The 70539-nt window shown below is 43.7% G+C and overlaps 8 protein-coding genes across 9 annotated transcripts in view; all 8 read right to left on the reverse strand.

The window, feature by feature from the left end:
- Positions 1-13908: 13908 nt before the first annotated feature.
- hoxa1a (homeobox A1a) lies at positions 13909-15281 on the reverse strand (the record flags this gene model as incomplete). Its single annotated transcript, XM_083981725.1, has 2 exons — positions 13909-14284; positions 14671-15281. 2 exons carry the CDS (start codon positions 15279-15281, stop codon positions 13909-13911), a joined length of 987 nt encoding a protein of 328 aa, XP_083837851.1.
- Positions 15282-18868: 3587 nt separating this feature from the next.
- On the reverse strand, positions 18869-20868 carry LOC310993154 (homeobox protein Hox-A2a; the record flags this gene model as incomplete). The annotated part of the gene is made up of 2 exons (XM_083981466.1): positions 18869-19867; positions 20505-20868. 2 exons carry the CDS (start codon positions 20866-20868, stop codon positions 19140-19142), a joined length of 1092 nt encoding a protein of 363 aa, XP_083837592.1. The 3' UTR covers positions 18869-19139.
- A 4223-nt stretch (positions 20869-25091) lies between these two features.
- On the reverse strand, positions 25092-43370 carry hoxa3a (homeobox A3a). Of its 2 annotated transcripts, none has more exons than XM_083982708.1 (4): positions 43356-43370; positions 33280-33340; positions 28903-29479; positions 25092-26178 (listed from the first exon to the last, which is right to left on the reverse strand). In XM_083982708.1, the coding sequence occupies exons 3-4, from the start codon at positions 29360-29362 to the stop codon at positions 25388-25390; spliced, it is 1251 nt and encodes a 416-aa protein (XP_083838834.1). In that variant the 5' UTR covers positions 29363-29479; positions 33280-33340; positions 43356-43370; the 3' UTR covers positions 25092-25387. The 2 variants fall into 2 exon arrangements, with proteins under 2 accessions (XP_083838834.1, XP_083838833.1); XM_083982707.1 differs by lacking the exon at positions 43356-43370 and adding an exon at positions 38014-38065.
- hoxa4a (homeobox A4a) lies at positions 39821-42577 on the reverse strand. The gene is made up of 2 exons (XM_083981937.1): positions 41494-42577; positions 39821-40960 (listed from the first exon to the last, which is right to left on the reverse strand). Exons 1-2 carry the CDS (start codon positions 41915-41917, stop codon positions 40620-40622), a joined length of 765 nt encoding a protein of 254 aa, XP_083838063.1. The 5' UTR covers positions 41918-42577; the 3' UTR covers positions 39821-40619.
- A 6751-nt stretch (positions 43371-50121) lies between the features above and the next one.
- hoxa5a (homeobox A5a) lies at positions 50122-52519 on the reverse strand. Its single transcript, XM_083982709.1, is given in 4 exon segments — positions 50122-51165; positions 51791-52068; positions 52070-52124; positions 52127-52519. Coding segments are annotated over 4 exon segments (843 nt in total). The 5' UTR covers positions 52386-52519; the 3' UTR covers positions 50122-50914.
- A 4381-nt stretch (positions 52520-56900) lies between these two features.
- Positions 56901-59546, reverse strand: LOC310994125 (homeobox protein Hox-A7-like). The gene is made up of 2 exons (XM_083982710.1): positions 58999-59546; positions 56901-58092 (listed from the first exon to the last, which is right to left on the reverse strand). The coding sequence occupies exons 1-2, from the start codon at positions 59363-59365 to the stop codon at positions 57785-57787; spliced, it is 675 nt and encodes a 224-aa protein (XP_083838836.1). The 5' UTR covers positions 59366-59546; the 3' UTR covers positions 56901-57784.
- A 2990-nt stretch (positions 59547-62536) lies between these two features.
- On the reverse strand, positions 62537-65033 carry hoxa9a (homeobox A9a). Its single transcript, XM_083981602.1, has 2 exons — positions 63978-65033; positions 62537-63575 (listed from the first exon to the last, which is right to left on the reverse strand). The coding sequence occupies exons 1-2, from the start codon at positions 64528-64530 to the stop codon at positions 63334-63336; spliced, it is 795 nt and encodes a 264-aa protein (XP_083837728.1). The 5' UTR covers positions 64531-65033; the 3' UTR covers positions 62537-63333.
- Positions 65034-68948: 3915 nt separating this feature from the next.
- LOC310993156 (homeobox protein Hox-A10-like) overlaps positions 68949-70539 on the reverse strand; it is a 5508-nt gene continuing 3917 nt past the window's right edge. Inside the window, exons 2-3 of the mRNA XM_083981468.1 lie at positions 70193-70539; positions 68949-69312 (exon numbers count right to left, since the gene is read on the reverse strand). The exon at positions 70193-70539 is cut by the window's right edge and continues 662 nt beyond it. Of these exons, the coding sequence (XP_083837594.1) occupies positions 69038-69312; positions 70193-70539 (622 nt within the window). The 3' untranslated portion in view covers positions 68949-69037. The remainder of the gene's footprint in view (positions 69313-70192) is intronic.

Consider the following 70539-nt stretch of genomic DNA (forward strand, 5'->3'; position numbering starts at 1 on the left):
TTCTCATAGGGAAATAGCTTTTCACTATTGCTTCTATCATAAAGTAAATTAACACAGTTACTGCGGGTAATATAATTTAATACAGCCTGATAATGTGCAACACATCTGTCTAGTGTTGTGCTGGTGCTATCGGTGAGAGGAAACTAACACTCAACAATGGATCAAAACTTGCCCTAGGAGTCTACGCTACACCCGTGAAGAACCACTTACCTTTTCCAGCTACCATCTTGCTAAATTTTCTGCAGGCTATCTTTCAGGTAGTTGTCTCTTCCTGGGCTTCCTGGGAGAATGTAGAATGCATGACAGTGTAGGAAGAATCAGGGCCGTTGCTAGGAATTCTGGGCCCCCTTAAAGAATACTAAAGTGGGCCCCTACCCCCTAACTTTTCCAGTTTTTTTTTTTCTTAGACTACGTATATTATCATTTTTTATCTAGCCTACTTTATTTTGATGCTAATGCAGCATGAGTATTAGTCAGGGTCTTATGCAGAATAAATCAGTCATACAAAGATTAGACTACTGGGGTTTTTTGTGGGCCCCACTGGGCGCTGGGGCCCAAGAATTATCATCACCTTTCTCCCCTATACAACGGCCCTGGGAAGAATTGAAGATAGTTTGAGTGTGAGAGAGCTGCAGCCTATTCCTTAGGCTAACCAGAGTAGGCCTTACAACTAACATCCAGCTACCAACGACAATGAGTGAAGAGAATAAAGTGTGTGACTCTTCGACATCCAGCTGCTACTGCACAGCAACAAAAGACGTAAGAACCTGTGCACCACAGGTTTGTGCACGCACACCAACCATCTATAGTTTTCCCAACAGGGGCTCGAAGTTCAGTGGCTAACTGCCACTCCACTATCTAATGCTGTCTGTTGGGATATTGCGCTGGCTGGCGTTAACTTCCTGTTGGGGGAGGTTAGGCGGGCAGGAGGGATATTGGCAGAACAACGTTAAGCTTTAGCATGCATGTCAGGGCCGGGGGACGCTCCCTGAGCCAAATGCCAGTCTATAGATCGCAGAGGGGACTAAAGATCACATCATCGTCCACCCGGACACGGGTGACACCAGACAGCGGACGTGGGACAGAGGGAGGACCGAATGATCCCTGCCAGGACAAGCCGTTATAGACAGCCGCTGTCATTACGGGGCAAACATGCACTGGTTGGAGTGCACAGGCTCACACACAAACACAGGGCAACACACACACACACACGTACACGGGCCGTGACGACGACGTTATAGACAAGCGCTGTCATTAGAAGAGTCTCTGTGGAGCTCAAATGATAACGAGCGAGGGGGAGGAAGAGGAGGGGGTGTTGACGAGGGTGACTGTCCAGCTGTCTGCAGGTGAGTATGTGGTGGTGGAGAGGTCAGCTTCCTTTAACACATGCGCACACACACGCCCGTGCACACACACACACACACACACATACACAGATTACTCCCCCACGTACAACAGACATGCATTTAAACCACATGTGTCTGTGTGTTTCTTCTTCCTCCCTGGCTGATGTTGGAAAACTACTTTGGATTTTTGGGAGTTTAGAATTTTAGACATTAGAAAATCTCAAATTTATCTCTTGCGTGTTCTCTCAAGCTTTGAAAATAGCCCAGGTTAGCTTGGGTTAGCCCATGTTGCTATCTAATGGACCAAGAAAAAATTTGATTGTATTGGATTCTTAATTAAAATAATAAGAAATGACAATGGTGCAAGAGACTGTCATATTTTGATCTTGCTGGTTATTACTGTCTTCAAAAAAAAACCTTGGACAGAAACACACAGTGTGATGACCACGGCCACTTTTTCCAGGTGAAAGTGGGTGTGGGTAAATCAACTTGTTTCCCTTTGATCCGTTTTGTTGCTCCTTGACACAGACGTTACCTTGGGCACAGGGTAAGAACTAGCCTCAGATCCAGTGCTGACAGTTCACGTTAGCTTCTTAGATGAGTGAGTGGCATCGGCACTTCGCGCAGGTGTTGTCTCTGTCATCAGACTGACACTGCTGTATACAGTGTATATCCTTATCTGACAGGAAGGCAAAATTATTTAACAGGACAGTATGAAAAAAGAAGAGAAAACATAAATGCAGACTTTGAAAGTGAAAAGCAAAAACTTGTCTCAGCCAGATCACCCCACAGAAGGTACAGACACAAAATAAAGTATTTGTAGAGCCAAACTAGATTCAAGGGCGCACTGTCAGGTAAGGATAAAGTGAATGTATGGGATGCTATTGCCAGTGAAATACCTGCAGTTAGTGTCTCTCCATCAAAGTGCTGTGCACTCATCACTGTCATGGCTACGCAACATAACATGTTCTCTGGTGTCGGTAATCAGGCAGCCGGAGGAGGAGGAGGAGGAGGAGGAGGAAGGAGAAGCGGAAAGGGACAATTTTCAGATGTGAGTCAAAGGTGAGTGTGAGAAATTATGAAAAGGTTGTTAACATCAGCTTCTTTGTTCATTTGGCTACCTTTTTATTGTTTTTGATTGACACTAAGTTTATTGCCAAACTAAACTTCATCTGTAGCTCTGTGTTTAGCAACAGCTCAACTCCCTTGTGCACTGACAAAACTAATGATTCAGAGAACAAAATATTGCAAATAAAAATACTGATCAAATATGAGACACACATTCACTAATCAGTCACACACTCCACTCACACATGGACTGCATGGGCTGAAGACACACAGCGGAAACTTGAAAACCGTAAGTAAACACAGGAACACCTCAGAAGAGACACAAGTCCTGCACAACAGAAGTTACAATATCACAGAAATGTCTTTTTAAAAATGAAAAAACCTCAGTTCTGCAAGACACTGACGTTGATTAACGATGTTGAGCTAATGATGTTTATTTTACTTTTAACATCCTGATTGCATGATTACAGTATTACTGGAATATTTTGCAACACATAGTTAGCCGTTTGCCAATATTTTTGCATGTTCATCAGTATTTGTGCAGTGTTTCTCTAGTTCTTTTTGCTGTTAAATGTGCTTGTTAATTTGCTCTTAATAATGTAGTTGTAGCTTTAATTCTCAATGCAACTTATGTGTTTTTAATGTGCTGAAGATGTCCACTAATGTTTTTTTTTCTGTTTGTTTGTGTGCACTGAGCCCTCTAAGGCTCTGTAATTGTAAGTATCCAGAGATTAAGGTTTGTCTAGACAAACAAAAACAAAGTTTTCAAATTGTGCACAAGGTGTTATTCTACAGTGACTGTCTGGTATATGGATTAATACTTAAGTCTGATCTGTTTTAGAGCATATTTTTCACCAAACAAGTTAAATAAAACAAGTTTCCTGATCATCTGATGTTTTAAGATGCTTTTGGAGAACAAGGCCATGATCACTGAAACTTCACAGTGACACTGAAAGAAAACAAAAACTAGGAAGTCTTCCACTTTCACATGGTTTACGTTGGGTAATGTTTTCTGATGGCTACTGCTGCTCTGTCAGCGTCTCAGCTCCAGCCGCGTGATAAGAGGCTTTTTATCTATCTATGTTTACACAGCCATAAACACACAGCATCTCACAGATTTAACTTGGAATCAATTTGTCTTGCTAAGCTCACTGTTACGAGCGTTGGAGATTCAAATCTAGACGGCTCTTTGCCTGAAGGGGACAGGCAGCCTATCAGTGCATAGTTTCACTCTGCCTCCCAGACTCCCACAGTGTGATGTGCTTCAGGGCGTGTACAAACGAGAGGCTTAGAGTTACACTAAGCCTTACATCTGTCACTGAAACATCTCTGTCATTCTTTACAATAACAAGCTGCTGTATTAGCACTGTCTGTTTTAACACTCACGCTGGCTTTACAGCTGTTCGTGTACTTTTTAGTGTCGCAAATGAATCGAAGCATTCAAGTGTAAATGAGACTTTGCTCCTGAGAGGGTTTGCTCAAAAGTGTTCATTTCATTTAGCACCATCAACATTAGTAAAACTAATTCAACGAGAAAAAATCTAGAAAAGTGCAACAACTGTGTTAAATCCAGCTGAAAATGATCTAAATTTCCTGATCTGTTCACCCAACTCACGCCGGCGGCCATCATTGAGGTTGAGCGCTCCATTTTGTATCAGTTAACACACAAATTGCTCGCTAATCCCTCCCAGCTTGTGTTTCAGTTGGTCTTCTGTCACAGCACACGTGAGCACCATTGCTCTTCTTTATGAGGAGGCCTGACAGGTGGCTCTCAGGTAAAATGGTGTCGGGTAAGCTCAAACATCCCGACAATCACTGCGTGTCGCCCGCGGCACAACCCGGCCCTTACACAACTCTGTGTGGACGTGGCCACGTTAAATCTAAGGTGCAGAAAACTTCCCCCGGCCTGGAGCTGTGGGTGTGTGTCAAAGTAGGAACTGTGGGTCTGTGTTTCTTTTTTTGTGATATGTTAGCAATTATCTCCTTGAGGCCATTTTAACACGTGCTACTTCACCTGTCTAGTTATTCATGAGACCAAAGGCTCAGTCAGGTCCTTGATATCAAAGGTTTGGCTCAGGCCCTTCTGGCTTATTGACAAGCGCTCAGGAAAGGCTGCTGGGTGTGTTGCTGGCTGTGCACTTCGGGGTCAGGGATTATGTTTTAGCTTTGTGTGTTAATCTTACATCTTTGGCTCCACAACAAAATTACAACAAGAACAGAGCAAAGTGCACGACTGTTTTTGTGATTAACTGTACACTGAAGAGAAACATGTATTAGCTACTGTCTGGCTGCCTTTTTCAAAATATTAGACACCGACAGGTAGATGTGCACTGACACAAACTATCTGGGTGGCTAGCATAGCATAGCATACGGTAGAGCAGTGTTTGGCAGCTCTCTTGATCAGATTACAGTTACTTATTTCAGTAATGCATACTTGCTTTGACAACTGCAGGGTGAACTCATTTGCTGTTTCACCAGAAGTGTGATGGGAGGTTGATGCATGTTTCCTGGGCGGCAACCGCCATTCCGACATCCCACCAGTCCGACATAGAGCTCTAATTGTCTAAATGGCAACACTTAGTCTAATTTTCTATCAAGCGTCCCATCATTCCGACCATTTTTACCTCCTATGGTCGGAATGACAGTATTTTTTTTTTTAAACATCCTGCCTTTCTGACAATTCCTTTAATAGTGTATTTTTTCCCAAAAAAGATTTTGCACTGGTTGGGCTTAGGCAATGAAAAAAGGAGTTGGTTAAGTTTAGTAAAAAGACCAGGTAGAGACTAGACAGGCAGACTAGTCCCCCCACAACAATGTGGATATTCCTCGATCAGCATGTCAAGCCAAGCCTATTTTCTAGGCCTTTTCTCGAAAATTGCATATCCATAATAAAATGAGTCTATATCTCTGCAACCACAAGGTCTATTTGAATACTTTTGGTGTCATAGTAAAGGGAGAAAAATGAGAGATTGCTGAGATGTGTAAATTTCAGTATATGTGTTCCTGGTGAAGAGTAAATGAAGATGGCACACAGAAAAAATTAAATAAAATTAATATTCGCCCCCCCAAAAATCATATTTTAGATGAGTGTCCTTCAGAATGATGCTACAAAAGCTCAAAACCTCTATCAAATGACTGTACAATATATGAACATTATCTCTGCAGTGGTTGATTCTGATAAAGTGAAGTAGTACAAAATTTTACTACAAAAGATTTTACTACAAAATATTCATGCGAACTTTCCAAAATGTCCATTTTTGGCACAGCTTGGAACCACCTGACACCATAAACCATTGTTTAATCTTTATTTTCACACAATTTGCATAAACTAACTGAAAAAGAATCAACCGGGACTTAATAACAACTACTTTCTAGGCCCTCTGTGTCCCTCTGCGTAAAGCTGCACTGACCTGCTGCAGTTGGGCCTGGCAATACTGTGGATTTACCCATAAAACAAACTTTTCACGGCAAAACAGCAAAGGTAAGAGGAAATTTACAACCATGTTTTGGCCAAGCAGTGTCTGTGTTTGCTCGGCTTTGCTCGTTGTTGGCTTCTCTGTCTGCCGTGCTTCTGTGTAGCCGCGGTGCCATGTATCGTTCCAATAGCCGCGGCTCTTTCATATGAGCGGTAGCTGATGTGTTTTGCATAATGTACAGTATACGAGCCAGAAATGTGGCGACTGGGTCCACACAGAGGTGCTTCATGAAGTTTGATGTTTAGTTGTTTATTTAGTGTTTGGGCTGTGTGGGTCATATAAACATGTTTTTTACACGTGGGCCAGCTTCTGCTGTTTAATTTGACATATAATATGACTATATTCTTTCAGAATTAGTGCAGTGGTGGCTCTGTGATTGTTCTGCATTGCTTCAAGTTCTCCAAATTGGGGACTTTGGGTAGGGAGTCACCTGTCGAGTAACGCACATTTCCTTATATTAAAGCCTTGTCGGAATGGTGGGACATTCACATGTCGGAGTGGTGGGATGTCGGAGTGGTGAGATGTTGGAATGACAGCATGTGACCCCATTTGGTTTCCTCCCATGTTAGCTTTGCAGTAAGTTGGCATAGCCTATTGTGTGGTAAGCACAGGACTACCCTGGACTGCTACATAGTCACTGACTAAGCTAATGATACCGTTTTATGTAAACAGCTGCTGCATAGGTTGTTTGCTTCTTAGCACTAAAGAGTTGTTTTTTATTTCTTCATGTTATACACAGAGGATGTGATATGAGGATATGTGGTTTTCAGAGACACTGAGGGAGGTGTGCTAAAGTAGCAACTAATCAATATGCTACTTTTTCAATGAAAACTTACAGCATTTTTCCAATAAGTTGCCCCAATGCTGTTGAAGAAAGGCCACAGAGTAGGTTATTACTGATGCTAGCCTACTATGTTTTGTTTTTTTTTAACAGATGTTTTTCATTATTTTGTCAATAGTGCAATATGTCTGAAATGAAATTAAAATGTTTTATCTGTGACATCTGCTCACCAAAATACTGACAAAAGCCAGAACCGTGTATTCACAGTTAATTGTGGAAAATATAAATGCATTGGTAGCATTCATTTTTAAATAATTCAATCTGATTTACTGTAAATAAAACTTTTTATTACAGTACAGAATAACCTTTGTGTTCAGTTGTGGAGATGGATGACACAGAAGTGATTTTAAAGGGTAATAAACTTTAATTTTATGAAAACGGTCTACTCAAAAACGTCCTGTCTATAACAAGCACTGAAGCAGTCACATAAAACACAGGTTAAATGTTAAAGAATTTCTCAATTTAGCTACTAAATTCATAAAGTTACAAGTATTTTGTTTCACAATTGTAATTTTTCTTACTCAAAAAAAATCCAGTTCATGATAATAATTGGAAAATGGCAGACCTTTACAGATTTGTCCAGCACAATCAAACATGTTGCACACTCGGTATCCGCAGTCCTACTCTGTCTGACCACTTTTTTTGAGCAAGGATGTTCCATGGTGGTTGTTCATGTGTGTGTGTGTGTGTGTGTGTGTGTGTGTGTGTGTGTGTGTGTGTGTGTGTGTGTGTGTGTGTGTGTGTGTGTGTGTGTGTGTGTGTGTGTATGTGTATGTGTGTGTGTATGTGTATGTGTGAAAGAGAGACAGAGAGAGAGAGGAGGAACAGCCTGTCTGTCAGGTGTTGGTACTCACATTAGTCACGTAAAAAACAAAGGATTCTGGGAAGCAACAATGGCGAACACAAAGAGCACCCAGACTCCACTCAGTGTCACCCGATCTCTTCAGTGTGTGTGTGTGTGTGTGTGTGTGTGTGTGTGTGTGTGTGTGTGTGTGTGTGTGTGTGTGTGTGTGTAGGGGTAGATAAGTGTGTATGTGTGTGTGTGTGGGGGGGGGACTTCTTTCTTTGGGGAGTAAGGGCGCCTCATTGGCTGCCATGCTGGGGTCAAGCAGAGGTCAGGACGTGTGTGATGGATGGACCTGTGTCTCTAGACCACGGCCCGTCTCCCAGTCCTCTCTCCTCCTCTGGGCCTCAGACCTGCTGAGGCGTCATGGCTGTGCTCTGCTCTTTTCACGTCTCTTTGTATATCGCTCCTTTTGGCCAAGTGGGACTGAGAGTTCAACAGAGTGAAAGGAGCTCAACGCAAACTGCAGACAACTCTGTGAGGTGAGTTCTGTTGTCGAGCAGCGCTGCAGTCAGTCGGCCTCTAACCCACCGCCTAATCCCTCTGCTTCTTCTTCGGTTAACTTTCACATGCCAGCTACACTGTCGTCTCTAACCAACCTCACAGACACACCTAGAAGCAGCGGGACAGACCGCCACACCGACCACATGATGTCATCTCTCCTCTCCTTCTCCTTCTCCTCTTCCTCCATCATACTGTCAATCCCTCCATCGGCGCCGTCCCTTTATCGGCACATGGAGATGCACATCTGTCGATGGAAGAATTCATTTTGGCTGCCAATCACAGCAGGGGAGTGGTCAATGAGTGCAGACAGGCCAATACCTCGACTACCCTGATGACTGACTTCTGTCTGTCTGCCTCTCTCTGTCGCTCTGGGCTTTTTCCGCAATTTTGTGGCTCATGTTTGTCTCGCTCTCTCGTTCTGGTTTTTGCTGTGTATGTAAAGGCAGAGCAGTGTAGCCGAACATAAACAAACCACAGCTAAGATTCATTTGCAGAGGCACAGTGTGATGTGTGCAGGTGTCACCGCAGACAGAGGCCCGGAGGACACACTGACTGTGTTTGTGTTCATATCTCTGCCCTTTTCATTTGCATAATGTCTGAGGACACCTAGGATTTCTCTATTACAATGGGGAAATGAGGCTCAACCGTAAAAGCTTTGGTCAATAAGGTCTGATGGCAATGCCAAATGGATATTTTACCATGGGTGGTGCAATGGCACGAGCCTCTCCGAACTTGCATCTCCCTCTACAAGCATTTTCCTGTGCGTTAAATCCCTCTGTTTTATTCATACTTGATAGTTCTGCTGGAACTTTATGATCCTATTGTGTATCTCTTGCACATACACACACACAGGCATCAGCCTCTGAGAGAAATGAGACAAGGAAATCAACAAGGTGAGACTTGAGGGGCAGAGACCTCGGTTTGACACTGCAGGGGTGACAGCTTTTCAAATGCATTTCCTCTCTGTTTCACTCGCTCTCTCTGGATGTTTTATCTGTCTTTGTGTGTGTGTGTGTGTGTGTGTGTGTGTGTGTGTGTGTGTGTGTGTGTGTGTGTGTGTGTGTGTGTGTGTGTGTGTGTTTGTGTGTGTGTGTGTGTGTGTGTGTGTGTGTGTGTGCGCGTGCGTGCGTGCGTGTGTGTAATGCATGCCTGTGCTCATCCCTGACCTAAATTTCCTCAAGCAACTATATATTGCATTTGTTTACTGGCAATGTTTCTACCAATCTCTCTCTATATATATATATAGTACGTATATAGTATGTATGTGTATGTGACAGTGTGTATGTGTGTGTGTTTCTGGGATATAAATACCTGCAGCCTTTCAGGTGGTGCATGGCCTGTGAGTCCTGCTGTCAACTCTGCTTCCTTTTCCTGTCTCTCAACCCGTCTCTCTGCGTCCACTGACACTGTTAGAGAGAATTAGTCACATTATGTCAAGCTATACGTATTCCTCACCTGCTTCTCTTCTCAACCTGGAGGAGCACGTGCATGATGTGACATCTTCATGAAAGATTAACCGTGCATTTGCAAAGTTATTTATCATTTAACCTCAGAGTGAAAACTTCAGCTTAATCCAGTGAAGCACTTTGTTTCCAACGGCCTCTGAGTGCAGGTATGGAGCAAACAGATTTTAGGAGATTAAATGTGATGCCCATCAAAATACAAAAGTCATGATTAAAATATTACTATTGAGATATAACTACTATTTAGTACACATAAAGGGCCCATTAAATATTATTGTTGAGCAAAGAAAAAAATGTACAAATAATAAATGTATTGAAAACAGATATAAATGTGAGGTTACATGCTGAAGATGAATATTGTCAATATGTTTTTGTTAGTGTAGTGCAAAATACAAAATCCACCATAAATATTTAAATTAGGTCGTATTTGTACGCAACTTTGGGGGGGAAAATAAATTAATAATAAAACCATGAATAATTAAACAATATATTTCTTGAAAATAAGTTGAGATTCAGAAAAATTTTGGTTTCTGTCTTTTCTTATATAAAAGTCTGTTTATTTTTTAGCTCAAATCTGGAAATGATTTAAATTTTATAACGAGCTAATTTATTTGATTTTGTATTAAGTAAACTACATTTAATTTGCGGATTTAAAAAAGTTGTTGAATATTTCCTTTGTTTTGTTTTTTTAAGATGGTTCAAATTACTTAGACATTTTCACTGTTCACCTTTGTGTCTGGAACAAAGTATAAAAACCTCTGTAACTATTTTACAAACTGAAGGAAAAGACCGGTCCATGTCACAAAGTCATGTTCTTCATCTGCAGCGTCCTGATCACCGTGTGGTTGGCACAAGGCGCGCGTCTCTTTTTTTAAGCCACATCAAGGACGCGCAGATGAATTCTTCATCTCGTCTCTGCTTCACCTTCCTGCTTTAAACGTCTGTCCTTCTTTTCACAAAGCCTTAATGGTTTGTGTCAAGCATCTGTCATCGTCCATGTGTTTATCTGAAGGCCTTAATGGGAACCAGCAGCCACGCAGGACCAGATTCTGGCGGCGAGACCAGCAGCAACGTCCTGATCTCACAGGACTGAGGTCATTTCAGTGTGTGTGAGTGTGTGTTTTGGGGCAGGACTGTGGCTGCCTTGTTGAGATACTTGTTTGCCCAGTGTGGTCTGTAAACTGTTGTTTAGGTTCGGGTGGTGCTGTGACAACAAACTCCAACTGTGACCGGGGTGTGACCCCGGCTTTCCTTTGAGGATCAGCTGCGTCTCTATTCCAGTCTGTGCGGCCTGAAGGAGAACTGTGGAGCTTCAACCTCCCAAAAAACACGGTGTGCGTGAAGGGTGCTTGGCATTCAAACGCGAATAATGCTTTTATATTTGCTAGCATTTATTTCATCCAACAATTAACACAAATGAACTAATATCTGATTACAGTGTGAAAGAGGAAGTCTCTATTACCGCTGTTCTGTCTAAATCTACATCGACTTAAGATCTTGGATCTTATGGTGTTTGGACACACGACAAAAAATTAATTTGGAATCTGCTGCCAAATTTCTTGTCGCTCTTTGTTGAGCAGAGGGGGAATTTATAATTACAATAAACAGAGGGACAGCTGTGGAAATATGATACAAGTTTGGCTGCTGATTCAAATTATTGTCAAGGGTCGTAAACAAAATCAAAATGACTTTAAAAAAAAGTATTATCAACATAATATTAAATATGCATATTAGACAGTGAAATAAATATTTCCAAAGTCACTGGCGTGTTTAAAAACTAATTTAAATTAATTTTAACGAATTTGTCCTCTAAAAAAGAGAGAGAAATGTTTTAATAAAATGAGTTTTCCTTGACTGTTAAACCAGGAAGTCTAAAATATTTATAATTCCTTTGTTCAAAAATAATGTTAATGAACAATTCTACATTATTTTTATGCAGTCTGACAATCTAAAGCACGAATTATTTCCACGACCTATTAATCTGTCAGCAGCAGCCAGGCAGAATAATCATTCAAATGTGTTATTTCATAAAAAAGCAGAGACAGTGAAACTGCTGCACTAACTCTTTTCGTTTTACCCTAAAATGTTCCAACAGGTTTTTACAATCACCTCTTAAAATAGTAAAAACTAAATGTATATTACAATAACATTAATCTTAACTATACCGACCTTTTGTTGAAAATTAAGATCATATATGTTTAGCCATTTATTTTCTAAAATATAATAATTCGTTTTCAAACAGATGGAGGATATAGAAATGTTTTTTCTTCTTTTTTTTCTTTCTGAAAAATAAGAGATAAGCGACTCTTTCACCTTTTAAAAATACAAACAGTCTCCTGAGCAACAACTCTAGCTATTTATCCCGAAACAACAGAATGAGGGTGTCTGCAGCTGCCCAGCTAACCTTGTCCCAGGCTTCTTACACCAACTTTGTCCTGAATGTAGAAAAAAACACCTGATACACATTAACATCACCGAAAACAACGTGACTACAGATGTGAGATCAATAAAAGACAGGTCGTCTACAGAACTTACTCTCCTGATCCCGTGAGTGAGGCAGAGCAGCCTGGCTGCAGCCTCAGGTCTCCACAGCTCCATTAGAGCCGCTCCTGCAGGTGGATCCGAGGTAAAGGTGAGCGCCGCTCATTAATCATGGCACTTTCGGTGTTTTTTTGCCCTTTTATGGAAGGATGGCCTCGCATCCTGCACACCAGGAATTAAAAACAGACACTGAATCAGGAAACAGCTTTTTCTCTAGTTGGAACAAGAGACGGGGGATATGTAGTGAGCTATGGTGAAACTGATAGATAAAACAAGAATCCCAGTTAAGAAACAATTGTATGATTTTACGCAGTGGTATCGACATTTGTTATCTTTACAAAAGGTGTAAATCTGCTTGACTTACTAGCCCCTGTTAAAGGGCTGGGCCTAGTTGTCTATGTGACATATACTGCTGCAACTTTTCACTGGTCATCTTGTCATCAGGTGGGCATGATGACATGTTCATGTAAGTTGGGGGGGGGGACTGAAGAGTTGACGCTGACAGGGCCAGTGGGGGCTCCATCCTCGTCGATAGCCTAACCTCCATGTTTCAATCGATACGTGTTTCTCTTTTTTGTCCCCTCAGTAAGCCCGGAGCTCGATGAGGTTGTCATCACAAGTGACGCGCTCTCATCTCCTCCGTGGACAAACATGCCTTTATTATGCCAATAACCCTGTACCCCAGGGACGGGAGCGCGCATGGCCGCATACATTGAGAGACTCTGCAGGAATGGACAGAGCTTCTCTCTCTCTCTCTCTCTCTCTCTCTCTCTCTCTCTCTCTCTCTCTCTCTCTCTCTCTCTCTCTCTCTGCTGGATGGATTGAAGTGGAAAAAATGTGTTAAAATAATCTGACAAGTCTCTGATTCTGCCTCTCCCAAGATTCCCCCTTCAGCAATGATACAGCAAAAGGTTTTTTAGAGGTAAACGCGCTTTAATACACATGATTGACCCGTAAACGTCTCTCTGGACAAAACATTTTGTATGTGCCCCACTGGATTAAATAGATAACAGATAAAAGCCTGGAACATACGTGGCCGTCAGTGACCGGTTCCCCAACTGATAAAACTCAGCGCCCTGCTAATAATACATGAAAGCATTACGCATCATGCAAATCTCACACAAAAGACATTCAGACACAGACTCGCAGGCCTGAAACACAGAGGTGACAGTGATTAAGTTACTATAACAACGCACTCTATAACGATTAATTAACGAGGTCATCTCGTTGATTGTGTGATGCCTAATTGACGACATCCAGTGCAATCAGCCACATGGCCGTGGCCGTGGCGCACAACTTTGGCACATTTGAGGTATTTTGTGTGTGTGTGTGTGTGTGTGTGTGTGTGTGTGTGTGTGTGTGTGTGTGTGTGTGTGTGTGTGTGTGTGTGTGTGTGTGTGTGTGTGTGTGTGTGTGTGTGTGTGTGTGTGTGTGTGTGTGTGTGTGTGTTACATTGGAACATTCAGCCACAGGTCAGGGGCAGGAATAAGGAAAGTATTGTTATCTTTTGCACCACCGTGGTCCAAGCGCAACGCTTATCTAACCTCAAATTACAAAGGAAAGTGGGCACACCATGACAAACCATGACCTATATTTGTTTGGACAGCAATTATCTTGTTCTTCCGGACACAATACACAATATAAAACAAATGTATAACCCAGAAATGGTCCATATTGTTGTCCCAGTTCCATATAGTGCAGTAACTCTTTCTAAATGTTCACATCAGTTATCCATCGACCAGATCTTTGGTTTTGATACACTGGGTATGAGCTTTGGTATACACAGGCCGCCTGTGGCCAGGAGAGGTAAAGAGGCAGTTGATTGTTAATTGGAAGAGTAGGGGTCAGCCCCCGTGGAAGACCCCGTGGAGGATGTGGGAGAAGGAGTGGAAGGGGCTGAGATTGACTTCTCAGATGTTGCATCGTCCATTTTCTCTTGAAGGCTCTCTCCCGGCTCGCAGGCTGGAGCTTTTGCCGGCAGCATCCCCTCCTTCTCCCGCTTCTTCTGCTTCATCCTCCGGTTCTGGAACCAGATTTTCACCTGAGTCTCGTTCAGCTGCAGCGCAGCGGCTATCTCCACGCGCCGCGCCCTGGTCAGATACTTGTTGAAGTGGAACTCTTTCTCCAGCTCGGTCAGCTGCTTGGTGGTGAAGTTGGTCCGGACCGTGTTCGGCTGACCCCCATAGCCGTACTCCCCCGACCTGCCTGCAGACAGAGAAACCAATCACTGTGAAGTCCCAGAAAGAAAAAAGAGAGAGACACACTGTGTCCTCTGGTCACAACAGTCTGTTAAACAACTTCAGGCCGGGAGCAACTTTTACGCAGATGTCAGTTAATAACCACACGTCTAAAATAATAATAATACCAGTTAGCTTGTCCAACATGGCATCTAATCCCTTTTCCTGGCACAGCGTATTATCAAGTTGGCAGACTCAATTAGGGAATGTCAAGTTTAAAGTGTCGAATCTGAGCTCAACACCTTGTCTTTGCCCGCACTCGTGCTCATCTGACATCAGTCAAAGAGTTTGGATCACTGCTGTTTACAGACATTAGACTTTGTGCCATTGCCACAGGCAACACTTGGCACCTACCTGTTTTGGGTGGATTCCTCTTGACTTTCATCCAGTCGAAGGTCTGCGCAGAGGACGCGCCCTCAGACAGAGGTGAGCAGCAAGCCTCCAGGTGAGCTGCGTGCAGAGGTGACAGCGGGTTGGAGCACCCGGGGAAAGGGGTCGCCTGCTCGTGCCCGCCGCCGTAGGCAGCGTGGGCATACTGCAGCTGGCCCAGGGGGGCGGCGTTGTAACCCTGGCGATGCTGAGGGACCATGGAGGAGGAAATGTTCCCCGAGTACATCAGTGGGCCGCACTGTGGGAATCCAGCTGTGGAGTCTACTTCCTGGTTGAGCGCGTAATGGTTATACGTAGCGCAGAAACTTTGGGGTCCATAGCTGGAGCTGCAGGCCGGATGGGCCCCATAGGGGAGACCCAGCGAGCTGGCAGTAGACTGGTATGACCCCGGCTGGTGGGGGATGCCGTCAGGGGAAGCCCTGCTCGCCATGAAGCGCTCATCCGAGCCGCAGTTGTTGACAGTCACCGCGCAGGACTGGAAGGTTGCTATCCCGTGGTCCGAGTGGAAAGCCCTGACAGAGCACGAGCCGCCGTCACCGCTCATCACCGAGTAGTCTAGGAAGCTGCTCATTGTAGCATCGCTTCTACCGGGACCGAGGGACCGTCCGCTCTACAGACACCCTCTGATCTCTCCCTCTCTCCCCTCTTACCCTGAGTGACCGTGCCAACCTTTACCTATACTCTGTCCTTATCAGGGGAGGGAGGGGGGCGCACGGGCCGATTATCAATGAACGGGTGCTGTGTCACGTGGGCCCGGGTCAGCCAGTGAGGCACTTGTCCTTATCCCCGTACAGCCGGTGACAGATTGGTGTTTGAGTGGCTATTTAAATTCCAGGCGCTCGTCGATCAAGGTGACGCGCGTCGCCACTAATGTATTGGCCGAGCAAACAATGAGCTGGGAGGCAGACGGCGGTGGACAGCTCCGGGGTCGCATGAAGAGCTGCATGGGGAACGGCAAACACGGTGTCTTCTAACCCCCCGCTGCGAGCTCTCCCGCCCGGGGAAAGATTAACGCTTCACCCTCTGCAACCTCTCCACGAGGACGACCTAGCACCCTGACCCCAGGTACGCTATTTTTGGAACAGAGAGGAGAATAGGTGTGCGTGTCTGTGTGTGTGTCTGTGTGAGTGAGTGTGTGTGTGTGTGTGTGTGTGTGCGCGCGCGTGTGTGTGGGCGGTCAAACCTGCCTGTGCCCTCCGTGCATGTCTGCACACTGCAGCCGTGCTGTCATATGTACAATAGTGTCATTCTCTGCTGGATGGATGGATGGCTCAGTGTGTGTGCGCGCCACTGCCACGGGCTATCTGCGGGCTATCAGTGTCCCATTCCAATGCGAAGTGTTTCACGCTTTAACACTGTGAGAGATTTGCTCAGCAAATATTGTCACAGTTTGACAGTGAGGGAGAGGCTGGGAAGGTTTCACTCCTGACATACAAAAACTCCTCCAGTTCAGAGCTCTTTCTCAAACTTTGTTCCCCCCATCAATGTCGCATTAGAGATGTTTGGCTGCTTCTCCAGGAGGTCACAGGTGATGTAACGACAAGACAACACATTAAACATCGAGATGATGTGGTATTAATTCTTCCTCTCCCGGGGTCATGGGGTCCGCTATCTACTCTGATTTCACTCCCACATGTATTCATTATGCATGTATGGTGATCAAATGATCTGATAATGCGAGGCCCGTCGTGGATCTAATGTGCCCATATATATATAGCCCGAGGTGCGAGTGTGGGCTGATTATCCTGTTAAGTTCATCAAATAAAGCTGTTGGAGAAATTAATGGCCACGCGAAGCAGCGTTGGGAAGCGAAGAGAGAGCGAGGGGTGGGGGGAGAGAGCGAGAAGGAGAAGGAGAGCGAGAGAGAGAGAGAGAGAGAGAGAGAGAGAGAGAGAGAGAGAGAGAGAGAGAGAGAGGAGGGAGGGAGGGAGGGGGTATATGCGTGGGAGACCTGCGGCAGGGCCAACCTCTCACTGAGGAAGGAAAAGAGAGAGCGGAGGAAGGGAGGGAGGATCGGATCGGAGGATGACATGGAGAGATGAGCGCCCCCACAGGCAGAAGGTGGTTAAACGCCAAGAGTGTGCAGTGTGTATATTGATTATTGAAGATAGATAGATAGATAGATAGATAGATAGATAGATAGATAGATAGATAGATAGATAGATAGATAGATAGATAGATAGATAGATAGATAGATAGATAGATGCTTTTAGGATTTTAAAGATAAAGAAAGTGAGGGGGTGGCGCAAAGTTCCCACCAGTGGAGAAAAGAAAAAAAGGCGCAGTGGGGTCAATACCACTCGCCCCCATCATCCCCCCTCCCCTCTCCTCCCCCGTCTTCCCAGCTGCCTCTGCAACAGTAGTGAGTGGGCGCAGTGGACCTGCCTCGCCTGTGGAAACTTGGCCAGGCCTTGAGATCCTCTCTCGGCTCTTTGTGTGAACACATGTGCGCAGAAAAGGCGCGATGTCTCGGAATGATTTGGTTATAGCCCACACTGGTCCTGCGGTTAGTCAGAGTGCAGGGGTGCAGGGACAACCCCTGCTTATTACCCCCGGTAAGACCCCCCACCCCACCCTCTCTCTCACACAAACTCACACTCTCCCACACACACTCTCTCCAGCTGCCCAGCACACCAGTTTGCAGCCAGTCGATGGGCCGCTTATTGCTTCCAGATTATTCGATAAACCGCTGAACACTCCAGTTTGTGAAATTCGCACGTGCAAGATGAGTTTTCTGGATCGATCGTGTGCGCGCGGGGCCGGGTGTCGGCAACCGGTGGTTTTCACTGTTCTCGCGCGCAAAGCTGTCAAAGTGGAATAACCTATTGAGTCAAGCTGTGCATGAGCTAATAGCTGATTCCCATAAGTCAACTCAAGTGCAATACAATAGAGCAGGCGCCTTCATAATCCCTATATTGAGCTGCAAGACTTGTGTATAGCAGTGCAACACTAGCTGCTGCTCCAGTAATGTTCTAACAAACACACCAAGTCTCTTGTTAAAGTCAGCCAAATGTTGCATAATGATCCTCTCTGTGCAGCATAGGCGAGCTATTCTTAGTAAATGTATGTCTGATAAATTAAATCTAGTCCACAAGATGTCTGTTCTGAGTTTGAGCTACTTTTACCACACAGGCAAAGAGTGTAGTCTCATAGCCTGAGCAGACTCCTGCTACTGCTGCTGCTGCTGCTGCTGCCGCTGTGGCCGAGCCAGAGCCAGAGCCGTGTTTAAACAAGCTATAAAAATGAATTATTACCAAACACATGCAGAGACTCAGCCCCTTTTTAGCTCAGGAATTGGGGAGTCCCATATGAAAATGTAAGTGGGGTTTTATTTGTGCACATTACGCCACAATTGGTCTCCTTAATGTCCGTCTCATTCATGCCACGGAGTGATTTATGAGCTCCTGAAGGCAAACATGGCTCGGGTATTTGCCTGCAACATGCACACAATGTTAAGAGCCCTGTCATGCTAAGATCCGTGCTGGCGTGTTTGCCTTTTCCCCCCCTCTCTCTCTCTAAGTCTGAAGGTGAACACAGAAATTATTTATATCCGTTTTGTGCAGGCTGCATTAAAAAAAAAAGTCTTAACACTTGTGTGCAAATGTAAATATTTGCCAGCCGTTTCTCTAAATTATTGGCATCAATCAGTTGTTCATGAAATGCTAATTCTAAAAATATTTTTGGGGTTATTTAATTACTAATAATAAGATTAATATTAAAAGTTGCAGGGCAAAGTTTGGCATGAGGAAAAGACTGGCTTTGTTTTCGTTTTTATAAAGATACTAATTATTTTATCTTTCCTTAAAACATTTGAAAGTAATTTGGATTATGTAGAAATTAATTAGCATAATAAATGTAAAATTCAGAGGTGTGTGTGCCTTCACAGCTCAGTGCGGTCTAAACGATTTATATTCATTGCCAACCTGTTGTTAAAATTTGCATACCGTCTCTATCTCCCTGCGCCCTACTTCTTTTTATTTTGCATATTTTCTGCATGAATAATTCAAACCATAACATTCAGAGTGTAAATAGAAGAAAAAGAAATGACTCAAAAACACCAAGGGAGGAAAAAGAGGTTGTAGCAAGTTAATTGTATTCTAACAAAAATATCCAAGACGTTGGAAGCTATACAAAAATAAAAATGACCAGGTTCCATAGGCCTAATATTGTATAATTATTCACATACACTCATAATTTCCATTCCAAGAGATCAATTTGTTATGGTTAAATTACAAGCCACGGTTGAGTAGAGCTACTTCAGTGATTTCATTTCATCCTTACCTTGATTTAATCGTCAAGTCAAATATCAACAGAATAAATGTGCCGAATATACAAATAACATCAGAGTTAATACCATGGTAGCCTGATATTTATTGTCCCAAGGAGAGAAAAAAAGGAAAAGGAAAAAAGTTATTGTGATTGATTCGAGTTAATAGTTCAGATGCTGCAGGTCGATTGTAGTCAAAGACTCCGAGAAAAAATAGAAACTGTCCGTAGAAATGTCCACGGGGCTGTCCAGAGACTCTGACAAGCTCGGCGAGGCCGCGTCGGAGAGCTGTAGGCAGGAATCCGAGGAGAAAGGCTGAAAGTCGTGTATACAAACATCCAGGGCCGGGGGACTGTCGCCATTGTCCGGGCCAGATGCCGAGCCGGGGCCCATTGTTGACATGCAGCCCGGAACAGTGGGTGACGGGTTGGGAAAATGTTTCAGATTTTTGTCATTGCTGTTCAGCGGCGCAGCAGCAAAGCCCATGGCCTCTCCATTGTGGAGCTGCTGCGAGGTGCTGAGAGTGTTGTTCTGAAAGGAGCAGGTATCTCTCTCCAGCAGGGCCCCGCTCCGCTCGTACAGGGGGGCCTCGTCCTCCTCCTCGTCGCTGTGGATGCCGTCCTCGGCTCCCGGCCCTTTCCCCTCCCCGTTGTGGTTCTCCTTGCTCTGGGTTTGCCGCTTGTGCTTCATGCGCCGGTTCTGGAACCAGACTTTGACCTGCCTCTCGGTCAGGTCCAGCAGAGCCGCTATCTCCACTCTCCTCGGTCGGCACAGATACTTGTTGAAGTGGAACTCTTTCTCCAGCTCCAGCAGCTGTGTGTTGGTGTACGCTGTCCTCAGCCGACGAGAGCCCCCTCCTCCCCCTCCGCTCTCCACAATCTCAGGCGAGCCTGGAAAACAAGCAGCAACGGTAGCGTGGGATTAAAAAACGCAGGACACAACAGTTACATAACCCCGCAGCCCCGTGAATCTAACATTGAAAGCTTTCAGAAAACCACCAGAGAGAGGCTCTCAACGCGCTGCAGCAAAATGGCCGCTGGAGCTACTGACCCGAGCTGAGCCTGTGCAGCCTCTATCTAGACTAAAAACCATTACTGTAGACAGATACACATCAGTTATGTTTTACGCCTAAAATACTGTTCGGCGTGAACGAGGAGCAAAACACGGTGCAAAATAAAAAGCAGTGAGGTCCAGGCTGGTGTGGGATACTAATGAATGCTCCAGCTGCCCTCCTCGGCAACGGCACTCCATCACTCTTCATTACTGTCACACATCAAAACTCTGCCCCGGCTACACGAATAAATCATCTTACATCACCAAACTTTACCCAAACTTTTTTTCTTCCTTTCTTGCTTCATAGACAATCAAAATAAAAGCAACTAGTATAAATGTGTCATAACAACAGCACTGGAGGATATTTGTGATTTTAAGGAAAGGCCTGTGTGCAGGAGGCTCGTATTTTAGCAACAGATAGTAAACACTTATTCTTTTTTTGTAATGCACCAAGTGCTGCAGAAATCAACCCACCTTTTGGAGAAAAACACACGGGTCCATTAGAAATGGTGGTAGCGGTGGAGGTCGGCAGGTGGTTCCTCTTGGAGGCTTTCTTCTCCCGCATCCAGGGGTACTCCGGGGGTAAAGAGGCGGTGGGCAGCTGGCTGCATCCGTCGGGGCTGTGTCTGGGCCGGCCGTGCCGCGGATGGCTGCCCGGGTTCAGGCTGGGAATGGTCTGCTCAAAGGGAGGAGGAATCAGTGTCGGGCGTGAAAGCGTCGAGCTCTTGATTGATGAACTTTGAAATGAATCAGCGACAGGGGGGAAAGATGTCAGGCACTCAGCAAGCGACGGCTGACTATTGATAAAACCGCTCTCTCGCTCGAATTCGTAATTCATCTCCGCTCCCTGAGAGCCGAGGAAAGTTTGCACGCGTATTTTTATAAATGTTGCGGCTCAGTGAGGACGAGGAAGAAAAAATCATTAAAAAAAAAAAACCTCGTGGTGGTGTTTTTTTCTATGTCACTGATTACGGCCGTATGGGGACCGAGCTACTATTAAACTATTGAATTCATGGAGACAAGGTTGAAATTGGACCGAATTGCCTGTCACATGATTACCTCTGCCCAATGACAATTTGGGGTTTAATCAAAAGAAGCCACTGTCTTCCTGATTGATCCAAAAACTCAGAAGAAGAACGCCTCGCTCAGCTGGGGGACGACTGTTTTTATTTACATCTTTGTCCGCTCAGTTTATCCTCCTCTCGCACTCTCCAGTCCAGTCCACTAAGCCACAAAATCTGTTTTTTAAGAATGGCTGACGCTCACTATTACAGGGAAGGAGCCCAGCCTAGGGTGCGCGCGGATTCGTGCACTCCTCTTTCTCGTATTGTTTGAAGATGTCAGTCGAGAACGCCCCCACCTCACACACACACAGACACACAGACCCACACATTTCACGCCAGTAGCTATTCATATAGGCAAGAGCCAGACTTCAGAGGTGAAACACACACACATACATACACACACACACACACACACACACACACCAAAAACTGATATTGAGACTTCTGGACAGAAACAAACCCCAACAATCCAGCCTGTTCAGTGTGTCTGCTGACTCCAGAGTGGATGTGTGTTCTTCTAAAAGTGCATAACAATGAAATATGCAGTGCATCCATTGACATGTGTTGCAATAAAAAGCCCATCCATTAGTTTAATACTGACGGATATGACACGTTCAGGCCATTTCATCCAGTAACTGCAGTTTAACATTTACAGCTGCAGCTACACTGCACAAACTTATAAACACACATATATAAGCACACAGTCACACGCACCCACTGCACACAAAGTTGTTGTTGATTTTTACGAATTAAGGCTATTTATGAGGGCTGCATGGATGTGATATTAAAACACACAGTGGATTTTCGTTTATTGCACAAAAGGTCGATTTCATAACGAGGTCATGCGCGCCCATGTGTGTGTGCACATGCACCCACAAACACTATGGCTGAACACAGAGGCACTCTTTGTTTTGTGATGACTGATATTCGGATTTTTCGATTTAACCCAAAGCTGCAATAACGATCATCTCCTTTTAAATATGGTTCAAACATTCACACTGATGGTGGAATTGGGAAATCCAGTGGCGAGAGCAGGGTTCGTTGAGAGGACAGTAGCTACAGTGGTGAAATGCTTCCTGCTGGATCACCTCTACCTGAAATTGCAATGAAGCAAACACCAACACGCTGCACGGATCGACCATTCACAACGAATCCATTTGCAGCGTTATTATGTAGATGGAAATGTTATTGAATGGCTCTTCCCCGCAGTGTTTGGTTTTAGACCTCTTCCAGAATAATCTGTAAAAGCCCCATTTGGGATGTTTTTCGTCAAGCAGTTTACATGTTGTAATTTCCATTCAAAAAAATGGCTTGGTGAGTAAGAGAGAGGAAGAAGAGAAGTGGTAGGCCTCTCTCAGTTTGTTGCTTATATTCCAAACAAAGAGTCTTGGAAGCCTGTGCGCGATCAATCTTACTCGCCAAAAGGTCTGACAGCTCGGTGCCCTCACAACACATTTAAGGTTTCTAACTCTCCCCCGGATCAAATGCAGCCAGGAAGCGTCGAGAAACACTGGCCACTCAGATTAGAACCAGTTTGTGCTCACAGTTGCGCCTGGGATGTCGCTGGAGGGATGTTTTAAAAGATAAATAAGATTCCAGCTGCCTAAGATGCGACCATTTCCTTTTCTACAGAGGAGAGAGTGTATAACGCGCCATTGGTGAGTATATGGCGAAGCAGCTTCTCCACCTGGCTTCTTTTACCTTTGAATTGTGAGTGCGATTTAAAACACACCGGCGTGTTATTTGTCAGTTTTTTTTGGTGGACATGTGAGGTTTGCGCGAGGGGCAGACTGTGTGGTGGAGGACAGAGTTGCTAGGGGGAGAGATGGATGGCTTTTTTGGAATTACGCACAGGCTTTGTGTGTAAGGAAAGGAGTGGGTGGCGGCATTTAGTGGACCCCAGCCTGTCCTACACACTTGTCTTTACAGCAGGATTGATTTAGGAGCACTTTCCCACGGATGGAAACGCAATGAAAGAAATACAAGTCTCCTTTTTCGGTTAAAACGTTATTTATGTGCTACCTGTGTACGGCGCATATGGGTCAAATCAGTGCCTTGCTGTGTATGCGTGTGCGTGCGCGCGTGTATTTCTCAGTGTGTGAGAGAGTGAGTATGTCTGTGTTGGATGCAGAAATGCTCAGTGCATCAGCTTTTTTTTTTTTTTTGCTTTGACACACCATGGTTCAATTGTTCTAGGTTCCCCTGCTAACCATATGTCAGGGCTGCTAATGTCCACGTCCTCTTATATCAATCAGATCGGGCTGAAAATGAATTCTTCATGCAAAATTCAGTGAGAACAAATAGTAGTGCAGTTGCACAAAGGCATAACAACAATCATAAAAACTGAACATGGCACAATTTTATCAATTGGAGAAGAAAGATGGAAAACTCCCAGAGCAGGCTCAGAACAACAACAAAAAAACTGCATTTTCTTTACAGGAAATTCTGTGTAAATTAGACAATAATATTTTAGCTCCATGTTTGATTCCTTTTTCAAAATTAATATCTATATTAATTGTAGATAGAAATGCATTTTAAAATGTATGGTAATTTGTAAGCAAGCTTCTGATTTCATCCAAAGCCACACATGGCCTGTTCTCCATCTTTCATCTGTTCATCTCTTTGCTGTAACCATCCTCATAACCGAGGTGCTGCCTGCTGTTGAACGCTGGCGTCTGCAAATCTGCAGAATAATGAGACAAATGAAAACCCCGTTATGACTCCAGTTCAGCCTGTATCCTCTCTGACCGCATTTGACTGACTGAACATATCAGGGAATTATTTTTCAAACGATTTCTCATTTAGCTTGTTTGTCTTTCCTGCAGAATCTCCAGAAGGGCCCGGGTGACATTTTTTATTATTATGGATGAGAGGAGAGGAGGAGGCCACCCGAGTTTTCCTCACATCGAGTCAAGAGGAGGGAGACAAAAATCAAGTAGCTTTTAGTCTGTGTTTGACTTCATCCGCCGCCATTTGCTTTTTTTTAAAAATGTTGTTGAATATTAATTCTGAGAAATGGTTCCTTATTATTTTGTATGTATAAAGCATGGACATTTATATTTACTATTTATCACCCATGGTGTTGGCTATTAGTATTTTATTATGTTTTTAAAATACTGCAAATTGTTGTTGTTTTGTGCTTTCATGTTATCAGCACCACATAATCACATTTATCACAATAATAAAATGTAATAATAGAAAAGCTAGAGGTATATTTTCATGTTTTACTTTAATTTAAGACGCTGCCTTGTATCTAATGTTGTGATCACGTGAAACTTCTCTGATGTGTCTAAATTAAAAGGATGATCTGCTACAATTATATTTCAATTCTTTTATTTATTTCTTCGAACTGGAGCAGCATGGAATGTATGACATCGAAAAAAAAATTGATGATGTCTGTTTCTTTTTTTTTTCTTCAATAAAGAAACTGCTAACGTGTGTCCTTCTTTCCACCCTTATTGCAATGACTGATTGACTTTACATTCGCTGAGAAAATAAAAAACACCTCCTCGAAGAAGAAGAAGAATTAGAAGAAAATGGGAAACATAGGCTATAATAGCAACATGGTGAGCTGCTGCTGCTGCTGCTGCTGCAGGGAGCTTGTGCGGAGTCGACTACATGTATGGGCTGGAAAAGGGCTGAGACGCTAATATGCACCAACCTTCTCCCCACACAATCGCAGGGGTGTCAAATAATACTAATGGACTCTTTTAACTTTACACCAAAAAAATAAAAATAAAAAATAAAAATAAATAACATCAGAAAGTCCAATAGAACAAAACACAAACAAGGGAGGTTGCGTCTAAGCTCATGACCCTTGCTTTTTGAAAATGTGTTTCCCTCATAATCCAAGCTCGTGGCTTCACAAGTGCAACAAAATGCAAAACACAATTCTTCAACTGCGGATAAATAAAAGACGGACAAATTCACATTAAAAATGAATAACATACGTTCATAATACCCTGTTTGAGTTTCAATTTTAAAACAAGATTTAAAAAAAAAAAAAAAAAAAAAAGATTAAATAGGCCTATGCATATACTGTGCCCCCCTCCCTCCCGCTCTACACGTCCTACAGCCCAGATAAAGGTCTTTGTGAGACAATGACACGAGCAAATAGAGAAAAATTCAAGCAAGTCGTGATTATTTATCCTACGCTACTTCACACATCAAACTATAGAAAACATAAACAAAGGCGGAGAGAAGGTGGAAGCCGTGAGGAGGCGCAGAAAGAAAGCAGTAATGTGTCTGGAGGTGGGTAAGACAATGGGCGGAGTGATCCGGGCAGCGCCACCGCTACAGATGCGTCAGTTTGGGCGCTTCCTGGATTCTTCCCTGAGAGTAGTGCGACGTTAGGTCTGTGTACGTCGGTGTCGGATCACACACTCCGTGATGCTGACTGTTGCCCATTGTGATTGCTCCATTGTAGTCCATGTTCGCGGATCCCGGGTGCGGGAGGTGGGTCAGACCGAAAACGGAGGCCCCAGAGTTGGGCATTGAGTCGATGTAACCTCCGCCGACATAAACGGGGCTGCCCTGCATGTGCGTGCCGTAGTTGCCATTGCCTTGGAGAGGATGCGCGTCATACTCGGGCGTGGCCGATTCGGTCCCGGGATACCTCTTCTGGGAGGGCGGGCAGTTGTTGAGGGAGCTGTTCAAAGGAGGGGGATATGACGTGGCCATACCGTATGCGTTTTGATGAGGTTTATTGTAAGACGTCGGTGACTGGGATTCATAAGGTACACTGTTTACAAGAGAATGCATAGAGTTGAGGTATCCTCCGCCTCCAGCGCCACCGGAGGCCGGACCCACGGGACTCCGCGGGGACTGTCCACCAGGGGAAGGCATCATCCCCACACCTTTCTGATCCTTCTTGTATTTCATCCTGCGGTTCTGGAACCAGATTTTGATCTGTCTCTCGGTGAGGTTGAGCAGGTTAGCCATCTCCACCCTCCGAGGTCTGCAGAGGTACCGGTTGAAGTGGAACTCCTTCTCCAGCTCCACGAGCTGGGCGCTGGTGTAAGCTGTCCGGGCCCTCTTCGATGCTGCTGACCCCGGAGGACTCTTGTCTCCGGGGCAACTCTCCACTGTCAGGGAGGAGGAGAGGAAGATGTCAATCAGTAATCCATTGCAGGCAGAGAGAGAGAGAGAGAGAGAGAGAGAGAGAGAGAGAGAGGTACAGAGGCAGAGACAGGAAAGTGAGAGTGAAAGCAAAACCTCGTGGCAACAAGCACACAGCTGATAACAGAACTCTCCACCATCAATAGGGGGTGGGGAACAGTTACTAGATAAATATGCCCTGCTCCACCACTTAAGGAGTTTTTTTTTTCATCCCCCCTCCCCTCCTCCCTGTTTTCAGTAACGTGTGCGCGCCTGTGCGTGTGCACGTACTGTATGTGTTACAAACATCTCAACGTTTTGATAAATCAGCTCCCTACTGCAAAGCACAGGGGTTATCACCAGGGCTCCATACGACAATTAACAATCAATGTATGGACACTGCGCCTGTGCACACGCTACACTAACCACAAAGGGAAAGAGGGTGAATGGAGAGCACTGGGTCAATATCTGATATGCAACCAGGTAACCTCAGATTTCCTACTAAAACATTTTGACCCTCATCTTCACCCGTAGTCACACAGTAGCACACGCGTAATGCAAACACAAGCATTATGTATTCCTCGGGGTGTATAAAGCAGCTCGCCTTCACCTCACTGATAAGCGCCCCCCTCCCCCTCCCCTCCAAGAGGAGCTGGAGCTTGGCTGCAGAATAGCAAGGTGTTGGTCTATTTACCGCCGTGGCAGACGGCCAACACTTAATAAATTTCACTACCTGCCGCCCAGACCTGGAGCAAAAGGAATGCAGCATGACATTTCCAGCCTCATTAGGCTATTAGAGAGACGAAAGGCTTAGCACGTGGTATGGGAGGGATACCCATGTATGTAATGACAATGATTATTGCTATATTATTTATGAATTCATTTTAAGGGGCTTATTTGCTCGAATTAAAAGGTAGAGTGATTTGGGAAAGCTGTGGCGAGAGCAGGATTATTGGTATGTGCGAGTCTATTCATAAATATGTTGTTATAACGAATGAAAACACCTTCCTAGACATAAATCACACATTTCTGCACCAAGCTGTAACTTAGTTACAAGAAAAGATTACAATTAAAAAGCGAAATGAGAGGACCACGAGAAGTGAGCATGTGTAGATTGGCTCTTTGTAAATAAACACCACACAAACACAACCCCCTGACTCTGACCTCGAGTCTGAACAGCAGAATGTGTAGATTTGGTATATACTTGCTTACGTGCGTAAATCGTGCGTAAAGGGGCTTTCGTGTGTAGCACTATTACAATTAGAGAGAGAAAAAACACCTTCCTAACATAGATGACATTTTAGTGCGCCATGTTGCCTTGCATTCCTAGTTCTTACTGAAGGCGCCAACCTTTAGCGTAATTAGAAAAATGTCCAATTCATTTACAAAAAATTAACATAATAAATGACCAACTGAGTTTTTAGGTCAGTAAATAACCCCCAAACCCTGACACGTCAAGTTTCCCTCCACTTAAGCAGCAGACGGTGGATTGTGACCGTGCGTAAAAGTCTCTATACACGTTACCAACTCGACCTGTTGAAAAATAAAACTGATCAAAAACTTTCCCTAAATGTGACTCCTGAAAAAATCCAATGGCAGGCGTCACATTTCCTTGCAGTTCCAACTTTAACTGAAACTAACCTGACAATAAAATGTCTGACTTCGTTTGTATTTAAAGAGGGGTAACTGGAAGATGGGCATTATCTTTATATATTTTCTTTAGGTTGGCATTATGTAATAGAGACCCCAAAACACAACCTCCCCACCCTGACCTGCAAAGCTTCCCTCTGGGTCTGGTTTGCCTACGTGCGTAAAACGTGCGTAAATGGCCCTCCATAAATGTAAGCACTTTTACGGGTTGTTAAAAACTAAGGAAAACGCCTCCCCAATCATAAATCAAAAATGAAGCCAGATGACTTTTCACTACTTGGTGCACCTTAATTGAAATATTACCCACAAAATTTTACAAAAATAATAAGGTCATGGGAAATGAGCATCTCTAGTTTTTTCAGTTTAGTTTTATACAAACAAACACACCCAAACACCCCACGACCACCCACCCCCCTTCACTCTGACCCACCAAGCTTCGCTCTCATAAAAACAGCAGGACAAACTGAACAACTGTTGTGCGTGTTTGTTTGTTGTCCCTGCGGGAACATTATGTGATCAGTGGAGATGCGTGTTTACAGTAGGGACAGGTCAGCTGCAGGGCACAGAGACAACAAATGGTAGAATCTGCCTCCAATGTGGAGGCACGTGATTCTTCTACAGTCTTATATATACCAACTTATATTTCCTGTATATCATCATGGCTGAGACATCAGAAGAGAAATCATTCACTTATGGTGTAGATTCACTAAAGGCAACTTGTGCAGAGGTGGAGCTGAAGACACAGTGGCGTTGTTTTTTCTGAGTAACTTTAAGAATTCAGAGTGAATTAAAGTATATATACAATACAATATAAAAGCACTGTTAAAAAAAATATCTTTCTGACACTGACGGAGAAAACAAATCTTCCCAGGGACAGTACTGTCCTGTTGCACTCCCTCCTGACCCCTTACCTGCCCCCCCACCCACACCCCTCATTTAGAGTATCCTCCCTCAACAAAACTTATGTAACTTTGTGGTCAGTGGATATCAGGTGGTGTGTGTGTATGTGTATGTGTATGTCCATGTGTATGTGTGTGACAGTAGGTCTCGGTTGGAGGTACCTGAGCTGGAGCTACTGGCGGGTTTCTGCTTGGTGTTCTGACGGGATTCCTTCATCCAGGGGAAGATGTGTTTGCGAGTGGTAGAGGTCGGGGAGCCGTTCTTGGCGTTGGGCTGGTTGGACCCGTTGCTTGTGTTTTGGCTGATAGCACCGGGGGATTGTGAGGGAGGGGGTGGGCCTGACACCGGCACCTGCGGTTGATTGCTTTCGGGATGAACCTTGGACTGCGCCGCCTGAATGGCTGTGGCCCTGTCGCAGCTCTCCGCCATCTCCCCCGGCTTCTGCAGAGCCACGGAGCCGTCAGGAGACTGCAGGGAGCAGGCAGGTCGATGGTACTCACTTTCCACATGAGAGGCCCGGGGATATTGGACCTGATTGGCATCATAACTGAAGCCATTTGCGCTTTGATATGGGTAGCCACTGTAAATTGCGGAGCTGTCGTAGTAGGTTGCCTTTTGCATCTCGCCGTTTCCCAATATTTATTTCAGAAACTGACAGGGTCTTGACACCCTTGTAGAATAACATTGGCACCCCGTGGTCACGTGACGCCTCTCCGCCAATGGCCTCCTCGGGTGAACCTAGGGTTACAAGAAGCACTGTGAGGAGAAGAAATGGTGGCGATCCATCTTACTTTTCAATACAGGCCTGACACTGGAGACTATGGAGGCAAGATAGGGCCAACAGTCCTGTAGACTATTACCGTTTACCTTATGGCTTACACAGGGCACAAAGGCACGCACTAACCTTGTATTACCATCTGTGCCAAACAACATCAAAACAAAAAACCTTTTCAAAAGCATTTCAGATTGCCAAATCAATTTTAGGACCTAACATGGAACTGCGTGACATTTTAAAGCTCGGAGCTTATTAACAATGAAACTGAATACAGAGTTACAACTGGTGGAGAAAAAGCTTTGGGTGAGAAAAGGAGCTGTAGGAGAAGCTTATTAGGGGGTTACCACACAGGAAAATAATATTTCTGTTACATTGTTATTCTACCAACAGGGCTGTCAACAGTGGATCTAATTTCCTTGTAGCAGATGAAAACATTCCCCGTGGCTCACAAGGGTTTAATTCTATTTTTGTTTTGTTTTTTTCATTTTTAGTTAAACCACGTTCCTTCAGTAAAAGACACCTGGCGCAAAGCATAAACAACCGCATTCTCGTCTCCTTTTTTTTGTCCTTGCGTGCTGCAAGATGAATGGAAAGGCCACGAGGAAACCTGAAAAACCGGGCGGGCATTCGTGTATCTCCATGACCACACTGTGAACTTTTCCTTGCAGCCCCCATAATAATGACTGCTGTCGCCGCGGCCCGGCGCGGTGATATATGGAGAGGGTCAGTGGGCCGGTACGGCTCGCTCCGAGCGAGCGACCCCGACGAGCAGCCAGAACCCGCTATGCTACACATCCAGGCGGCGGACAGAGACCCGGGGATGGCACACCCAGAGCCTGCTGCTAAAAGCTCCATAACTCACGCAGGTAACCATGGGGATCCGCCTCTAACAGATTCCTGAGGAAACTATAAACCATAGTAGCCAGTAAGCCACAGGTCACTTTGCTTTTCTAATGCAACCTTAATAATGAAACACAATTAATGCGTTTAAACCAGAGCAATAATAATAATTATTATTATTATTATAACAATAATAATAATGACAATAATAATAATAATAATAATTATTATTATTATTATTATAATTTTAAAAGAACGTATTTTTTATTTTATTTTCAATGCAGATTGATCTTAACCTCGACATTTGCCTCTATAATAATGCACTTCTTTTGTCTGTACTATCCACTGCCCGTCGCCTCAAACCAGGGAACAGATAGAAAAATAACATGTATAAAATCTAAAAGTGACTATACAACCCAACCGTGCAACTTTAACGTTTTAACTGCTGAAAGTGAAAAAGGCCCTGGCGCTGTGTCTGATAGTAAAACCTGAGCTCAACAATAACGATGTTGGGTTAGGGCTGCAATAAAAGTGTTAGTTGTTTATTTCACAGTTGCAGGACAGTCAAACAGCAGGCATGCAGCACGGGCTAAAGTAGAACATGTTTTTTTCGAAATGAGCAGAAAGTGAAGTGAAAGGAAAATAAATGTGGAATAACACTGGGTTTGTGCAGCCGAGCAAAACAAGCAAGCAAATCAGACTAAAATGAGCCCCCAGCTTGATCTCCACGCAGCTAAACCGCAGGCTGAAAGAAGGTGTCTTCACTGTATCTGCTCTCACGATGACCTGGAAAACATATCAGAAAGCGGTGTGCTGTGGATCTCCAGGCGAGCCATTGCGAAAGTCATAAATGGCAAAGAAAAAGGAGACAAAAGACAGACTAGAGCTGTGCGCGCAGCCCTCTGCTCCACGTTAGAGAAATCTGGCTGCCTGACTGTGTGTGTGAACTCTTCCTGAACCGAGATCTAAGTCATACGGTGATAAATCACCGCGCGACACACAAACTCCGCCATTTACAACCGAGGGAGCCTATTTCTGGCCTGCTTACCTTATCCTCTGACGACGAATGCAGAGCACCGAGCAATATTTTCTCATTCAGCGACGAAATCGATCAAAGCAGTAATCCAGAGAAAAGTTTAAAGGCAGGGCTGGCTGGGCGAAGCAGCAGCAGAGGCAGCAGCAGACTGCGCCCTGCCATACAACCAGGCATTAGCAGCCACAACAAAAAAAGGAAGAGCAGAGAGAAACCCCTTTCCTTTTTTCCTTTTCTTTTTTTTCCTACTCGACGTGGATGGGTAAACCGAGATTACGAAAGCAGGCGTGAGCAGTCGGGTCAGCGAGATAAGAGTTATCTGGCCCCAAGATTGAATTTACCGTCATGCTATAGAGCAATGGCCAGGGCTTCATAGCAATATTAAACTCAGCCAAGGCTATGCTGGACTGTGTGATCCTTCACCAGTACCATGCAGACACCAGTGAACTGCCCCGAACCAGAGCGTCACCATAGACAAGAAAAATTATGCAAATGAAGTAGCGCCTTGGAAAGCCAGTTCAAATCAAGTGGCTGCCTCTCCTCCTCCCCCAACCAAATGAGGCTGTGTCTAGAAAAAATATATATACATATTACATAGTCCCAAAGAGCATGGAAGTCCATCCCTAAAGTGTTTTAAATCTTTTTTGTTATTATTTACTCCACGTCTTGCAGTGGAGTTATGAGCCCAGTGGATGAGATTTTGGAGAGAGGGGAGAATACAAAGGAATAATCAGGCGCTGAGCACGCTGCTTTTCCATTTCCCTGGGACATAAAGGGCTTCTATCCACAGCTTAATCATTAACCCGCATTTTTTGCATATGCTCCTCAATCTTTCGGCACAAGGACGCGCAATTCGTTTGCATTTCTGCGCCAGGTAGAGCTACTGCATTCTGGCTTCTTGTACAGAGAGAACAACATAATGTGTATATTTTTTTAACAAAAAGATTAGAGAGCAAGAAGAAACCTCAGATCAAAGCGGTGCTCGAAGTATATCAAGGGAAAACCCCACCAGGAGCAGGATGTGAAAAATGGGAAGAAGTTTCATCACCAAAGGGCAAAGCGGAGGACATGCAGCGAGGAGCAGGGGAGAGGAGAGCCGGCAGCAGGGGAATCCCTCTGCATGGTAATGCTGCCTCGTGCAGCCAAAAAGAAAGAGTGAAAAAAAATTAGATTTATGTCCTCTCAGCTTGTTATGAGCTGTAAACATGTCCAGAGCTGCAGCTTCTCTGCTGATTTCAGGCTCTGGGACAAAATTCAATGACAATTTAAGAAAAAAAATGTAGAAGACACGGACGGCGTGGGAGGGTGAGTGGGACAAAAATTCACGCGTGAGGATTTTTTTTTAGCCAACTCGGCTTTTTTCTTTCTCAGACTGGAACAGCCACTTTGTATAATTATTTACTTCTTTGTGTTTTGCTAAAATGCTGATTCGTCCCTCTCTTTAATTTGGCCTGGAGCAGAGGGTTAAATGTCAGAGAGCTGCTGCTGCTGCTGCTGCTTAACACGTATGGTGTGGGAGGAAGAAAAAAATCTAAAATGTTGATAAAAGGAAAAAAAAATTAAAAAGTTGAGAGCTGTAAACTAGATCGGGTCCGGGCAGATGGCTTTCACAGAAAGGAGTTTTTGAAAGGAGTAAGGCACCGCTCCAAGAGCTGCGATTCCCCTCGTCACTTTTATAGTGACAAATTACACCACAAAGACAAGTGGAAGAGAAGGAATTATTGCTCACGGGCTGCTCGTATTGCTGCTGCGAGGAAATGCACAAGCCACGGACTGCTTCTCTATCCCTGCGAGTGCTTTGGTGGGCGTGTGTGGTACTTATTAGAAATTGAATACGGATATCACCATCAAGCATTCATAACACAAATCAATAAAGATATATGGACTTACCGAAGGCAGTTCAAGGTGTCTCCGAGACCTCGCGATGGCCTGAATTTACTTGGCTGGATTTCTGCAACGAGGAGTGGAATAAAAAGATTTTTTTTAATACTCAGAAGATAATACAACATTTGAACGTGTTCTTTAAATTGGGCTTCTGTGGATTTTATTTTCAGACAGCTGCAGAGAGAAATTGTGATTATGAATAACAAAGCTATTGTTATTGTGCGTAATTGTTTGGGCCTCGTGTTAAAAATGACTCAGAGAAAAATATGTGGAAAATAGGCCAAACTAAATTAGGTCAAATTCCATGTGAGCTTTCTTAAAATAATTTTTGGGATAAGAAAAAAAAAATAGATTTAACAACGTGCTGCATGCATTTGTATTAAAATTGTTATGTATTCACAGCGTTATGAATCCGTAAGGAACGAGATCCAGTTTGAGATTTTGCAACTAAATGTCAGCTAAAATTAATTAACCGGTAGAAAACACATCATAAATCAAACACTAATAAAGAAAATGCATGAATTAAGACCAGAATGTAGAGATTATTCTGAGAGAACAGCAGCAGCACAGCCGAGCATCGATGCTTATCAGCGTAATATCACTAAAAACATTAAAATGGGCCTATGCAAATATCGTGTTTGTTGTTTCCCTGCTGCCCGGTGAGCATTTTCTCCACAAACGGATCGAATAGTCATTAGCTCTCGCGCACCCTCTTCCCCAAGTCCCCGTGCCCATAAATCAAGCTGGAGCGCCGTGACCTCAGCGCGGCCGCGCGGTCCTGGATGGCACTCTGTCTTCCATTATATCCTCGTTTCCCTGGCGGAGCGACACAACCCCACCGCTTTCCCCTACTTCTTTATGGAGCCCATCTTGATGTACCATTTGCGCACAAACAACCCCCACGTTCAGACACAAGATGTTTGTTTTATAGGACAGGTTGCACCTTGGAGCGGCCGCGCGCTCTGTTTGGATTTTTTTTTCTTCCTTGGGAGCTGATATTTAAATGGCTGCTTTATTTACAAACGGTACATGGGCCTATTTATTCAAATGGCTGCTCGTGATGTGAATATAGCAGAAATAATAGACTGATAATAGATTTATTACAATGTTATAGCACATGGAGCATTAAATGGAACGATGCCTGCACCTTAATGGCCCAAACAAATCCTTAAATCTTCACCTACATATAGTGTGTGTACATTGTGCAGGCCTATTTATGATTCGCTTCATTCACAATGATAAATCAGGGATGATAACAGATAGTAGAGTATCGATAGACTCTCTCTACCTGTCTATTTCTGCCCTGCGAAAAGCCCAGGACCCTTTTTACTGACCTCTGCCTCGCGCAGCAATAACTCACGACAGTAATGAACAATCGGCGGAAATACCTCAAAATAAAATCCATCCTCCCAAAGCTCGGGCTCTGACTCTGTCCGCGTGGAAAAACATATCCGTCCGTGACAGCAGTATAATACATCCACAAACCCGGAATCCTCAGTCTTTCAGTCTGCCTCTCTTTTCTTTTTTCTCCCCTCGATAAACAAACTACACAGCCCGGACTCCCCTCACGGAAAGTGGGGGTAACCCGCATATAATCAGCATCATATGGCCACAGACCGGGGCTCCGGTTTTCTTCCCCGTGCCATAACACCGCGCAGTATTATGCGCCCAGCTCACGTGACGCAACGTCAACTTAAATCCCTTTTATTTGAGCCCGTGAATCATTAATGGAGGCAGTCATTGCCCCTGAGGAGAAACAGATCAGTTTGGAGGGAGAAAAAAGAGGGGTATGTGACACTGCAATGTATCTGGCAGAGGAGCAAGTCTCTCGCAGAGAAGCAGCTTTTCCACGTGTCGCCCATTCAGAGGGAAAGACTGTTCTGTCAGTTTTAAAGTGCCATATATTTGGTGCCTGTTAGCGGCTGAAAGAGCTAATCCTGCTGTATTATGCTGAGTTTCAAGTGCAGCCGCGGCTCAGAGCCAGGCTCAAACCAGAGGGTTTCGCGCTGCAGCGTGACAATTCGCACTATGTGAGAATGAGAGAGCTTTCCCTACAAAATACCACTTAATGGTGACATAATGGTTACTCATCACACCAATAAACCTCCTCTCCTTTTCTCTCTACAGCACAGCCGGGGTTGTGGAGTGCATTACACAGAACTCAACTCAATATCGCCCCCCCGTCTTCATTGTCAGACTTAGGCTGTAGTACCACTTACTCAGCCTCTGATTCTCCATCAGCAAAAGCCTGCATGCTGCATGCTGCTGCTGCTGCTGCTGGCTAAACTGAAACAAAACGTCACACATTTACCTGTCCTGCACACGGAGGGTGTGAGTCCTGGTGGTCGAGAGGGGTGCGTGTCAGTCAGCACTGAGCGGAAAGTGGAGGTGAGGTAACCAAAGAGTGGCTGCTCGACCCCGCTGATCACTACATGGACCCCCATTAGACCTACATGCGCTTACGCGTTTCCTATGACCAACTGAGTGATGGCAGAAATTACAGGTTTGTGCAAAGGGAGAGTTTTGCTTTTTTGGAGAAGGGTGGGGGAGGATGGGCTGGTAGAAGTGCCGACTAAGCCATAACCCTGCTGTGGTTTACCACCATACGATAAACCAATCACTATCTAAAACAGTGTGCCACGCGTGCGCCTTGGAAGACTCCTGGCTTCAGCCACTCCAGGTATTGCCAAAAGCCTTAGCCCGGAAGAGCTTCTCTCTTCTCGGCACCGTTTGGCGCTTGTTTTCCGTCAACACCGAGCAGCGGGCGTGGAAAAATCCCACCAAGACTATTAATCATTCGGGGCGGACATGGACAGCATCCCACTCCCACACCAGCCTTTGTCTTCTCAAACTACAACTTGAGCGGTAAACTTTTAAAGACAGGAACAGAAGCAGAGCAGCTCTTATTAATTCACCTTCAGCACCTCTGAAACTGAAGAGGAGGAATATAAATGTGGATGTTTACAGGGGGAACTTTTACGCACAGCTTTTAAAACGCACGGTTGTGATTTGTTTGAGTCTTTAATGTGTTATTTTGGTCTCTCTTTGCTCCTCTACAGACGCAGAGCTGTCAGGATTAGGTGGCTCCACATGACCGTGCACTGAAGGCTGATCCAGCCTCGCCTTTCGCCACCACACCTGAACTTTTCCCTGACCCGGGCAGAGGCATCCAGAGTCGAGTGGGGTGTCATTTTGGGTTCAAAAACAAGGAGAAGACGTAAACCGAAGGCCTTGAGCTGGTAGCTTCTTCTTTTCTCTCTCACTCTTTCTTTCTTTTTCTTTTTTTTTACACTTTTGGCTGCACTGTTTTTCCAGAGTTGTCCTTTGCACAAAGTAGAAATTGATTGATCATGTTTTTAAATCTCATCTGCCTTTGCATAAAACAAATGTTTCAGAGTTATTTACACAAATCACGGCTCCTTATCACTGTCAGCGAGGAGGAGTTAGAGGCGCAGACCCCTGGATGTTGGCCAGACGGCGGGTCCATATCTTCCCACATTGTTGACACTCGGAGCTCTTAACAGCCAAGCTTGGGTTACCGATACGTTCAGCCGAAGATAACTCTTTCTGCGAGGTTTACACCGGCCAACATCAAGGCTAATGCGAAATTCAACGCCTTAAGCTGGCTGGAGACATCTCTCATGGACGCAGACGCAGACGCAGCGCGGGGACGGAGGACCAGGACTGGGGGATTTGTGCTCACATAGCTGGTTGTAATAAAAACTATTTGAATTTTCATGTTGAACTTTTTGACTCTTTGTCACTGGTCGAGTATCATTTATAATAGGCTTTTGTGCTGTAGTTTAAATTTGGGAGGTAAGTGCAAAGTAGGGCATATTACTAACAACACTGTGGATTACAATAGCTTTAATATGAGCCCTGATAATAAGAATAAATACAATTAATTACCACATAATTATAAATACACATTTTGAAGTGCCCGGAGTACTTTGTGTTAATGTTTAACTTGAGTCTATTGATCACTCCCATTGAGAGGCTCTTTGACCGAGTTGTCCTGACAACTTTTAGGAGCAACAGATGAGCCTACTGCATTGTCACTGTTGTTGAAATACATTTTATGAACATATCAGGTAATAAAGAAATACTTACATTATCACTGGCGTAATTCATGGAGGCAGATGTGAAGTTTTTCATGCGTCTTTGAAAATAATTTATTGAATTTTTGAATTAAGCCTGCAGAAAGTTAATTACCATTCATGTCAGTTTTTAGTGACTATATTATATGTAGTCGCACGTATACTTATATAGATTATAGTTTCACCAATGCAGACAGATCTGAGAGTGTATTTTAAACTAATTTGCACAATTACGTTATCTCATACGTGCAGAGAATGAGAGAGTGTCCCCATTTTAAATATTGTCTTGGTCCAAAGATTTAAGCATTTTAAGAAAACATTACAACTGCTGCCATTCATCATATTTACTGTATATGATACAATGTTAAATTATTTTTAATATACAATGTTTCAGCGCGAAATACATTTGCACGTCTGGTAATAAAAATGTTTGACAATCAAATAGAGATATTTGATTTGAGTGAAATAATAAGCTCAATATTACTCCAGAAACCTGAGAATAACGGATAATTAGATCATATCCTAATATATATTATAAATTCCATTAATATATGCGTCAGGATTAAGAAACAATCCAACTTCTGGGTCATTTAAAGTATTTTTTTAAGGAAAAATAAAGTAAAAATCTGCCAAATCTACTCACAAGTCATGACGGTCTGTGTCCAGCAGACAGAGTTGTGTCAGGGGAGAAGAGATGTGACTCGCACCCTGCAGAGGATCACTTCAAATGAAAATAAGGCAGATTTTCAGATCTATTTCTGACCCCGGGGCATTCATTATTCAACAAGTCACGTGAACGGGCGAATTAAAATTTCAGTACATTGGAAGTGACCTCTATACGCGAATCAAATGACTTCAAATCTGTAATTGAACTAGTTGGACTTCTTAGAGTCTGCGCAAAACTGGTGCCAATCAGCCTCAACGCCATCTTCTGCACAACTGCCATGTCTGCAGCGAGGGGCTGCACACACGCTCAGGAGCTGGGGCTTTAACGTTTCTTGCACTAAACGGAGTCCTTTTCATTTCATACGTTTGCAGGCATGCTGTTAATACATTTTCTGACATGCAAGAGAAAATACTACAAAGCCACAGGAAGTGGATGGTGTCACTGTGGATTTTACTTCAGGGATTTTGGTGAATGCCATGTTTTATCTAATTTACGATTAAATGCACTGAGAGTCCATTCATTAAGACATTAGTGGCATAAATATTGTGAAGAAACCAACGGTGCCAAAGCATACTGAAAATCACACTGCATTGCGTGCACAATAGCAGCATGTTTCTGCTCATATCTGCCCCCTCTCCGCGCGCTGACAGGGGTGTTTCTGTGATGAATTGCAGAAGAGCTGTCTCTAAGAATAATTTGAGGAAAATTCATGGCTCAGATTCACACCTAAACACAGTTTTTGTTTCCGCGCTGTCTCTGGGTAAATCTCTAAAATGAGAAGAAGAAGCAGAAGAAAAAGCTGGCGGAGGTCTCAGCGCTGATGTATGGTCTGAACATTGTGTGTGTCGAGAGGTCAGGGGTCAGAAGAAGTGCTCTGAGCCGGTGATTGGCCAGAGCCGACCGTGTCCCCTGGTTGAACTCTCTATTGTTTGGATGTAGCAGGTAGTGACCAACACTCACACTCTGGTGCACTGAGGTTAGCTGAGATCTCCCTGCAATGGAAAGTAAGAACAATATGTGTGGCCGGATACATTTAACAATTTGGGTTCGGTGTAATTCCCGTATCAGCAGCAAAGCCTGCAACATAGAACCAACAGCTGACCCCTGCCTCATGTTTCTACAACTTCTGATTTAAATCCAACAAAATGAGCATGACGTCCATGCACATTTTACGGATTAGTATTTCAGCCAATTGGACATGGAAATACAAAATGGAATCAAGCATGTGAACATATTTTATCTAAACTATTGTACATGTGGATACATTTCTTAGGAATGACTTAATCCTGAAAAGATCGCACATGTTCAGTGGTCGAGACGTCTCCCCCCAGTATAAATCTTACACTTCAAGAGGAATCGTGCAACTTTGACCCCTGATGAACAAGTTAATCCTCTCAGCTCATCTCAGAAAATATAATAAACTGTCTTTATCTATTCAGATAGTCAGAAAGATCAGTGAAGTCATTTTCAAGAGTAGCGCAGTAAATTATCCAAATGCCCAGATACGTTATCACAGCTTTACGCACGCATCTCCAAAATGATTCAACTGCTTCAAATAAAAGATACACCATTTAAAAAAAAAAAAAATCGCAGAGTCTGAACTGAAATGAAAGCAAACAGTATGAAATTATATTGTTTAGCTTTGAAATTGGAATTCCTAAAATTAGGAATGCATGAAAAAATAAATTCATAAATGTCACGTTACGCACGGCTTGTTGCGCTCAGACAAATCAGGATTTGCAATGAGAAAATATCCAAAGCCATGTCAGCCTTATAAGTGAAGTACATATTTATTTCACAGGGACATTTTTTTGATCCTACACTAGCCTACATCACAACGGTCATTACTGAGACAGCACATACAAATATTCACAGTTTAGAACACAGCACAACATGGGACGCACTATAGCACAAATAAAACTAGACCTTACAACACCGACGAACAGAAATCTACGTGACGAAATGCTTTGCTTATTGTGCCTTCATTATGATTTGTCTATGTACATTAATGTGGAAGTCACCTGGACTACATTCAACAGTAAACCAACCCACTCAAACACACAAACTACACTGTTATTCTGACTGATGCCATAGCTCTAAAACAGCCGTCTGGTTTCCTACACAGGCATCTATAGAGTCTCGCTAAATATCTTTCAAGTATATTAGAACTTTCCATGAGCAATAATACAAAACAGGAGAACAATAATCAAACAGAACATAGAAAAATGAGTTCAAACTTACTTTCACCTCACTCAATTTTAACTGTAATGATACATTTTGATCCAAGTCCTACGGTTTGAGTGTGCGTAATCCTTCTTTCATAATAATAAACAAATATATAAACACTTCAGTTGCCACCGTGGCAATTAAAGGTGAATTTCAAGCTTATATGAAGAGGGCGAGGACGACCGGAGAGGGAAAGGGTACAAAGGACGTGACAGGGGCCCAATGGCAGAGGCAAGGTGAAAGAGATAACACCATGTGTGTAAAATACTGAGAATCGGTCCAACAAATTCCACTTGAGTTATTTGCCATCTCAGTCTGGATTGGGGTTTTTGTGGGGTCGGGGGTTCGTTCATGCACTATAGACCTGCGGTGCACGGCGTGGGGACAAGCTGCTGGCCTGTTTTGATCTGCTGCTGCTGCTGCTGCTGCTGGGCCCCCGAGGCTGAGGACGAGGCCGAGCTGGAGGAGCGGATCTTGGTGTTGGGAAGCTTGTGCTCCTTCTTCCACTTCATCCTCCGGTTCTGAAACCAGATCTTGACCTGGCGCTCGGACAGACACATGGTGTGTGCAATCTCCACCCGTCTGCGCCGGGTCAGGTACCGGTTGAAGTGGAACTCCTTCTCCAGCTCTAGAGCCTGCTGGCGGGTGTAGGCAGTGCGGGACCTCTTGGGCACTCCTCCATTGTAACTGGCACTGACTGGAGGGGGGAAAAAAGCCATACACAGGCAAGCAAGCAGGTGTTACATGCAGGCTGATAGCGTTTATTCCAAACCCATATAGTTCCTCCACTGGACGCATTATACAAGGCTGGGAGACTATAAAACATTTCTGGTTCTGGTGGGAAATTGCAGCCGCTCTGTTTGTTTTATTCTCTGTCTTGTTTCAGTTTACGGACATGACCTTAATGTGAAGATGCCGAGTGTATAAGCACTCGCATCCAGGGACAGATCAAGCTTAGAAATGATTAACAAAACAGCGGGGTCGGATATTACAGTTTGGCTCGGCTCCAGTGGTGGAGGTAGTTTGGGTTAAAAAGCAACAAAGGCACATGGCCCCGACAGACGAACATAGGCAATAAAATTTACGAGGGTCCTTAATTACCGACCCTGCTGCTCGATAGTCGTAAATTGCTGTTGTAAGGGCTGCTACTAGTATTGCCTCAATAGGCTCGCGTGTGTTCCAGTGGTTGTTTCTCAGTGGTTCTGCTATTTAACCGTGACGATAACTCACCGTTGCTAACGTGGACCTTTTTCATCCACGGATACACCACCGGCTCCTTGCCCTTCGCTACGCCGGGATATACCTCAGTGGCAAGGCTGCAGTCTTTGCTGGCATTTGCCCCTGCGCCACCGTCTGGGGCCGCGGCGAGGCGAGGTCCGTGGTTCTGTGGAACCGGCTGCGGCTGCGGTTGTGCATGATGCCCGTCGCTGAAATCATCGAGTCCAGCAGCGGGGACGTTACCGTAGTCGTAGCCCGATTCCGTGTAGTTTGACCTCGGATAGGATGGTTCGTCGTGATGGGGGAAGCCCGTATCTTTTGGCCGCTCGTAGTAATCACCGGGGTTAGGGATGTATCCGCTCTGCTGATATTCGTCGCATGGAGGAAAGGAAGGCTCGATATAGTTGGAGTTTATCAAGTAGGAACTCATGGTCATTAATTTGTGAAGTGCAACAATACTAATTTTTATCGCGCTGTCGTTTTTCTGATCTCCACAAAACCCTCCTACTCCCTGTCAAATGTACAAAGTTGCCTGGTCACGTGTGAAGCGCCACCAATCACCGCGTGTCCTGTGGGCATCATGTAAACAGGAACCAATGGAAAGCATGGCACTGGTACCACCAACACTGGTCGGACTGGCTTACGTTGGTGTTTTCCTTATTAAATCACAGTATATAAAGCAAAACCAATCAACTAACTTGTTTACTGCATGAGGCCAAACTTGTGTGGGTGAGGCTTTCCTGCAGGAGGAAAAAAATATAGAGCTGCTCTGAAACAGAAAGTGAATATGAAAAATCCAGCCCTGGGAAAATACTGTTATCCACAAACAAAAGACAGACGGAGATTTCTGACAATCAGAGACACGAGAGTGGTGTCTGAGTTTAAACTACGTCGCATCCTAATAAACGGATGGAGACGCAAAGAAACGCAGGTTGATGTGATAACAGAGAGTGGAAGGAGGTGTAGGCTGGATGAGCCTTTTCACATGGCCGAAAAGAGAAAAGAGGAGAAGAGACGCTCCCTGACCAAACACTGACGAGCCGCTGCTCCGCGGACATCCACGCCTGCATATAAAGCAAATGACCAGGAAAACCTGCTTAATACCCGCTTATGACACACACACACACACACACACACACCACAACAACACAACCTTCTTCGCTTCTCAAGTTGCACTACTGTGCACATGAACATGGCCCATCTTCTGTTCATTTCATGCTTTGAAATGAAATTACGACCAGAACATAAAAACAACTTCAAGCCTCTTATTAATTCAAACCAAACTTATCTGATACTGACCGCATGTGTATCACGTATTATCACCTCTTCAGTGTCAAATGCCATTGACAGCCATCCAAAATAAACTGGACAAACACTTGTAGTCGTAAAAGCAGAAGCCAAAACAAACAATAGGATCTGAAGCCAGATCATTTAGTGAGATGTGTCAGAATTGCTGTGTAACAGCACAGATAACCTCTCATCTAATAAATACTTCATATTTCATTTATAATAATTTTCTATATTTTAAAATACAAAAATACATTTTCCTATAGTTTTTTTTCTCAACATGTATACATTTGCAAGATTTTGGTTGACATTCTCTGCTGCGCTTCCTGCAGCAGCTTCACCTTTACTGTAAACAGCAAAGGCTGCACAGAAACACTGTCACATGCTGCAAGAGTGAAAATATGTTTTGGAGATAATAATGATAAAGAATTAAAGTAATAGTGGCAGTGTTATGTTTAATTTTTAATGTGGAAACTGTGCAGTTTTATGTTTAATTATAAGTTAGGTTAAAATATAATTTAAAAAATGAACTACAATTTTGGATGTAGGTGTTGCTGAGGTGTAGAATAAATATAAAAGTCTCTGACCGTGCTCCTCGCCACCAGCCGTCACGTCCAGGTCCCGTCTCCTCTCCATGTCCGAGGTGGCTCACTGTATCTGTGTCCCTTGAAGATGCAGCAGCTCTTCACAAAGCTGTTCCACACTGTCCACGTCAACAAGGCCTCTGCGTGGAGAAACAAGAGGCCAAACTTCGGAAATATTGAAAGCACTCTTTTCTCTCCTTTTTTTCTCCCCCTGGTCCCCTCTCTTTCTATTCTCTCCCCTAAACAGAGATAACTTCTGCCTGACCCCAAAGTGACACCGTTTCCATTTTGTTTCTGATTAATCTTGCCCATTGACAGTCTTTGTTAAACAACAAGGCGTGCCCCCTTCTCCAAAGAGGCGACATTTTCATATCTGTTAGACGCAGTGACCTGGGATTCACCCCGGACTTGGACTTCAGTTTTTCAGGGTCTGTTGGGGAGCACTTATAGCGCGGGGTCAGCACCCAAGGGAGGTCCCCAGAGATTCTTAAAAAAAAAAAAAAAAGAGTAGAAGAGCTGCAACTATGTAGAAAAATCACACTTGGAACTATCTGAGAAAATCTGTGTGGAATGGAAGTTGCAGCTGCAGAAGTGGCTGTATACTAGGCTGTATAATTATAAACATTTCTTTTTTTCTTTTCCAGATTTGTTTCTGTAATCCTAGTTTTTTTTTGTTGGACATGCTGATGCGCAAAACAGAATTCTTCTTTTACTCAGCAGCCATATAGAAGAACGAAGGAATGGAGGGAGAGGCCTTTGGTTTTTGCTCTTCATGGGGGAAAAATGCATTTTTGTTGTGTGTATTATTTTTTTTCTTACTCATGTTATAGCACACTGTTGCTGTGAGGCAGAGGTGCTGTTGTCTTGTGTGTCTTACAGGCTGCTTGACTCGTTGTAAATGGCAGCCGGTGTACTGTCTACCATATATCCACTGTATCCTTATGGCCGAGAGACCACCTGAGAGGCAATATGTCAACATAATGTCAGCGGTAAGACGACTTCACATGATATCTAAATTTACAGTCTGCTGCCATTCTATTATATATAGTCCCTGTATAAATATGGGCCAGGTCATCTCGGCTATTATCCACTTACTGTAAGTTATCCTAGCGTGGATAACGGTCGTGTTTTTACAGGTCAGTCTACTTGTTGCTGTGTGGACCAGTTTTTTTTTCTATTCGACTGTGAATAACTTCATTAAAACATTACAACCTATAGGAAGCAGTTTAGATAACAAGCTATGTTATCACACGCGGGCCTATGTGCTGCTGCTGCTGCTGCTGCTGCTGTGTTTGGATGCTATAAAGCATCTGGAAATATCTCAAACACCTCAGTTTATAGCGAAATATAATAGGACCATAATCATCCAATTGACCGTTGGACTAAAAAAAGGAAAAGGTGCAGCATCTGGAAACCACATTGGACCAGTTTGTTCTATCTGAGTAATTTTCCACAAAATTTAAAGACCCATTTTCCTGTTGACGTTGAGAAAGAAAGAAAAACAGTTAGAGGCTGGTGTTGGAGATTTTGATTTCAGGAGAAAATAAGCTATAACATGCCGGATCACGGTGTTCCCCTTCAGAGCCAGTGCTGTGAAGTGAAGGTCTATTTAAGCAATATACATCACGCTGACAGTTTACTGTAAATTTAGATTATCAGAGAAGTGCTGGGACGATGGTGACAGATTGCAGATGGCTCTCACAAGGTCTCTTGTCTATCCGGAGTCCTGCATGACGGGCGGGATAAAAAATCCCCTCTGCATCCAAGATGTGCCAAGACAACAGCTTTCATGGCTTTATGGAAATATCTTCATATAGGTAAACACTGGTAATAAGGTATTTTTTCTCTCCTACACTGTGAGTGGCCTTTATAGCACTTGGTTATTAAAGCCAGGCTCGCACACACACACACACACACACACACACACACACACACACACACACACACACACACACACACGCAGGGAGCAGAGCGGTGGCCAGCTCTGACCTGCAGCTGGTAACTTTGATCACACTTATAAAACAGTGACCTTCAGAGAGAGGAGAGGTGCAACAGCCACGTCCTTATTCCTGAGAGGCAGCAGAGTGCTGCAACTTCAAGTGCTGAAGTAGAAATTGAGATTTTTCAAAACAGTAGCAATGCAACTCATCAACTAATGTCGCCAAAACTAAAAAGCCATGTGCGCCATGACTGCTGCAGAAACTGTGTTTAAAAGGATCAGATGCATTTTTAAAAGTTAAATCAATCAGATTGTGGATTCTGAGGGGAGATGTGCAACATGGCCGCACTAAATATTTGAATTAAAAGAAGTGAAAACGTGAATTATTGCTCACTATCTTAAGCAAAGCAGAAAATCAACCCTGTATTAAGAGAATATGAATGTGGTGGATTATGCTGCAGCTCGTTGGGCCGCTTCTAATCTCACTGACCATTATAATACAAATACAAAGAACTAAGTTGTGAGCGAATGTGTTATTTTTCTTCTTTTGATTTTTTTTGGACATTATTTGCTTCTTGTCTAACTTGTTGTGTACAAAGCGGATTACGGGAATATCCGTGAACGTGTTTAACTTCTATATATGTGAAATATCTTGCTTTTTTCTTTATTTCTTTCTTTTTTGGTGATTCCGGGAAATAAGTCGTTTCCTTTTGTGATGATTTTATGTTGACAATAAAAAATAAAAAACCCTGAAAACGAAAGTGACAATATGTTGTGTTTTATTAGTTGGTTTCATCAGAGGAGCTCCACCAGGAGAGTTGTATCGCTCTAGTTGTATGTTAAATAAATATTTCATTTTATTATTTAAAAAAAAACTCTTTGGGCTATTGTGTTTTACATTTTACAAGAGATGGTTTACTTCATGTTTTTGATGCAAAAATATTGATGTTCTCGGAGTCTTTTGGTTTTCAGACAATTTTTTTTATTTTTTAACTATATCTTTTATTTTTCTATTGCGCCTTCACACATCTGACCATCGACAGCTTAGCTCGCAAAAAGAAATTGATTTTTCAACAGCGCTTCAACGGGCCTGCATGGTGAAAAAGAAATATTCACAGGCTACATATTGACAAAAAAATATCTCCATTTGAGCTTTCTCTCTATGGTTCACAAAAACATCTGGGCCATCTCTGTTTTCTTAAAAGGCTCCTATTCAGCTTATCAGGAAGAGAGGGGCTAAATGTTTTTTAAGGGGTCGGGAGCGCAGTTTGGGGGCTGTGGGCCTTCCCATTACCCTGTGACCGGGTCGAGAGTATCAATCCTCAAAATGCAAATTTTGCCCTCGTCCCTAAACATATCAAATGCAATTTATTCAAAAGAAATTCACCAATCAACCGCCCTAATAAAACGCCAGCCACTCAATCTTGTTGCCGGGGACGGGTGGGGGGTCCCCTCCCCCCGGTTCCAAACGCGAGGTCACCGCGCTTCCAGGGTTCACCTGGAGTGCACCGTGCAACATATGTAATTCAAAGCTATTCTCTCTTTTGTGTGGAGAGTCAAGATCGCTATTATAAGGCTGGCATCAAGCTCCGAGTGAACAGATGACTGAGACTTGTTCAGCGGGTAAACTTTTGACCCCAATTTTTCCTCCTCTTCTGCAGCTACCTCGCCCTCATCAGTCCCAGCCCAGTGAGATATCTGGATCTCTTGAAACGAAAAAAAAAGAAAAAAAAAATCATCTGAACAGTGTGAGCACCTCTCGCCATCGAGATCATCATTTTCACAAATTTCATAATTAGAAAAGATGCCAACACAAGAGCTGAAATGCAATTGTGGCTTTGTGGCGTTTCCAACGTGGGAGTGAGAAGACAAATCCAACGGGCTCCTACTCAAGACTAATAGGGCCGTAAAATATGCAAATCATTCATTAGCTTTATAGAAGCAACCAGAGCAGCCAAAAGTCTTTGTTGGAGGCAGCACCTTAAGTTACACTGCGCCTCTCTCTCCCTCTCTCTCTCTTGCTCTGCACACTCTTTTCCTCCAGTGCAGGATGTTACCACAGGCGCTGCGTCCTTTGGTAAATTCATTTATTACTATGCATTATGCTTATAGGCAAAGCCACGCATACGTGTCATTAACGCGCGTGTGTGTGTGTGAGCGCTATAGCGTGGATGTGTGAGTGCTTTTCCTCTCTCCATACAGCAGGGTGACAGTGAACTTGGCCTAAAGCGAGCTCTGCTGGTGGCTCTGAGAGGATGCAGATTTATCTTTGGTGCTGTGGCTGACCTCCAGATGAACCTACAGCGCTCCCCTCTCTCCCTCTCTGCCTGGCAATATGCCGCACATGGGGCCCTGTCGAAATCTCTCCTTTTGAAATATTGGCAAAAAAAGGGGGGTTTTAATTTCCAAATAGCCGCATTCTCAGTGTCTTTATTTTCTATTTTGAAAGTGTCCAAAATCAAAGTGGAAGGAGAATACATTCGCATCTTGTCGAAGTGGTGACTTCCTCACACAACAATGCGCGAAATGTTCAGCAATAAAAAAGCGAGGGGTGCTTGCAATATGGTTGGATTGCTTCATGTAATTTGAAAATCAATGCAACCGCCAACTTTGTTTCTATTTGATTTTTTAAAAATCCCCCAGCTTTCCAATAATCTATTCTCAAAGGTGATTAGATCTGTTGCAGAGCTCGAAAAGCTCTGCAAGTGATTAGAAGCTGCGCAGTGAGAATGAAATTAATTAATTTGAATGTACCTGTTTTTTCTGAATGGTTGGAATAGTTCGTTATATTTACTGAGTGCTGTAGGCCTTTGCAGCAAAATAAAAGGAGGAAATATTTAATTTTAGGTTAAAATGGCACCGTTGACTTTTGCAGACCAGGCAACGCAACAGCGAGTTTACAAAAACAAAACGAAGTTTCTATTTCCCTCATTGTTAGCAGCCAAAAGTGGCGAGACACAAATAGGATTTGTCCCCTGTCAAATTATTTGGTTGTTTTCGAGCATATTTAGTCTGGACGTTTCCCATCAGGAACACACGCCTCCAGTCCAATACTGCACACATGCAAAAGATCAGGAAAAGAAAAAAGATAAAGGCCAATGCGTCCAAGAAAAGTGACAGTTTTCTGTTTTTTCCGCTACTGTGTTCTGGGATCAGTACTCTGTGGCACTCCTGACCGCTCTGACCACGGCTCTGGTCGGACAAGAGGTCACCACAAAGCGAGAGTGACTCTTTTTTTTTGAGAGGTCATCTGAACTTTTCAACCCCAAACACAAAACGCCTGGGCTGACACAAAACGGAATTCCTTTTCAGATGTCTCCCTGCTGTTGTTTGTTCCCATGTTGTGTTTACTTGACACTGTTTACAGCCTGTCCTGGAGCCATGTACTGCGGTGCCAACATGTGGGAGCGCAAAGCAGCAGCAGCAGCAGCAGCAACAAGAGGAGCAACTTTTTTTTTCCAGGGATGGACCCATACAACTTCCAAAAGTCATCAGCACATGCAGAATCCAATCAGACGGAGCTAGCTGTAAATGTGTAGGCCTGCATTAGCGCTTAACTCTATCAAGGAAATCTACACACTCCACACACCCCTTGGAAACTTTCTGGCTCACGGTCTGTGAATTCTCCAATGTAATAAAACGACAACAACTAGAAGTTTGTGGGGGTGGAAATGGACACAGAGATAATTATCCAACATGTAAAAATGGATTATGAGTTACACCACAGATGGAGGGAAACAAGTTACACGGGGAAGGAAGCAATTAAATAGCCATGAGCCGGACCCAACCCTGCGCAACATCTGCCGAGACCAGTATTCAGCACTGCACAACTGACAAATTAGTGTAATGGACTAATAGGGACGGATAGAGGGAGCGAATACAATAATAAGGCTGTCTAACACAGGCTGACTGTTCTCAGGCTACCGGCTAGTCTGCAGAAACTTACCCAGAGACGCGGTCCTCATCCTGGGGAGCGTCCGGTCCATACTGAGGCAGACTGAGCAATAGAGACGGTCTGTACCGGTCAAGTAACACTTACAGCCTGCAAAGAGAGAGTCAGACGAAGCCTCGCCGTCAGTGCGATTATATGTTATGTGCAATATACTGTCAACTCCCCAAAACCATAAAACTTACTTTAATGGCTACCACGTGACCGTTTATGGCCAGTGAGCCTATCTGGCCGCGCTCCGGATGATTTTTACGATCTAATTCATAGACAAAACCCCCCATTCATTTAGCACCCAAATGTCAGAGAGCCAGAATCGGCCCTAATAAAGTTTACAGCTTGAAAAAGTCGAGCTGAGTCCCCGGGAATAGCCCAGGAGTCTGTGCGTAAGGGGACGGCCGGGCCCCTGGAGCCTGTGTAGTGGCCAAGGACCCCCAAAAAGCCCCCAGCTCCAGAGAAAGGTGAGTAAAACTAGAAACTTTCATTCAAGGGGGACCTGTTGAATTCAAACAGATTTTAATTGACTAAACTGAACCCTTTTTGGACACGTCATACAAGTGGCTTACAGATTTTTGGGGAAAAAGAGGGGGGCAAACTCCGGCTTTTCACCTTTCACGCACGCAGAAATTTCCCAAAAAGCGCATTAGATATTTGACAAAAACGTACACTCAGCTGTGATATTGCCGTTCCAGTAGAAAGTTTATTATGTCCACCATCATCATCATCATCATCATCATCATCATTATTATTATCATTATTATAGTATATTCTCGACTTCCAGTCTTTGAAAAACATTTACAAAAAGCTTATCACGATGGAGTTATACACATAGGCAATGACATTTTCCGTGGGAGCCTCCACATAGAAACAGCTAAAAAAAAACAAGGACAAAACACGCTTCTTCTTCTTTTTTTTTCTTTTTTTTTTTTTACTAAGATGTTGCGTCCAGGTGAACAATGCAAACAGCTCCTGCAAAGAAAGGAAGGAAGAAAGAAAAAGATACAAGGCACAGCTACTGTACATACACTGACTGAGTCGGCACCTCTGTCCATACATGTGTTCACAACGCACACAATAACCACACAAGGCTTGAACTTCTGCTGGCTCTACTTTTGGAAGCAAGTTATCTGACAAGTTGGTACAATACATCAAACAAATAAATACAGACATATACAGTACATACATAGAAAAACGAAGGCTAAACACAAAGGCAGCTCAACCTCAACCCTCTATTTGGTAGGCTGTTATTGTTCTGAGTGCATCACACAACTTTGACTGGATTCATCTGCGGTAGGTAGGAAGCATTTCAAGCTTTGACGTTTTTTTCTTTCTTTTTCTTATTTTTTTTGTCGTCTGAACAAGAAATAATTTAAACAAACATTTATTTTGTTTCTTTTTCCTCTAAATCTAGACAGAACTGTACATAATGCATTTTTTTTACTCACATAAGCATTACCACGGTGGAAATAAAAAGGAAATAATATTAAGGGATATAATGGGACTGTTGTTGAACATACAGTGGGGCTGTATGGGGTGTCCCCCTGTCCCGCACACAGCCCCGTTAACAAGTCTCTGCGCTTGTTGTAGGAGGTGGAGGAGGAGGAGAAGTTGATATGACAATCTTTGTTTTTATTTTTATAGTGCTCGTTATCAGTGAGGGGGTTAGAGGAGCGAGTATCAAGGCCTGTAGCCTCCCCCGCCCGCAGCCGCCATGCTCATGCTCTTCAGCTTGTTGTCCTTCTTCCACTTCATCCTGCGGTTCTGAAACCAGATTTTGATCTGTCTCTCTGAGAGGCAGAGGGCATGGGCTATCTCGATCCTCCGCCTGCGGGTCAGGTAGCGGTTGAAGTGGAACTCCTTCTCCAGCTCCAGGGTCTGGTACCGGGTGTAAGCAGTCCTGGCTCTCTTCCCCTCTGGTCCTGACATTTCTGTTTGTTTTTTTTGTTTGTTTTTTAAACAACAAGAAACACGTGAGATACAGTAGATGTTGATTTGAATAAATACACAGTTCAAGCTTTTGTTTTTGGCCACGTATCGATATTAATTTACATTTCCTGACTGATTTGATTCTCAACACGTCTGAAATGGCGCACAGCAAGATCCAAAATCATGCAAAAAACAAATAGCAAAGTAAAAATACACACTTTTCACCTTTTCAGATGCAGCTTGCGAAAATTAATTAACGCAATAAAAATGTGCAAAAATGTGAGATATACCTATGACTAAAACTGTGAAGAATAAACAAGTAAATGCGTACATCCTGTGCATCATCTATAGATTTTAAACTTTACAATTATAGCCTGTTTTCAGTAAATGATCCCGTAGTCTACCTGGTCTATGATGACAGGACCAAACAGGTGAGAGGCGCATAGCAAAGTGCACTTATTCTCATCTTTTCGATGCATAAGGCGAAATAGTCAAATTTAGCTCTGATTTTTCTCGTAGGACTAGAGTCCCAAAATAAGATAGCAACGAGATAATTCATTTTCCAAACAACAACACAGTGCCAGCTCTCTCAAATCAACACAAGATCTTTTTAAAAAAGCACTTTACCATGACTTATGTGGAGTTTTCTCATCCACGGGTAAATCTGAGGCTGTGTCGAGTCGGTGACATTCTGAGGAGTTGTCGGTGCACTTCCCGCAGGCTTCTCGTCCTCCAGGGGCGAAGCTTTGGACACACAGTCCCGGCCGAGCAGCAGCGTGCCTCCGTTCGAGCTCGAGCACGGGGTTGAGCACGGGGTCGTTATGGAGTTCTTCACGGCTCTCTGTTGAGAATGAGTCTCGGTGACCGGGGACGAGCTGGCGACCGAGGAGCACGGTAGAGGGTCAGGTGGTGGCGATAGAGACGAAGTCCCGGTGCTGCTGGCGGACTGAGTGTACCTGACCGGCTCCACCGAGGGAGTCGTCGCCGCTGAGTGACTCGGGGAGTAGCCCGGTGTCCGCTCGCTGCCCACAAAGTGTCCGGTACCAGCCCGCCCGACTGTTAGGTCCATCCCGTTGTAGCCATAGCCGTACCTGCTGGAATGCATGGCTGTTGAGTCTCTGTATTGCTCGTTTGCCGTACTATGGTCTCCATAATTATGTAACTGGAAGTCCGCGCCATTGGGATAGCGACCGCAGAATGAGTTCACAAAATAGGAGCTCATTTGTTGACAATTCCACCGTTTGCCCGTTGTAGGTGTTGTTGTTGTTGTTTTATTATTTGGAGGTAAAATAGCATAAACCTGTGTGCTTGATTTGTGGCTCTTATGGTTTAGCGCGTCCTATAGCACCCTTGCACAATTTATGATGAATTATGGAAATGAGTGGGACATGGACTTGATTCTCTCTTACGTAGGCACCCAAATATGGGGTACGGCAGAGTATCACGTGCTTTTGTTGACCAGTCGTAAATCCTGCTTGGTGACCTCCAGAGGTAAACTCGTGCACGCAGGAAATACTGGGTGGGATGAGAGGGGCGCGCGCCTCCATGCGCTCGTGGCTCGGGCAGGCTCAGAGCAGGGGCTCTGGTGTTTTGGATTGTCGTGGTGCGCCATCCTCTGGCGCAACCGCTGCACTGCCCGTCTGCGGCGCTTTTCTGAGGCGTGGGCTCCGGCACGGGGTCATTCAGAGGTTAACGACCATTGCGGCAAAAACCAACGGGCTCCTAAACAATACAACAAGTGACATGCTGAGAGTGCAATCTCTGCGAGGGTAGTGTACAGAAATAATTCGATCAGAGTCTGTTATGCACGTTATGAAAGGCGATGAGTGCAAATAGTCTGTGCAGTTAATAGAATAAAAGCCCGTTCAAAAGAGGGCTGCGTTTTTTTCATGTTTTTTTTTTTCTTCTTCTTTTAATCATAAAACAAGTGAAGAGGCGCACATGTGGGAAAAGTGTAATGAATAAATGTTTGGGGGAAAGATAAAAGCTAAACACCACATTATCGAGTGATGCCACAGAGACGGAGCCGTTCCAGGCCGGTCCTCAACGCCACTTTGAAAAATGAATAACTGTGAATATGCTCCATATATGAACACACATCCAACCACTTTACTGACTCTATGAGACGGTTCAAATTTAGCGATGGCAAACAACAAGCACTTAGAAGATATTACGACCGTTTTGGACGTAACGCGGCGTTATTTCGGCGCCTCCTCTGTCATGTTAACTTTTTAACAGTCACTCTGAACAAGCTGCACTTTTGTTTGAGAAATGTCACCACAAGGTCGACAATAACATGGAATATCTTTTTCTTTTCTTTTCTTTCTTTTTTTACAGGCAGCTGAAGAACCCGGAGCTTTTAAATGTCACTTTAGAAAAACAAAGACAAAATATACAATTAGAAATTATTGGAAAAATATAAGAAACGCTCAAATGAGGCCTCTGTATTTGAAATGTCGAATTTAAAAGAAGGGGAATATTTTACTTGTAGACTATGTTGAACTTTTTTCCCCTGCAAATCTAGCAACACAAACCGTGCATATTTATGGTATTTTTGCTTCGTGTGTGTAAGACTGTTAATACACAGCGTCCCTGTGATTTTCTACTGCTCATTTTCCACTTGAAAAATTAAGAATTGAAGAATTAAAACTTAGATTTTCTGCTATTTTAGAGAAACAGTGTGAAAACAATCGTGTGTTTGGTCCCTGCATTTTCATGGCAAGAAAGTATAAAAGCAAAAACAGATTTGTTGAAGAAGAAATATTTAGAGCAACCCGGACTGCTGCTGCGTTCAAATACTTTGACAGAAATCTTCCCGTCTTTGCGTAATTTTGTGACCTGGCCTACATTGAATTAAAAGTGTAAATCAGCTCTTTACTATCCTGCATAGCTTCTAATAGTCGCCTCCTCCAGCGCTCTTCGTTTGCTTTTCTCCTTGTGGAATTTTTATGGCACCTTCGCCTGTCGAAAACAGTGACTTGTCCTCTGGTTTCCCCCCACATGCAATTTCCCCAGAGCAGCACAATCACCTAACACAAGCCCGATCCTGCGTTACTGACAAAAACACTGAGATGTACATTATTTATTCTGTTCCAGGTATGTGTGCCCTTTGCGCTAACGGACCCCCAGAAGGCACGCAGAGAGTGAATACCGAGCTCCTTTACATCCAGTGGGCCCGCAATAAGTAGAGAGCAGACCCACACCAAGTGTCTGTTGACTTAACAATCGTCCTCCGAACAGCTGATTTATGGCTGGCCAATGGCAACAAAGTTCCCACGAAAAAGATTTCCCCCGAGCCGAGGAAGGGACACACCCAGGAACTAACTATAAGGACCAAAAGGAAGGAGAGGAAAGAAGTGAGTGCGCACTGGTGTCAAATGTGCAGAGCTGGGAGCGAGGGGGTCAGTGCTGCAGGAAAAAGGAGGGCAGTGCACTCTGCAGGCATCCCAGCACACTAGCACCCGTTTGCCTGAGAATACACAATTCAATTATCACAATATTTAAATTCTTTCTTTTTTGCATAAATATTATTGCACGATTGAAACTAGCAGCGCTTCAGAATATTTATGATATTTTACCTAAATACGACCACAACATAATAACAGTAGTCTATTCCATTATGGTGTTAGGGACAACAGCAGACAGAGCATGCACTTCCCCGCTACTCATCAATGCACAAGCACATATATGTTTGTTTTTGCAATATATGCAAAAATAAAAAATCTGAAAACAACCAACGTTATGTCCAAATATGGGCTAAGCAAGGTGGAAAACGAAAGTGTATTTCGATATGCATTCACATCTGCATCAGCTCCCCACAGAACCTGTTTGTTTGACCGACTGGTGATATATGACATGGCGTAAATCACCGCAGTGTCACAACACTGTAAATTACAGGCTCCTCGGAGTGACAAACAGAAATATTTAGACATGCTGAATTCCACTGACAGAGACTTCCCTGCATGCGCGACATTTACCACTCGCTCAGTCCCTAAAATAATCTTCTTTGTTCTCTTATCTCCATCTCTCAATGCAATTGACAGTAAACTCAAGCCTGCACACACACAAGAGCATTATGCATGAACACACAAGTACAGAGTTGTCTGACGTCCTGTTCGCACCACAGACATTTGCAGCAAAACTGACACAAGACCTGCAACGACAGTACCTCCAGTGTCTCCACAGGAGGGCGTCAAAGAGCACCTCATTTGGTCCAATGGATTTTTGCAGCCGAAAGCCCATCCTCATTTAAATCCAACAACAAACAAAGTCTGGACGACATGCAAAAACCAACAGGCGCACCAACACTATATTATTATACTTGTGCGCAGAAACTGACGCTTTCTTTGGCTGGCTTTGCACATTTTTCCACGTGCAGCTGCTATCACTGCAACATAAACTGTAACATGAAACCAGTTCCTCCACATGATTTCAACCTCGATTAAATCAAACAGAAGCAAAAGAGGCGCGATGTCTAAATAATGGTTCATATTTGTAAGCTGTTATATATAAAAATCGCGTTGAGCAAAACACATGCAGCTTATTAACAAGTTTCAGATGTCTTACCTTGTGGAGGTACAACAGGGGAGGGAGCTGGCAGGTGCAGACGGGCAGTGAGGGGGGGTAAAAGTCTCCAGCTGTGTCCCAGGACGGAAACGGGGGCTCCCGGGGGTCAGTGACGCACCGGGGCTCCTGCCACTCATCTTGCCAAAACCGTGTCAGGAGAGCGACAGCCGGGCATCCAAACGATCCACTCATATCCATAACATAAGACAAGCTCCTGCGCGACGACAAAAAAAAAAAAAAAAAAAATCCAAACTCCAACGGAAAAAAAAAGATATATAATAAAAAAGAGGGGAGAAGTGAGGGGTGTAAAATGTAGAAGGTCGCTGGTGAAAACAGCCGCGTGGAAGCTCGACACCGTTAAATGGAAGGCTGCTCTATTCCGCTATTGGAAATTATATATAAAAAGTTCATGTTCACGGCTCCCCGCCACGTGACGAGCCCCGACCAATGGGAGGCCGAGTCGAGTCGTAAAGTTGTATTGCTATGTTGTAAATTTTCATAAACAACAACGGATTTATGACCCAGAGCTGGAAGGGAGGGGGGAGGAGGGAGAGAGAGAGAGAGAGAAGGGGGAGAGGGAAGGAAGGGAGGGAGGGAGGGGAGGGTTTAGGGGGCATGGAGAAGGAAAGTGGGGGTGGAGGAGGAGTGGGGGGGGGGGCAGGTCACCGTCAGGCGCCATCTTACCGAGGGGAGAGGGAATGCAGAGTTCAACAGTAATTTCCCTTCATGTGTAGCCTGCCCCATCTCGCATCCTCATAGCTCACATTCCCCAACTCCAGTGTTTACCTACAGCCCTCATAATGGACCGCAACATGTTATATTACAGGCAACCCGACACTGGTCACGGTGAACGCCACTTACTGCTGACTACATGTTATTATCAGCCGGCGCCTGATTACACTGTTTATTATTATGATTGTGGAGGTTACACAATAGTAAGTGCGCAAAGACCGAATCCAAATATTAAATGCAAACAGATCAGCAGGGAAAAGCTATTTTTTATTCAGTTGTTATATTTTTATTGACATATTTTAAGACATTTCCAGATTTGTTTATATTCATTTGTTCACATATTACTTCACCAACCTAAATGTATCACAGTATTTGCACATTGTGGATTAAGACCATCCTACTCATTTTACACTGGCAAAAGAAAAGAACTTGATAGTGAAAGGTTATACTGGCTGAATTATTTTTTATTAGCCTATTTGTATTCACAGACACGTGGGGAATTGTCAGCCTGAATTTCTTGAAACATGGAATATGCAATAACAGCTAGAGCTAAGATTTCAAAACATTTACATTAGGGTATTCCTGTTTACAGTATAATAAGCATGTGCAAGCATCTGGGGGTCTGAGGTAGGTAGCATAGGAAAACTAAACTGTTCATTCACGGTGGCCAAACACGAGCTAAAAACATGAATTATAGGAATGAATATTAGGGTGAATATAGTATTCCTAAAAATATATATACTGGTAAACTTGGGCATTCCAAAGCTAAATAAGCACCTAAACACACTAGGGGGCATGTAGGCTAACTAACAAAAAAAAATCTATTTTATTTCAACTACTTTCAAAATAAGGCACATTTACGCTAGATGTTGTGTGTTCCCTTTAGAAATAGATTACAAAAAAGAAACTCTAATAGGTATGATACATATAATAATTTACAATCAATTTCAACATATGTTGAATTCGCTGCTTCAGTGTTTGTTGATGTTAGCAGGTCAAGATTATACAGTAGGTAGTTTTTCGTTAAAGGAATGTTGACTCAGTAGTATGAGGTTAAATCACATATTGTTGTTACATATAAAAATAGAGTTTGGATAGGTAGGCTAATGTCGCTCTTTCATGCGGAGCTTTTTTCTTTTAAAAAATGCATTTCTGGTTTAAAAATGCAGAAAATAATAATAATGATTCACAGTCTAATGATAAATGCTTTGTAGCAACTGCCTTCCGTTGTCACTCAAGGTGCAGTGCATGAATGTTATGTCATATTTCAATCCATATACTTGTCATAATAAACCTATAATTAAGTGTTTTAATTCCCCTCCGTTACTTTGCAGTGATTTGTGTTTCCAAACCGGAGCTGCCGGTGGCTCCAGCTTCTTCCCCCGTGGCCTCAGACACCGCCTGAATATCTCCGTCATTTTCTTCAGGATTTGACACCGATTCCTGCTTGTGGTCCTTCTTCCACTTCATCCTGCGGTTCTGAAACCAGATTTTGATCTGTCTCTCTGAGAGGCAGAGGGCATGGGCTATCTCGATCCTCCTCCTGCGGGTCAGATACCGGTTGAAGTGGAACTCCTTCTCCAGCTCCAGGGTCTGGTACCGGGAATACGTCTGCCGTCCCCGCTTTCGATCTGAGGGAGGAAAGAGATGATAGATGCATAAGCTAGTAGCAGAGAATGTGCTTTGTTTTTTTATCCCTCGCATATTACGTACAATTTTGTATGAACCATAAATAACATTAAAAAAAAACTTGCAGCATCCTGGGTCTCATCCATTCTTTTTTGATTGCACAATTAATAGTGTCTCTTATTTTATCTCATCTCCCAGCCCAACACACTCATTCACAGAACACACTCCTCGTGCACACACACAGTAATCTGTTTTGAAGTTCTCTCCATCTATTTAAAGTAGTCCTGCTTGGCTCGTGCCCCCCCTCCTTCGGTACTCTGCATGTCTTTCCAATTAAAAGCCAGCAAAGCTGTGAGCACCAAAGGAGCCATAAGTAATTAGATTCCCAACACCTTCTGCTTAAAATTGTAACTAACATCTACTGTTTTAATTCTAAATCCACTTGACTTCTTTATGCAGCCGACAATGTTGTTGCACATTGATCTTGTAATGTGTACGAAAAAGTTGAGAAAATACCAAACCATCTGCACTGCAGATCCAATTAGAAAGGAGCTGCAGATTGCAAGAGAACTGATTTACACAACAGGCCGGTTCTCTCTCTCTCTCTTTTTTTTTTTTTTTACAACCACAAAGGGGAGAAGAGGCTGTAAGAGTAATAGGAGAGCAGAGAAACCCCCCAGCGGCAAGGTCTCTGCGTACTGCACACACAGAAGCGCTGGCCAAATGAATTTATGGCCGCAGAACTCATTAGTTGCGCAATAAAAGTTTTACGATTCTTTCCATGCAACACCACTGGCTTCACGAAATTAATTGAACCACTAACGGTCAGTGTAAGTATCCCAATGTTTTGTAAAAGCATTGACCTGAGGGCTTCGAAACAGCACATACGACATAGTATCAGCACATACCTGATGCTCTCATCCACGGGTACATCCGGTGCTCTTTGTCCGGCGGCGAGGTGAGCGGTCCCGGCCCCGGATGGCAGCAGCTGTCGGTGAACAGGCGGCTCTGGTCAAACGGGTTGCGATGCAGCGTGTGCGCGTCCTGCACCTGGCTGTAGCCCGAGGTAAACACGGGGCGGCTCTGGAATACTGCATTATTGCCGCTGTAAACTGCAGACAGGGAGGGTGCGAACGCGATGGCCGCTGCAGTCCGAGCCGAGCCATAGTCCTCGCCACTGGGTCCAATGCTGCAAGAAGTCCGGTCTGCGTTTGGGAAAAGAGAACTACCCGCCGTATATGTGCTAAGAAGACCATCCACATAATAAGAACTCATATTTTTCCTCTCTGATTTGTTGGCCCAGAATCCTCAGTGTCGTTTTTACGAGGTAGCTTGATATATGACAGCAATACACCCTAGATTTACACCAAACCCCATTTTTACTCTGGACCAAAGAACTCACCACGTGACGCAGGCCTGGCCGCTCTCGTCCAATCAGAAGGCAGACATGGATTTCATTATGGCGCAGGACTGCAGAGAGGGACTAACACTTCACACACACACATACGAGTGAAATTCACACAATCCACTGATGAAACGCTCATGTGCCTAATTTAAGCTCGTGCCCACAAGTGCTTTACAATTAATGATCACGCTTTAACCCTTTTAATTTCATGCAACTATTAGTTGTGGAACATTTAACCTGGGCTCCATGAGAACGACAATATACACTCCAATAATAGTACTACGGTTGAATCTACCAGTTGGGATACGTTTAAATTATTTTATTGCATTAGGCGGCGAATTTGTTGGTTTCAGTTGCTTTAAAAAAACAAAAACAAAAAAACACACCTGCAGTTTCGTGTCACTAAAAAAATATAGGCTATAAAGCAGTCCTTGGAATATATGTAGGCCTAACTAATTCAGTTAATAGCGAAATTAACTCGCAGTGTATGGAGACGTATACGGTTTATAACATGTTTCTATACAGTGTGGTTAATTTTGATATGTGTGTGTATATATATATACATATATATATAGGCTGTGCGAAAATACTACACTACTACCAATAATCATAATAATTATAATAATAGGAATTAAAATAGTTATTAATAGTGGAGGCTGCATAATAAATTCTTCCTTTTTTATTCTGGTATTACAGTGTTGCACAACTGCTCCATAATTTGGAGATAATTGAGCAGAAAGGTCTGCAATGCACATAAACACTGGCTAAAAAAAAAACTGAATTACGTTGAAAGAACTATTGTTAATAGTGTGTGTTATTTTTTATTGTCGTCATTATTGTTCCTTAAATTCATTACATTATTTGTTAACATGGAAAACGATGGCAGTGTAGTGACTGTGTCGATTGTGGTTAGTTGTAAATATATCTTGATAGGGTGTAATGCATTTATTCGTGTGGATTATCCGGAGAAATTGAGGCAAAATGCTGCAGATTTCCCGCAAGTCGTAACTCTGTTATCAAACAAATTCATTTAGTTTAGAATTATTACGTCTATAAAAGCGTATAAAATCATCCAAGAGAGAAGGCGAACAGAGAGCGACTATCACAGAGCAGCAGCAGCAGCAGCAGCAGCAGCCACGGTGTGTGTGTGTGTGTGTGTGTGTGTGTGTGTGCTGTCAGTGTGTCCCACTCTGCTCCCTGCAGAGCCGCAGGCTGGAGAAGCAGCTCCTGTTCTGACACTGGATACTACTGTACAATTATTCTGCTGGATTTAAATGTGACTACAGTGTTTTCCCTCCTTAGTGCAGGTTCATTAGGGAGGTGTGTTGTTGAAAACTAATGTGTGTTTGATGTGGAACAGTGTCGCCACTCTCTGGTGACTGGGAGGGACTGCAGGGTGGGGAGGCAGCTGTGCTCGCCTGGTTTTGTCTTTCTGCTGCAATCCGAGACAAAATACGAGATTTGAGACCACAAAAAAAAAGAGAGAGAGAGACATGACGATCAAAGGTAATTTTATGTTTCTTCGTTTTGGTATTTTAAGTAAAGCGGCTTGGTCCTCTGACAGACTTGTCCAGATGTATTTTGATATAAGCATCTATATACTAGGGCCTGCTGCTACTGTGTTGCTGGCTTTATTGCTCCTTCTCCTTTAGGTCGGGCTCAGCAAAGGAGCAGAGGGCGGAAGGTTCCCAGGTAGGAACAAAGGATCGCTCCAAATGACCGTGAGTCCTGCGCGTCCCCGTCGGGGAGAATCCAATAAAGCTGATCATTTCCGCTCGGCCTTTTGTCCAAGCGCAGTCCCACAGAAAGAGAAGAAAAAACAAATGGGTGCCATTCTGGAAACGGCCTAATTGTGTCTGGACGGCCATAAAGCCATTAAAACTGGAATGCCAGACAGTATAGCAGACCAGGCGTTTTATTGCACTGTCTCTGGACGAGTCTTTGAAGTTTGGGTCCATCTGCGTCCTCTAACGCGTCACAACAGCACTCATGGTGGACCAAAGTCCGACTTAGCCTACCTTACAACTGCAATAATGTATGTGTGTCCGTGCAGCCCTGAATGTGAACTGAATTATGTCTGCTGCATCTGACAGGGATGCGCCTGGCTCTGATAAATCAGAGATTTTGTAGCTTTGAAGCCGCGCGCTCTCTTTGTGCCAAATATTTTCTCCAACATGCAGAGACTTGAAGTAGTTATACGCAAAGACCATACTTTAAAAAACTAGACCTACAGTTGACCGACCTCTTCTCTAAAAGCTTTTGAATTGCACATGAGAGGTCATCATATTCCGCCATAATGGCCTTGTTTATTCTGTGTGGAGATGGCGCTAATGACGGAGCTTTAGGCACAGAGGCCTTGTCATATCTGAGCTGAGCAGAAAAGCATCGGCTGCATTATTTTGGGCTTCAGCTGTCGAGGTCCTCGGTGTCTTTTTTTGTTTTGTGTCCTCTCGCCTCGCAGCGCTTTGCACCCCATAAAAGGTTATAGCGGTAATTGTCTTTTATGGCTGTATACAGCTAACAACATCCTCTGCCAAGACGCAGCTCTGTCCCCAATCCAGAAACACAAACACACACATTCTCTCTCTCTCACACACACATTTATTCACTCATAGCTAGGTGTGTGCATTTTGTTGTGATGTGCAAATTGAAATTCTCTGAATATTTATGAAAACGAGTAAAAACTTTAATTTGCACGATTTAGGTTGTATTAAAGGATCAAAAATGTGTTGTAGTTTCTGTGTGTGTGTGTGTGTGTGTGTGTGTGTGTGTGTGTGTGTGTGTGTGTGTGTGTGTGTGTGTGTGTGTGTGTGTGTGTGTGTGTGTGTGTGTGTGTGTGTGTGTGTGTGTGTAATTGACAGCAGTAACCTTGATAATTTTTGCAATGCAAATTAGCACTTCGCCCACCAAGAAATCGCGAGATAAAACAATAACGTTTCGATGTGTGGTCAGAATGAAATAAGGATGTACCTTGCATGCATTCGCAGATATAATTTGTTTTATTTAATAAATAAAGTACAAATTACATTTGTGAACCAAAAGTCAGACGGCCAGCAGACCGCGAGGTATTCAATAAGTAGCCTACAGTGTTATATTTTTTCATTTTCTCTCACTAACAAACATTATGTTCTCTCAAAATGTTACTCCCTGAAATTCGAAACATAGTTCAGTATCTAATGCAAGCAAAATCTACTATAATCCGCCAACGGAAACAAACAAAAAAAAAGTTATTGTAGGTAGTTGAAAGACATATAGGTAGTCAATAATGTCATGTAATATAGCTTCTATAACATCTTTAATTCACTAAGCATTTTCAAGAGGTGTGTGAGGTTTTGTACCAACTTCAAAATGCGAGCAGTCTGTTTTTCTACGGTTCCAATGTTAGATTCAAACTCATGGTCATCAGTCATAGTTCTAGTAATAAGGGAGAAGCAATAAAATTAACACAGTTTACAAACTAGACGCTCAGATGACTCAGAGATAGACAACAAATAGAGCTACAAACCAGAAAACACACACAGCTAGAAACATCCATACACAAACAAGCACAGGGACCAGGCCAGCTAACAGCCTACACTTTAACGAGGTATTAATTGAAATCAACATAAGAAAAGAACAATAAAAAAACGAGTGGGCACTGTTAAAATTGTGCAATATAAAGGTAGTCGCATCAAACTGAAGCCCAACATGCTTTTTTAACAAGACAAATAAGCCTAGTAGCTTCTGTTATATAGAACAATAAGACAATGATGTTTAAAAACAAGGTCCAGCAGAGTTAAGAGCTTTCACACACAAAGCTCAGCCATCAGCCTAAATACTCTTTTATCTATGGTTTCAGTCACTCGTCTTTCGGTGCGCCGTCTTTATTAAACTTCTTCATCTTCATCCTGCGGTTCTGGAACCAGATTTTAACCTGTCTCTCGGTGAGGTTTAACTGCCTCGCCACCTCGTACCTACGGTCCCTGGTCAGGTAGGTGTTAAAGAGGAACTCTTTCTCCAGCTCCAGGATCTGGTGTTTGGTGTATGGACAGCGCTTTTTTCTCGTGGCACTCGCGTGGAGCCAGTTGGACACTGGGTTATCTGAAAAGAGTGGGGTGCGACAGTGGTGTGAGGGCCCGGTGCTCAGTGGCCAAGTGTGTGAAGAAAAAAAAAATATAACAACAACACTCACAATCTGGCTCAGACCAAAAAAACAAAATATCTCCTAGAAAATAGCTACACATGTAAACGCAGCTGCATCCAAATAAAACTCACTGCTATCTTTCTGTCTGTGTTCACGTTCACTTTGAAAGGTGCAAAAGGTTATCTAATATAGCAATGGGAGAGCTGGGCCATTAACAGTCCCCATAAGGAAATGGCACGTTCATGGCACGTAAATGGCATCTGTTCAGACGCGCACCCCCCATAACGCACCCCGATCCTCAAAGCTTTGTGCGGTATAAATAGGCTACAATAAACATAAAGGAGCCCGCAGCCACTTACTTGGATCCAGGCCCGGTTTCTCGTCGGCCTCTCCGCTCATGTCCCCTGCTTGCCCGGACAGTGCGTCCTTTTCCACCGGTGCTGTCGTCGCCACCGTGCCGTTAGCGTAGTCGGAGAGCAGCAGCGCCGTGTGGGATCCCGGCAGCACTCCGTCAGCTCGTGTCCCCAGACCTTCGGGTTTGATTCCGTAATGATGGGTCGTCGGTAATCCGGTCATGGGCAGGGAACCTGACATGGGCTCCAGCAGCCACGACTGATAACGGCCATCTGTGTCTGCGCCCATCGCGCCTTGGGGATGCCCATAGTGGTGATGATAAACAGAGGAAACGGTGCCGGGGAACTGAGCCGGAACGTGGCTCCATGACGGCCCGAATACCGGAGGTTTGGACGGGAAGGTGCAAGTCCCAAGCTCGCTGTGGTCGCTGAGAGAGGCGGGCTGTCGGGCATGCTGGAGCCCGGGACCAGAGGAGTATCTCGGCACGGAGACCTCCTCGCTCTCGGGCAGAATGAGGGAATCGACGTAGTAACTAGTCAGTGTTCCGGATGTCGACATGGCAGAAAAATTACACTTTCACATGTACGCAGTCATTCAGCAGATACATGCAAAAGTAAAAAACGCGCACACACAACCACACACACACATACACACGCAGTAAACCCAGCCTCACAAAATAACAATGTGGAGAAATCAAGTAGCAACTTGGCCCCACAGAGAACTACAGTGGGCTAGTAATGGGGAGACAGGCTGCCATGCCATTGGGCAGCGGACACACGTGATCATAAAGGCTGAACAATAAAGGATAAATCAATCCCTTTGGTCATTAAATACTGACCCGCTCTCCTATAACAACCTCCATTTTTAAAGCTAAGAATTATCAAGATATAAGCTAGATCTGCTGTTTAAGATGAGAAATATGAATGAAAATCTCTTCTTTTTTTATAGTGTCTCAGCCAGTGGCTGTTGTTAAAATCTCCACTATGTTACCCAAAACGATACAGTATGTTTTTGGAAGTCTTATTTTACGAGCTACTTTATAGGACACGTAAGCACCCTACCACTGCTGCTCACCAAAACACATTTTAAACACCGCCATACTAAAAAACTTTGCAACATAAAGCTCAAACAACATCTGGATCTTGAATCACGTCCATACACATTACATTTTGATTTGTTTTACTCTGTTTTGGGTGCAAGAAATATCCTCCAGTGTCTGTGCGTTTTCCCCTTTTCAGCTTCAAATATCAAACATAATAAACATAATATTTGAAATAGTTGTTTCAAGCTAAAAATGTTATTTGCAGTGCTGCAAGTATCTAGATACAATATTTACGCGTAAACCTGTACAAACTGTGTTGAAAACAAGTTATATGGTCGAGTTTATCTGTACAGACATCATTTTCTCCAATAATTAATATTTCCTGATTTAGACCAAGATATTCAATACTATTCTAAAAATTGGGACGAGGCTGCAACTCTGAGGTCTGAAAATCCTCCCTGCACCATATGTATATAGATTTAGGTAAAACAAAACGGAACTATATAATATTTTCTATTATCAGGGGGGAAAAAATCTATGAATCTGAAAAATAAAAAAGAGTAATATGTTATTTTGAAAATTCAATCCGTTTAATAAAAAAGGAGACATTTTTATTTAAGTTTTTTGCCGTTTCAAACTTGTCAAATTTATCGGTGCTACGGTGTAAAAACTATTATTGAATATGACAAAAATAACTTACATTTACTGGACAGCCTGTGACTGCATGGTGTGAAATATAAAGTACCCCAATGTGGAAAGTTGTCAAAACATTAGGAAATAGGAAATAATCGCTATATTAATTTAAAATAAGCAAATAAAGTGTGTTACTGATCCATTGAAGTGCGACAGTCGAGTATTTGTGAAATATTTTCATATTGATGGCGGATCCTGATTTCTTCACGCCTGCCCTGCCGTATAAGGCGTTTATAATTTGCACCGCCGTTATCACTTGTATGGGTCTATATGCTGGTATCATCACTGCCATTAACAAATGAACTGTGGTGCCCGCCAGCAGCCAGTGCTTTGGGTCTAACGTTACACCTAAACACTGCTACACATACGCGCAATGTGGCCTTTGCGGTTTCCTCCTTTTAAAATGTAATGGTGCGAGGAGTGGTAAACACAACAACAGCACAAATTAAATATAGACCACCGTAGGTTGTGTAGTGGTGGTTTAGATTCTGAAATGTATTAAATAAATGCACGGAAGAAACAGAAGACAACCGCTCGTTGTGGTATAAAGAAATTATTTTTATATTTAAATAGACATGGTGCATGGTTGTTATGGCTAAAGCAAAAAATGGTACAAATGCAGCTGAAAATATATTATAACCTTTTCTGTAAAGCAAAGATCAAAGCAGTAGCACTCTGGTGAGACTTCATGTATAGTTGATGCAGAAAAACATCAATAACTTAAACTGTAAAATGTGAATTTTAAGGAAAAGGAGGCGATTGTGTGCGTATCAATGGACATTATCTTATACCTAAGCCCACATTGCAGATGCACTAAGCAGCAACCTTGATTTCTCACATACTATCCTGCGTGTTTTATTTATTACCAGCAAATAAATGGAGAGCTTGGCCAACACCCCACAAGGCCACAAGCAATTCAATAAGCAGGAATTCTCAGCATTTAGAAAAAGGAGCACAGGGAAATAAAAAAAGAGAGAAGGTGTCCATACTGTGCATTCTGGTTGCAGACCATCACCTCGCTGGTAGTTGCACATTATTTGGCAAACAGACATCAAACAAGCCGAGGGGGGAAAGGAGCGGCTGTGCGCTTATTTGTGCACTAAAAGTTAGAATAGACAAACACCTTAAGAGCAGGAAAAGACGCCACTGTGCCAATGGCTCTCAGGCTGTAAACCTAAATCAGGGTGTTTTTTCACCCAGTTTACCGCAGGGGCTATTCACTTCTTTTGCCTCTGCAGATAACAGCCTGTCTGGCGGATCTAAATATCGCCATAAAGCCCTTCCCCTCCTTTTGTCTGAGCCACTATTGCGCTGCGGAAGCATCCGGTCTCATTGCCCACGGAGGTCGCTGTTGCCCCATTCACCTTCCCCTTCCCCTCCACTGCAGTGGTCGTAACCGAGGCCTTGTCTGGCGTGTCTGCGTCACTACTACTCACGGAAAACACTCACGGCTTTACCCTTAATCCCCAAGTCCACGACGCATACTGCAGCTCAGCTTTGATCACGTTTAAATTCAGCACACATGCACACTCGGCCTGAAACCACAAAACAAATGTGGAATTCGACAGAAGACATTGTAGGAGACAGAAGAATATACACAATAACAAGCAGGCAGCCAACCCCTCCCCGATTTATAAGCCAGGCAGGTTTAGAACATGCTTCCAAATCACCATTTCACAATTTTGGACAAATCCCATCATCTTTATGTCCCCGGTTTGCTTTCCGTTTTGGTATCGATGTTTGTAACTGGGGCAATTAAGACAGTTTCATGTTGCAGAGTTAGAAATGGACCCCAACAACATGAAACTACCTAAACCACTCGACAGTCAACCCGGGCCTCAAGTGAAACACTATCAGCCAATTCTTAATGCACCGTGGTCGTCGGTTCCGTCATCAAGTGTCCACAAATTCGCCTGGACTGAGAAAGTGCAAGTGTGTGTGTTGTACACACTAAAGTGCAGCCGCTGCAACAGGGCGCAAAATGGACAAATTCACAATGATGAATGGACTTACCCATCCCCGAAATGTTAATCCCAGTATTCCAGGCTAAAGCCAAAGGTAATCTTTTATCCACAATGTATCTGTACAGTTGAGATTTCTAGCTGAGAGCCGGGCCTCCTCTCCGTCTGAAAGGCTCTCCCACGACTGAAGCTGCTCTTAGTGGAGAGGGAGAAACCTCATATACCAGCCAGTCATAAAACTCTACAATAGCCGGCTGGGCATGCAGCTAGACGGCTTATAGCCTAATATCTTAATTATTTCCGATGGCCATTACATTAGCCCCCAGAAACATTTCCAAGCTGCCCCACAAAATAACAAGGTATTCTCCAGTGGGGGGTCATGTATTATTTTGGACTTTGCATTTCAAACAAAGCCCTTTTCTGCTTTTGTATAATACTGAGCTGAAAAACTACATCACTAAAAAAATATAAACCCACAGTAGAAAAATACAAAGAGCTAGTTCTTAATGCGAGCTGATAATTTATTAAGCATTACACAAAAACACAATGTCATATATACACAGAAATGTACAATAAAAACATTCCTCCTTCACTTTGCGCTCCGTTTTCGTGTAAACGTCCTCAACGTGAATAAAGACTCAATTTATACATTTAGCTCGTACACAGAATAGACCTATATCATGGTGGACTACATCTAATGGTCATAGTTGAATTATTCCTCCCTTGGTGAAATATGCTCCCTTGGTGCATCATATTCATATTCGAGGGTAGTTAAAAATTACAAAAAAATTAAATGTAGGAAAACTTTATATCATGCATTTCCAATTAAAAGTAAATAGTTTCATATTTGTTCGTCTAAATTAAAAAAAAAAAAAAAAAAAAGAAGAAGCTTATTTTTCCAACAGTGGGTGGGTCGAAGGTGGACATTTTAAACCACCTTCCAGGGCGCAGTGTGTGTGTGTGTGTATGAGAGAGAGTGAGTGAGAGAGAGTGTGTGTGTGTATGTGTGTGTGGTGTGTTTTAACTGCATTGATTTAACTCCACTGACGACACCAACCATAACATAGACGTGACAAAAACGTGTCGACAATACAAAAACACAACATCAGAAAACAAACAGAACCTCTAACATTCATTTTTAGCCTTTTTTCCTTTTCTCAGTAGCGCGCAGAGGACGATGACGTTGAGCGGTCTGGAAATAAAAGAAAGTTGTAGACCCCACAGTGGGGTGGACTAAGTGGTGAGGGAGGGTGGGGTGAGGCGGGAGTGGAGGGTGGAGGGGGGGGGGGGTGGAAGAGTGGAGAGAGGGGTGTAGTAGGCTAATTGATTTCACCAATTTTCTTCTATTTCAATGTGATCACCTCGTTCATCACGAAAATCCGTAGTTGGAGGTGAGCTCCCGGATCCTGTTTTCCCGCGTCATTTTCTTCAGTTTCATCCTGCGGTTCTGGAACCAGATTTTAACCTGTCTGTCCGTCAGGTGGACGCTTTTGCTGATCTCTAGGCGGCGCTCTCGGGTCAGGTACATGTTGAAGAGGAACTCTTTCTCCAGCTCCAGTGTCTGGTGCTTGGTGTATGGACAGCGTTTCTTCCGGCCGCTTTTTGCTGTCAGCCAGTTGGCCGTGCTTTGACTTTTTGTGTCTCCTAAAGAAAAGAAATGGCAGATACAGTAGATGTTTTTACGCACTGCATCATGGCGCGCTGTGCTGTTTGTGTGACCTGTGACCATGTATATGTATGAGTGGATGTGCATGGAGGCCATCAGGCACATATGTACATGTACATATTACAGTGTGTGTGTGTGTGTGTGTGTGTGTGTGTGTGTGTGTGTGTGTGTGTGTGTGTGTGTGTGTGTGTGTGTGTGTGTGTGTGTGTGTGTGTGTGTCTTATGCGTAAAGTGCGCCGTCTCTTTGTTGGACTCACTTGATCTGTAACTGAGACATGACAATAAAAATAAATAATATTTCCAGGACACTACATTTAACATTTAACACCAACAGTCCAGTCAAACATTATGTCAGTGTCACAAAAGGAATAAGATTATAGAAATATTACGGCGCGGGGGGAAAAAATGGAGGCCTGCACTAATACATGTAAGCCTGTGTACTGGTAAGTTTTACGCAGCGGTCAAAAGAAACACTGTCTGAGGCTACATGAAATTAAAATGTTTTACATTTTATTACTTTCAAATAATTGCTTAGGATTGTGACGCACTGTATAGGACTGAATAACGGAACCCATACTGAAGCCCTATATAGCGTTTTTTGAATTTTACGCATTCTCTGTCCTGATCTATACGTGCACAATTATACTGTTTAAATAAATGTACTCTTTGGAAAGTTGTAAAATTAGAGTAAAGTCAGTGGTATGTAAATAGGCTACAAAGTTCCCAGACCTGCCTCTTGACTTGTCACTGCAGCCAAACCAGTAAAATAAAACTTGACAGGTGCCATTAAAAAGCCTCACTACCTGCATGCAATCAAAACAACAGTGCAGGACCACACCTAGGATGGTTTGGGATTACCTTTACTGGTCTTTGATGGCCTGTCTTTTTCATGCTCCTCTGCCTCGTCAGCTGAGGAGGCTTCTGCATCCGAGGACTCTCGTGTCTCCTCGGTCCCCGGTGCAGCGTGAGGCTGCACGTCTGCTTTTGCCGAGGACACGGGCTCCTCGGTGTTCCTTCCTTCCTGCGCCGTGGCTGGGGCAGAAGTCGAGGTTGGTGGCGTGTGGAAGCGAGCAGGAGCAGTGGGGTGTAGGCCAAAATGAGAATGGGAAGGGTTCGGCTGGGGGCCGTTGGTGTTGTAAAGTTTATGAGAATGTGCGTGCGTCTGAGACAAGCGGAAGTAGCCCGGCACAGGCACTGAGCCCCCG

Source organism: Trachurus trachurus (genome assembly GCF_905171665.1).
Source record: "Trachurus trachurus genome assembly, chromosome: 11".
Lineage (NCBI taxonomy): Eukaryota > Metazoa > Chordata > Actinopteri > Carangiformes > Carangidae > Trachurus > Trachurus trachurus.

Excerpts from the sequence above, each read along its gene's own strand:
- hoxa3a (XM_083982708.1), bottom strand. The coding sequence starts at position 29,362 with ATGCAAAAGGCAACCTACTACGACAGCTCCGCAATTTACAGTGGCTAC. Across the intron at positions 26,179-28,902 it reads CGCCAGTAGCTCCAGCTCAG|TGGAGAGTTGCCCCGGAGAC; the intron begins GTACCTCCAACC and ends CCTCCCTGACAG.
- hoxa4a (XM_083981937.1), bottom strand. The coding sequence starts at position 41,917 with ATGACCATGAGTTCCTACTTGATAAACTCCAACTATATCGAGCCTTCC. Across the intron at positions 40,961-41,493 it reads AAAGGTCCACGTTAGCAACG|TCAGTGCCAGTTACAATGGA; the intron begins GTGAGTTATCGT and ends TCCCCCCTCCAG.
- LOC310994125 (XM_083982710.1), bottom strand. The coding sequence starts at position 59,365 with ATGAGTTCTTATTATGTGGATGGTCTTCTTAGCACATATACGGCGGGT. Across the intron at positions 58,093-58,998 it reads CCCGTGGATGAGAGCATCAG|ATCGAAAGCGGGGACGGCAG; the intron begins GTATGTGCTGAT and ends TTCCTCCCTCAG.
- hoxa9a (XM_083981602.1), bottom strand. The coding sequence starts at position 64,530 with ATGTCGACATCCGGAACACTGACTAGTTACTACGTCGATTCCCTCATT. Across the intron at positions 63,576-63,977 it reads GAAACCGGGCCTGGATCCAA|ATAACCCAGTGTCCAACTGG; the intron begins GTAAGTGGCTGC and ends CACTCTTTTCAG.